The sequence below is a fragment of the Rattus norvegicus genome, chromosome 19 (assembly GCF_036323735.1).
Source record: "Rattus norvegicus strain BN/NHsdMcwi chromosome 19, GRCr8, whole genome shotgun sequence".
NCBI lineage: Eukaryota > Metazoa > Chordata > Mammalia > Rodentia > Muridae > Rattus > Rattus norvegicus.
Window position 1 is genome coordinate 21039049 of NC_086037.1, and position 71552 is coordinate 21110600.

The following is a 71552-nucleotide window of genomic DNA, read 5'->3' on the forward strand; positions in this document are numbered from 1 at the left end:
ATATGGCTATGTCCTCATATACTCTTGATGCCATGATACCTTAATAAACACTTGAATCATGCCCTGATGGCCAGTTTTCAACTGCTACCTGACACCATCTATAATCGCCTGGGAAATGAGGGACAGTCTGGATCAGACTGGCCTTTGAGCATGACTATTCGTGACTGTCTTCGTTGCTGTGGGAGATGCCAGGCAACCTCTTTTCTGATCCTAGAGTCCCTATACCCAGCCACTTGTCCCCTCTACAGCCAGACCCTACTTCTGCTCCTAGGCACTGTCTTGGACTTCCTTCCCTCAGGTGGCTTCTCTCCTTTGGTTGCTACAGAAACCTGTTATGAGGAAAGGAACAGGGAGTTAAGAGTTCAAAGCCATCTTCCCACTGATGTTCTTTCTCAGAGGTCAGTGGGACACTTAAAGAGTTTTGTGTATACATTTTATTAAGCAAGGGACAATCATGCATCAGACACAGGAAACTAACAGCACATCTACTGGACCTCCTTCAATACCTGGGCATCTCTTCTGGCCTGTGCTTCTGTGTGCTGAAACCTGGGGACCAACTTCCTGTGGGGTTTCCCAGGGTGACTATGCACATTACTACACTGGCGTAAATCCTCAAAACTCACAAACATCAACAGGACTGCCACAGGAACGGTTCTACATCAACAGATACCACAGATCAGCAAGCAGAAGCATGGGAGGGTGGTGCTGTGGCTCACACACTTCTCTTTCCTCACTAGGGCAGGTGACCCGCTGAAGAAAACAAGGGGGCAGCTGGATAGAACAGGAAAACTACAACCCAGTCCTTGCATTAAACACCCAAGCACATTTAGACTAGAAGAGAGAAGTTTGCCAAGAATGAGGGCCACTTTGGACATCCATCATCAATAGCCCTGGCTGTCTAGGCCAGCATCAGATCCAGCAGTCTCCAGGCAGCTTTCCGCCAGGCCCTCAAGGGTGCTAAGAGCATTAACCATGAAAAATAGAACAAGATCTCTGCCTCTTGCCTGACTGACAGCCAAGCATGTGTATGCCCTGGCTATGCTCACGCTGGGACCCCTGCTAGATATTAAGATATAGAGACCTGATAGTTGATTAGGACCCTGTTCGAAAAGGAAGACACCGGATATTTCCCTCTGGCATCCATATGTGCATGCATGGTTGTACAAGCTGGTAGAATCAATCTCTCTCTCTCTCTCTCTCTCTCTCTCTCTCTCTCTCAAAGTTTTGAAGCACAGCAGAAGAATCTCTGGGACTCTAAGCCTGAGCAACCTCATCTGTGAGCCACAGCTTCTGTGTGAGAGCTCCTTTGTGTGAGAGGGGTAGGGTGACTGAGGAAGTTTGCTGGTGTCCATCCCTGGCCTGCATGTGCATGCATACAGAGACATGGACACATGCACATGCTGAGTACCCCTCATCCAATCCTGAAATCTGAAAACATTGAATTTCAAATCCAGGCATTCTCCTAACCTACACCTTCCCTCAGGAATTGGAGATGAGGCCTTGCAAGAATCCTCAACCAGTGAGACTGGCCCAGACCTTCTGAGATCCATTCTGCCCCAGGAGAACACAGCAGGTGGTATCAGGACAACACAGAAACTCAAGACTCCAGCCTGATGCAGGGACCGCCTGCTGGGTTAGAAGACTCAGCATCAGGTTCCTGAAGGAAAACATCACCTCTGAACACACAGGGTCGCTGTGGCTATGCCTTCAAGGCATCTTCAGCAGCAGCTTAAATGGACTAGAAATGACTATGGGAATCTGCCTGCAGGGTGATGTGAGAATCCTTTTGCTCAGGCTTGATCGCTAGATGTTGCCACAGAAAACCTTGAACTCTTCTTGGAGTACAGTCCAGGCAGAGGCTGAACACAAAACATTCTGATTATGAACTGAGTTTAACAGATAATCCGGATCCTGAAGGCCACAGGCCCAAAGGTCTGCACTGCAGGGGTGAGGCATCACTGCAGGGATGACCACACAGTGCAGGGGTGAGGAGTCACTGCAGGGATGACCACACACTGCAGGGGTGAGGAGTCACTGCAGGGATGACCACACAGTGCAGGGGTGAGGTGTCACTGCGGGGATGACCACACACTGCAGGGGTGAGGTGTCACTGCAGGGATGACCACACACTGCAGGGGTGAGGTATCACTGCAGGGATGACCACACACTGCAGGGGTGAGATGTCACTGTGGGGATGACCACACACTGCAGGGGTGAGATGTCACTGCAGGGATGACCACACACTGCAGGGGTGAGGTGTCACTGCGGGGATGACCACACACTGCAGGGGTGAGGTGTCACTGCGGGGATGACCACACAATGCAGGGGAGAGGTGTCACTGCGGGGATGACCACACACTGCAGGGGTGAGGTGTCACTGCAGGGATGACCACACACTGCAGGGGTGAGGTGTCACTGCGGGGATGACCACACACTGCAGGGGTGAGGTGTCACTGCGGGGATGACCAGCAGTATCCCAGCCTTGGCCTGGGAATAGCCATTGACACCCACACTTTCTGGGGCAACATTGTATCCTGAGGATAGAGTCAGGCCAGGAGCAGCAACTGATGTTCACGAGGGACAAACTTTCTTCACCTACTGCCCATGCTGGCCCTAGGATCTGGGCTTTTTTGGTGACATGAGTGCTGAGCCTCCCAGGTAGATGGGTTTTCAGGGGTCAGGTGGTGCTTGTCACCAAAGATATCCATAAGGATAAGTCATACTGTACTAATTCCCATATTAGATCCCTTCTCACAGGTCACAGAGGCCATAGTGGGTCCTAAATGTGGAGTCAGGTTCCTGTGCACTTTTGAGGAGACTGGTCAGACATTTAGGCTTCGTGATATTTTGTTGGCATTATTTTGGGGGGATTTTATTTTTACTGTTGGGGCCAAACCTGTGGCTGCCATGTGGAGGGAAAAGCTTTGCCAAAGCTGTAGATCATCCCTAATAATAAACTCCTGAATTCTCCCAATCCTGGAACTATCTAGGTCCCTCACATGATGCAACCTTTGGGGCATTCCTCACATAGAATCATGGGGTGGACTGCATCCCAAAGAGAGACAGTGGGAAAAATTCCCCAGTGTCTCCCTGTGGCTGTGACGATGGGAGTGCTGACCAGTGGAATGCAGGCCCCATGTGAAAGCCTTTTGGTTTCTACTTGAGTGGAATCTTCACCATGCCTTTTTTTTTTCTTGAAACACAGGTTGCCCTGGAACTTACAGTCTTCCATCACCCTGACTCAGTTTCCCATGACTGGGATCATAGGCTTAAATTACTATGCCCATTTTTCTTTTTTGTATTTATAAATCTGCTAAAAAGCCAGAAGGATCCAGAATGTAAAATGGTGCGGTCCAAGGCATTTCCAACAGGGGATTCTTGACCTAGGAGTATCCAGACCAGTGTTTATTGTGTGGCTACTTCATTCCCATAACAGCTTATATTTGACAAAGAATTCCAAGTTGTGATATCACTGGGCAGCAGGTGATATCCCATACAGCAGGACTGACTCAGGTTGTAATTAAGGCTGGAGAAACTTACTAGGACCCTGGTAATCCTACCACCCTGGGGCCTTTAGATAGCCTTAATCTGATCTTCCCCCCTGTGCTATTAATCAATTGCTCTTGAAGGTAGATTTGAATTTACAGTCACTGTGAGGCAGGAGAATTAGGACCCTACAGTCACTCTGGGCTCCATAGGAAGAGCCTGTTTCAATAGTAAAAGAGGTCACCTGTGAGTTCTTACTGTCTTCCCTGAGGCCTTACTGCTGGAGTTAGACTAGCTGTCTCACCAATTGAAGTAGAGGGCAGAATGCTGGTGCCTTCTATAGTGAGGACTAGTGACAGATGGTCTATGGAAATTCTAGAAAGGTCTACAAGTATTTATGTCCTGTGCATGGGAACTGCTGGCTTCCCTGTGTCCTTTGCCTTTATTTTGCAGTCCATGGGGCACCTGGAAATGTCCCCAAACCAGGCTGTACACAGGGCCTGTCCCGTGACTCTCACTTGCGCTCAGAGCCTGCCTGATAGTCATAGGTCTGACAGAGCCCTGACACCTGCAGAGACCACTATAAGGGACCCTGCAATCCCCATACTGCCCATCAGTGTCTATAATGTCCCTATACGACACTGAGACGATCTAAGCTCCTTCCAATCTTTATGCTGCATCAGAATCTGACCATTGCTACTTTTGCTCCTCTCATACCCACACTAGAAGCCCTGTACCCACACTAGTCCCAGCTGGCCTGTTGCCTACTGACATTTCATGGACTCTGCCCCAATATTCCCTCTTTGCCTGGGTCCCTGCAACTGTGTCCAGTTCTGGCTGCTTCCCTGCCTCCCCACTTCCATTTTCCAAATGGCCACATTGACACATGGGTTTCTGGGTCTCCCACTCCTCCGATGCTGGGAACAGGTTCCTTCTTTGCTGTTTGAATGGTTGTCCTAACACTGGAGGACCTTGCTTCAAGTAGTGGCAGTCAAACCTGGTGCTGATCGTGTCAGATCTGTCCAGGCTGTCTGTGTGACTGTGGCAATGCGCCTCTGTTTTGGCTGAGTGTTATTTACCTCCCTCATGGCCATGTGATAACCAGACCATGAGCATGTTCATTGTTTGGAAAGAATGGTGTGGAGGACATATGCTCCTCATCCTAGCATTAGTGGAAAAAAGACATAGGTAGATGATGCATTCTAGACCATCCTGGGCTATAGAAACTCTGCCTCGAAGAATGCAGGTGGAGCAGGGCTGGGGTTCAGTTGGTTGCCTAGCAGCCTACCACATTGAGCAGGCACTGCTCAACCACCTGTACATACACATCTGAGATCTCTCTCCTAAATGGGAGGTGATCGTGTCCACCTAGTACAGCACATGCCCTGGAAGGACAAAAGCTACCTACAGGAGCTGTGGTGATGACTCCCAGGTTAGAGCATCTGCTGCTCTCTCAGAAGAGCCACATGGTCCCTAACAATCATCTACAATGGGGAATGCTATTCCCTCATTTGGATCATAAGGGAAATGCACTCAGGAGTGGCCCAGACATACATTTGAAAAAAAAAGATCCATTGAGTTACATGATAAAAATAAATATAATCAGCAACAATAAAAAACACAGCATATGAATGATCAAGTGAAACAGCACCTATAAAAACCTATTTCCCAAAATGAGTTGATGGTCATTATCTTTGTGGTTTAATAATAATGCTGTATTGTAAGAAAAACTGAGGCACATGGTTCTCGATTAGGATTATTCTATATTCCTTTGTGAAAGTTGTCATTTTTTCTGCAGCTCTACATGCATGAGTGTGTGTTACTCAATATCTGGTGCACACAGTCAATAAGGAATGGGTGTTGTAGACTGATATAGACTAGGATGAGCAGAACACATGACAGCATGGATACAGTATGGCAGTGATTACATCATAAAGTGTGTGTCCATAAAATAAGTCACATTATCCACACAGAAGACACTATCACCCTGTGTACCCCTTGGTGGCTTTGAATTCACTGGATCATGCAAAGATCCATATCCAGCTGTCAGTTCTAAGTCTACAGGAGGGGAAAGGACCCTTGAATAAGATGGTGTTAAGTGTCAAGAGTTACAAATCAATTTTTATTCATAAGGAATACAATTTACAAAAAACAGGCATAAAATGAACAACTAAAATGGTATAAAAAATGAAAAACAGTAACAAGAATATATAACTATGAAATAACAAAAAGAAAACTTCAATGAAAATCATAACCAAAAACATTTCTTAACAGCATTTTCTTAATGAACATTTAGAAACACAGTTGTAGTGCTGTTTCTCCTCTAGGACGTGAGATGTCAAGGCAGTCCCCTCAGTTGTCTCTCAAATGGTGTTGTCGGTATGAGAAAGGAGAAATACCTCAATGAGACAGGCTGGCATACGGATACATAAATTTAGGGTCTCTATACATTGAGGAAATTATCTGAGAAGAAGAATATTCCCCCAAAAAGTCTTTGACTGTGAGGATTGTCGTCACAGGGAACTCCTGAGAGAGAAACTCATTCCTCAGGGGGCTGTCTTCCTGGGATCCGTCCTATGCCATGTCTCCTGCAGTTTCTGAGACCTGGGAGGAGAAGGCAGCTATTAAGACACTGATTTGGTGGGGACATGCATACCAGCTGTCAAGTTGCTGCCTTCTGTTCCCTCAGCTGCATTGGACAGACAGCACTGATCTTTTCACTGAAATCATTGCTGATATCTCTGCAGGCTGGGAACATCACCAGCAACCCTCACAGTACTGTGAGAGAACAAGCTGCTCCTCAGACTCTACCAGTGCAAACCAAGAATGGGGAAATGGGGAGAGACCTCATTGGGGTGCAGAAAGAAAGGAGAAGGCCACATGATACCCAGATCAAAGCCAATGACCAGGACTCATTTGCCATTTGCACTTGGTTCTTATCCCTACAAGGTGCTTCCAACCATCACATGACCCCTGTATGACCTTTGTCACACGACCAAAAACTCATTCAAAACTCTTCATAGCATCCAATCTGTGATAGGGAGATGCAGTCATGTGATATGTTATTCCTTTGTCACCATTTCTGGACTGCAGTTTCAAAAAGGGCAGAGAAGTGTACTTGCCCATAATTCAGTTTCTGAAGAGTGGTTAACTTCCCAGAATACTTGTGCATAAACAGAGCAATGAATAACTCTATCACATGAGGAGGGTGACTGATTGGGTGTGGGGAGATTAGAAAGATGATAGGGGAAGCAAAGATGCATCCAATAGGCAAATGGTATCAGACATTGTTAATCTGACTCAGCTGCTTGTTCCTACCACATTTTGCTGGGTCTGGAGGTTGCTGGCCTTCTCCTGTTCGTCTTCATCCTTCGGGTTCAACTCAAACAAATATCGCTGTAACTCCTTGCTCTCCTGCTTCAATGTGACCAACTTCTTCTTCATACATGCCTGGTCCATCAGGAGCCGGCTGTGCAGGTTGCTGGAAACACACTTTGCATAGTAAGATCCTGAAGCCTCTTCCTCCCATTCCAACTGCCAAATCCCACAAACTCCACCAGGACACAGATACCCATAAAGACTTCAAAGAATACATCTCCATACATGTAAGGCTGCTGCACAAACAGCAAACGGCCAATCCAGGGAAGAATAAATTGTTTCTGTGACCCAAGCACCAATAAGAGTCCATGTCTGTCCAAAAGAACAAGGGATCTACAACTACCCATGAGAGCCCAATGCATCGGGACAGCATCAATTAGTAGGCAGTAAACAACCACAAGAGGACAGTAGAACCAAGGGAGGTCATGCTAACCATGTGGTCCACACATTGAGCTTTGTTAAACCTGGTATGACCCCAGAGCCGCAGGTTGGCCTAATAACACTCTGATGCCTGAATCAGTGTAGTTCTATCCAGAGCCTTCTAAAGATGCATAGACACTGCGCTGAGAAGTCACAGTCTCTTATGGAACTGAAACTGAGTCCAAAAGACCCACGGCACAGTGATATTTAAACAGCAGAAGAGATGGGCCCAGAGCTGCAGACTTTCCGGTCCAGAACAAAGAGAGGCAGACATGGCCATTCCACAAGTGATGGGCCCTTCTGACCAGTACTTACCGATAGAAGCTAATCTCCTTCTTGAGCTCCTGAAATTTCTCACGATGTTCAATGTTCTTTGTGTCTAAGTTGTGCAGTAATGACATGACCTCTTTCTCCTTTATCTTCAAGTTTTCATAAAATGGATTTGGCCTGAAGTAGGGGCTGGCCCCAGGAAGATAGAACCCAATGAACATTGAGGTTTAGGATTATATGAACTCAGGCTGTGTCCTGTACTACCCCAGCCCTGGAAGGACACTTTCTGAATTCTACATATTTGGATCTTCTTCAGCTTCAGAAACTTGGAATTGTGTGCCCAGGACAACAGAAGCTAAGCACCCAGATAAAGGGTTCCCTGGCTCACTTTTTTCAATCAGGAGGTCTGGATCTGCATTCAAACCTGTTATGCTGTCAAGAGCCTAGGCCACAGAGCTTACCCAACCACACACACACACACACACACACAAACCCATACACACACACACAAACACACACACACACACAAACACATCCAGAATCCTCTGATTTCAATTTTCCTGTTTTGACAAGTGGAATGCTACAAGCCGAATAACTAATATTCTAGAGGCAGACAGTACACATAATTCTGGAGATGAGACCAGATATTGCCACAAACTTATAATCTGCCCAAGGCATACAAATGTATAGACAAATGTGACCACACAAGCAAAGAACTGTACTGTTGAAAGTGGGGCTTCCAAAATAAAGCACTTACACCTCCATGAAACTATTATACAGGTATATCCTGAGGTCAAAAAACAGACCCCTAAATTCCAAGTGTGCAGGGACATAGAAACATATAAAAGTTGTGCATATGCATGCAGACCTGTGCACACACAGACACACAAACTGGGACACACCCACAAGAAAAGAAAAGTAAACAGACTCAGAGAATGAGAAAGAGAGACAAATATGGAAAGAGCACAATGAGAATCAGTAGACATGTATGCACCATTACTGTCTCAGTGTTTAAGGCACACAGACAAGAAGGAACAGGCCTGAGCCTCAGGCCTTCTAGTTAAGCATGGAGATCAACAATGTGGGACCTGTTACCTAAGGGTGCTGCCATGAGATGATAGCGTTCAGTCACCTTCCTAGCAAGTACAAACACTGTCCACAAACTCACAGCACCTAGAACCTTGCAAAGCTGCCACCTGTCAAGGGCTTTCCAATTGTACACTGGGAACTCATGCTCCAGTGACTTTATCCCTGAATTCTTCACTCAGATCACAAGTTCAGATTTTCAACAGGCGGAATCAGAGAGTCCATTTCCAAACTCACTCCTCACTAAGGGTCAGGTTCTGAATCTCCTCTCTATGGGAGATGAGGTTTAGAACAAGGTCGTTTGTTTGGAGCAATGCAAACCTCGTGCTCATGGATCCACCTGTCACATAAAGGAGGCGTTCTGTCAGCTCATTTCTCTCCTTGGTAGTTAGCTCCAGTTCTCTATTCAGCCTCTCCTCTTCCTCGTTGGCCTGCACCTTGTTTAGGATATTTTCAGGGGATGACATCTGTCTGCAGGCCTCTGTAGGTAGAAGAACAAAAGTGAACCCGCATGGGGCGAATGCATAGAGCATACACAGACCACAGTGAGGTCCAAACAGGAGAACATGGTTGGAAGCCAGTGTCACTGCAAGGAGTTTGGTCTGCGTAAGAGGCATCCTAAGTGGATCACAGTTCCCCCACTACTATATAGAGACCAAGAGATATAAGCAGCCAGGTGTTCCCTATGCCCGCCCACACAGGCTTACAAGTACCAGAGAGATGCCTTCTCCAGGATTATTATCAGGTACGCAGGCTACAACCTGGTTTCAGGACCCTCACCCCTCTGGTTTCAGAAGTCAGATCATCAATTCAGCATCCACAATGACTTGATCGATCAGGGATACTCACATATCCTACACTGTTACTCTAGTCCAATAACTTCGCATTAAAAAGTCATGTAGGGGGGGGACATGGTCAACAGACTTATTAATTCCCCCTACTGAAATGACAAATGCCCCAGAAGTGCCAATAGGTTACAGGCTCTTTCTCTACCTGCTCCATATAGTTTGGCTACTGTAGAAAAATATCTGCCACACAGAACCTCTAATATATGAAGGTAAGATTGGCCCCGTCAGCCAGAGGTAGTCAAAGGAGTTCTAAGAATATAAGGTCATGCCAGGAGCACAGTTCTCTCCCTCTTACTACTGTCAGATAGTCACTGAATTTAAAGAAGCAATGAAAGTGAAGTACATTGATGCCCTGTTTAATTCAGAAAAGTTATCCCCTCCATGACTACTTATGGTGTTATTATATCAATTTAGCATACCGAATGTACTGTAAAAGTAAAGACTAGAAGTTCACCCAATAATAGCATAGGCATTGCCATATCCTCCATGTGGTTATGGAGAAACTAATGATGTGAAAACCTTGACTTTCAGGAATTGTGATAATCATGGAATTCAATATCTGTGGAGATGTTCCAGTGGTTGTGGCCCATTACTAAAAAGGCCAGCGGAAGGCCCCCACACTCACCCCTGACAGGAAGCTCAACATACACTGCCCAGAACTTACTCCACATTCCCCATGTCCTGTGTCCATCATTACCTTTAGGTTTCGTTTGCTTCACTCTAGACTCTTCTCTATCAACATCAACTCTCCCAAAGCGCCTACAAAGACAGGCAAACATGTCTGTGGATATATCCTTTGGACACTAAGAGAAAAAGTAGGGAATTGGTTGTCACAACGATACTGGTGACATCACAGGGATTCCAAGGTCTCTCTAGGAGACAATAGAATGTCCACGAAGGGACGGCTGATGTCACGGAGAACAGACTTTGCCTCCCTGCTAATGTTCTCCCTGTACTGAGCAAAAGCTGATGTGCCCTTTTCAGGAGACTTCCCTGTGGCATAGCCACTGAGCACCACATGCTTCCAAAGCCAAATTTGACTCTAGGCTTGATTGGAAAAACCTAAGTCATTGCTATGTATCTAAATGAGTGCTTCCTCCCCAATCCCTGCACAGAAATGTTTCATCCTACCTCAAATTCTCCTCAGTCAGCAATATTACCCATTAAAGATTACTGAGAAATCACACCAGTTCCTATAAGTAGCCAAAGAGGTCTCCTGTCTCATCATGTGCAGGTGCATGAAATCACACCCAGAAATAGCCTGTAGGATAGGTTTCGATGTGGGTGTGTGTTATAGGTACAACCTGAAGCTTTGTGCTTAACATTTGACAGTTGCCACCAGATTCCTTAGGAGAAAGAATTGCATTCATTATTGTCCTGGCAACAAAGTGGTGATCTGTTAGCAGAGGAAACTGAAATATTGGATCTACCAGTGAATGCACCCTCAGGCTGAGTGTGGGGCTCTCCTCTTTGCACTTAAGTTACCAAAGCAGGATTGCTTACAGGCCTCTCTAAGCTATAACGTGTAAGGTCATCTGAAAAAATAAAATAGTCAGCAGATGTGTGTGTGTGAGGGGGTGCAGCCAATGGAGTAGGACAAGCCTAGAGACATAACTCAGTGTACAGAGTAAGAAACAAGCATCTTCACTCCTGTTTCATGGATCACCCCACAAAACACAAAAGCATCTATCGTACTAAAAAAAAAAAACCAAGTTATTTTATTGAATGCATACACTAATACTGTTTACAGTATTAGTAGCAAAGCTCAGATTTTGGGGGCAGATCCATGACTTGAACTATCTTCCTGACAACATATAAAGCAATAAATAAATAAATAAATAAGAAAAAAACAGAAAAATAAAAAAACACAAAAAGCACGAGCCTCTCATGTGAAGTTACAGAAGAGAGATCCAGTGGTCACTTCTGACCAGGCCATTTTAGCTATGACGGTGCATTGTGACCCTTAATTTGATGGGTCCTATATAAAGCTTTGTGCAATATTGTCATTTTAACAAACCTCATCCAGAACATACATAACAACACAGGATATGATTGCCATGTCCTTGCTGTGTATCAAGTTATTTTTCTGTGTCCTTGATTGACAGGCATATTACAGCAACAATCTGAGATGGCTGGTAGACTTGGAAGAAAGTGGATATGAAAGATCCCCATTTATATATCAGTACAGCCATTTCTTAAGAATGAGAATCTTTTAAGCTGGCCCTCGCTTAGCCCCTTGACATTAGACATTAGACCAGAAAGTACAGAAAGCACATTCCCACCCACTCTCTAGGAAGCTGCCCGACCATAAGAACAGAGGGTATAGAACATATTTACTGCAGGGCAATTACAAGACAGGAAACATCTCTGGGAAGCTGACTGACCACTATAGAAGTGAGATGTCCTTGGTACTGAATGCAGCTGTGCTATAGGCTGACATAGCTATAGCCTTGTCCTGGGAACTCCCGAAGAGAAACACCTGCCAAGACATATATCCTTGGTCCTTGTCCTGGGAACCCCAGGATAAGAAAACATATATCAAGTCAGACATCCTTGGTACTGAAATAGCTGCATTGATGTGGTTATGGCCTTATCCCAGGAATTCCAGGCCGAGAAACATCTGCCTAGTTATCCTTGACACCGAAATAGCTGAGCTAATGAAACTGTGTGATCGTAAATGACTGTTTAAGCTGTACATTTCTGTAGTTCGAGGTTCCTCACATCCCTCCAGCGTGAGGACCGTGTCGAGCCCCAGTGCATTGGTATCCCAAAGTAAACCTCTTGTTTTTACATCAAGACTGAGTCCTGTGTGTTCATGGGGTGGTGATTGTCCTCAGGACTGGAGCGAGAGTCTCCTCTGTCTGAGCGTCTTTCAGATAAAGCTATAGTTGTGGGTTACACACCTCAGTTCTCATTGGCTAATGCTGTCCTCACAGTCCTTGGAGGCCCCTTTGTAAGACTACCTGTTGGAAAGTGGAAGCAGCTTTATTTGAGCTCAAAGTGAACCTGACGAGCAACGTAGAGAACAAGATGGGGTAATTGAGATCCTGTCTAAAACCAGCACTGAAACCCACCCTTCAATCAAAGCATCATCTACCAATTCTTGAATTTTTACCATTCTCTGCCAACCAGTCTTTCATTCAGGAAAGGTAGAAAAGAACTGGAAAAGATCTTTGTATTCTAAGGACCTTGATCTGTCTTTCCTTAGGTCCACGTTAAGAACAAATGAAATGGGTATCACCATCTGAACAACTTAGTATCACCTACTCAGCATTTCTAGCCTAATACTGTGCCAATGGAATCTCAAGCTTCCCTGAGTGTTGCTGCCCCAGCAAGAAGAATGAAGAACTGAGGTCAAACCCCAGTGAACCTTTCAAGGGGTTAGAAGAAAGCCATCAGAGATACTGCACTTCAGTGTCCTTAGATTAAATCAAGATGATACAACGTGAATCTAGTGTGCTATTCAACCATACATCTTCCTCACAACCCCACCTATCTGAGGTCATTGCTTGGCAGAATTCATGCCCCCCATCCTAGATATTTCTTGATTCATTGCTGCCAAGCGCCAGGTTTCCTGAGTTTTGTTTTTTATAGAATTGGGTGTAGTCAATCATAATTGCCCTCTGTAAGAAATGACAAATATCAATAATAACTGACCACACTGTACTACAAGTACAGTAGTGGAAAATTCAGCATAACTGAGGAGTGGGAAATCACCACTGTGTCCTGGCCTTTCTCTGCCCATATCACAGCTCACAGGCGGCTGGGGCAAACCTTGAGTTCCTCTGTAGAAACAGAGTGAGGGTGAATGGACACTGAGCAGGCAGAGCAACACAGCTGAGGCAACTCAATTCCAGCAACAAATGCATTATTTGTTTCCCATCTTAACAGCTCCTTTTGAGGACTTGTCCCCACACCTAGCTTAAACACAGCAATTTTCATACATGCCCGCCTGCTATTTCTATTGTTGCTGTAATACGCCTCCACATCATAGATTTCAAAAAAGAAAGAAAATAAACCTGACACTGAGAAGGGTGATGCCTGTCAACATCTAGTGTGTTGGGGGCCCAGGTATGGTCACAAATAACCAGGACACAGGGGATGCAGAGCAAAGGCAGATGCAACTGCATGCAGCTGCAAGTTTATTAACCCTTATATAGGCATGAATATGGATTACCTCACTTTCCCTTTTGGCAAGATATAATAAGATCGTTATTCCCATGATACCAGGAACGACTAAGGCAAGACTAGGCAAAGATGTGAGACTGAGCAAAGGCTTCTCCCTAATATATCTGTATAGCAAATCACCCCTCTTCCTAGCATCACAATATACTTGTCATAACCCAGAGAGCATGAGAGCCGCTTCCACAAAAAAGGGACACAGTACAGCATAGTGTAAGGTAAAGTGAGAAAAACATTTTCTTCTCAAGGGCAGCATTCCAGCCACCTGCTTGCATCTCTCAGCCGTCTTTCCTTGATCCTGTCTGGGAAGTTTCTCTCAGTGACTCCACAATTTCTCTCTTTGTCCTTTTGTTTTAAAAGTAACACTTTCTATAACATAGCTAAATGTCCTTGAAGGGGTTTAATCATGCAAAAAGAAAGCAATATAATATATAATGTATGCAACCTTTAATGAGTGTATCTATTTTCTTAGGGGTATTTTTCAGATACCTTCCCAGATCTGGATTTAACTTTGGTAATTGTTATCTGTCTACAAAATCAACAATATCGAATAAATATTCCAGTTTTCTGGCGTAAAGTCCACGGGAGTAATAACTAATGATTTTGGAATTTGCTCGGTGTCTATTGTTATGTCCCTCATTTCATTTCTGATTTTTAATTCATGTATTGTCTCTCTTGTGCATTGTTAGTTTGAGGAAGTGGTTGTCTCTCTTGTGGATCTTCTCAAAAAAAAAAAAAGAGGAAGAAAAGAAAAAGACAGCTCTTGCGTTCCTTGACTTTGTATTTTTCTCTTTGTTTCTAAAGGCTTGATTTCAACCCTGAGTTTATTGCCCTTCATCAGATCCTACCAGACTCTCTATGGGATGAGGCTTTGCCTCCTCTTGGTAACAGCAGCATGGAATAAATGAAGCTTCTGCGGATCTCTGTTGTGGTGTTGCATATCACAATCTCACTGAAAACCATGCATAGCCTGGTTTTAGGCTCTATTAAAGCAGCCCACTATTTCAGTGTTCCCTGTAAGGTGCCATAGAATGATAGTAACATAATTCTGCATGCATATCGACAGGTTTCTACACGGTCTTCTGGGTCATTTAATAATAATTTATAGTGAGTTCATGGATGAACACACACTCACACACACACACACACACACACACACACACACACACTTTACTGACATGGTGCATATTCTTTGCACACCAAAAATAAAGTGAGCGTTACTGAAAATGCACCAATAGTGCAATCGATGGAGGGAGCTGTGGGGAAGCTGGGGCTTAGAGTTACTTAAAAGACCGATGCAGATTCTCCTTCTATTGGAGGAGAAACTTGATAGACAATGTGGTTCTTTATTTTCTTTCTCTTGAGCACACAGGACTAGGGTGGCAGCTAGGGCTTTGAGTGTATTCGGCAAGTACTGTAGCACTGAATTAAATCCTAGGGCTGGAACCCTATTAATCGTCTACAACAATTACAGGGCAGGCTGGATGACGACACTCAGCTGACAATGTGGACATCTCAAGACAGTCACTGGACAATGGCTGACACACTTGTCTGAAGACTGGAAATGTTTCTTGATCTTGGAGAGGAAAGAAGGACCCTCCAACTACACTGTCCTCAAAGGAAGTTTATTCAGGTGAGGGATGACATGGATTGTTTTGTCTCACGTCACACATGTCAGTAGAAAATATCCTAGGTATTGGATGCCGCTGTTAGCATTAACAGAACAAAGCACATAGTGTTGGGAAGATTAATAAATTATGAGTAGGATTAGAAAACCCCAAGCCTCTTCCAGGTTCTAGGAGAGCAAAAAAAAAAAAAAAAATACCACGAAATACAGTATTAATGGGATAGTTTGGTTAAATCTAGTTACTAGTTTCTATTGTGATACCTATTGTCAGTGCCTGCGCCGACAGTGTGTGATTATCGGGTGTAGGTTTGTGGGGTTGAAAGAAAACACGTACACGGGTCACCCCTTTTTAGCCAGTGCCACCAAGGCTTTACTGAGATCTCCTTATATACCAGAGGCAAAAGCTGTGGAAAAACAACAAGGCAGGTGAAAATCCCCAACCAGGATAATAGGACAAGTCTGTGTGGTGAAAGTTCCAGCCCACTCAGGGGCATAAACAGCTTCTTAAAAACAAGAAGCAGGAAAGCTCAGTGGGGAGGAAGGGTGCCATGGAAAATCCCAGCCCAAATCAGGTGCTAAGAGCAGCTGTCAAAGGTGTAAACAATTTCTTGCTAGAGCAGGCTGAAAGGCTCAGCGAGGGGGGAGGGAAACACCAAGGTAGGGCCCAACAGGAGCCTTCACTGGTGGCTCTAATGTTTCACTTTCCTCTGCCAACTGGCCTCCACACTGTTTCTAGCACCATAATGATTTCAAGTCTTCCTCCTAAGGAATTTTGTGGCAACCATTGAATGCTAAGCACAAGGCTTCATGGGTGTTCCCCTAACACACACCCATGTTGCAACCTTCCATGCAGGCTATTTCTTGATGTGATTTCAAGCACCTGTACATAATAAGACAGGAGAACATTTTGACTGCATATTCAAACTGGTATTATTTCTCAGGAATTTTTAATGGCTAATATTGGTGAAGGAGGATAATTTGAGTTAGGATGAGACATTTTTGGGCAGGATTTGGAAGGAAACATTCATTTAGATGCATAGGAATTACTAAGGTTTTTATAATCAAGCCTTGAGGAAAATTTGGCTTTGGAAGCAGGAGATGCTCAGTGGCTCTGCCCCGGGAAAGTCTCCTGGAAAGGGCACCTCTGCTTATGCTCAGTACAGGGAGAACATTAGCAGGAAGGCAAAGTCTGTTCCCCATGACATCAGCTGTCCCTTCTTGGACATTCTATTGTCTCCTAGAGAGTTCTTGGCGTCCTCTGCTATGTCACCAATGTTGTAGTGACAACCAGTGCCCTAGTTTCTCTCACTACGAGTCTGGCAGATACATCCTAAGACATGTTTTCCAGTCTTAGAAGTGTTTTGGGAGGGGGGATGTCGATTGTGGAGAGACTAGGGTGAAGGTGTCTGACCTTTCGTCTCAAAGAAATGATGGACAAAGAAAGTGGTTCTGGGGAATGTGGAGTAAGTTCTGGGCAGTGTCTTTTGAGCTTTCTGTTGAGGCAGGGGGAGGGATGGTGGGGGTCCTGCAAGCTTAAGCTGACCTTTCTAGCAATTGGCCACAACAACTGGAGCATCTGCAAAGGAATTGAATTTCCATGAATATCACAATTCCTGAAGGTCATGGATTTCAGAATTCTTTTCTGTAAGAAAGCACAACAGAGGCTAATAGGAGGAAAACTTCAAGACAATGAACTAAACTATACCCAAGAAAAACCAAGAAATTAATCTTCTCTCAATAATTTAAAAAAAGAGAAGCACACAAACATAATTTCACCTATAACCAGAAAAAGAAGAGAATGCAGCAATCATTGGCTTTAATATCTGACCTGATCCTCTTTCCCTAATCCCCGAGCTCCCAGGGGACAAACTGCCAGCCAAAGTGTATGCAAGGATGCTCTATGGTTCTAGGTGAGTCCTGTTGCCCCACCAAAGGCAGATCCTAGAGGTGTGAGGTGGGGATGGATATGTGTGGGTGCAGGAGCACTGTCACATAGGCAAAGCTGAGCAGAAACAGGATGTAAGGTTTGATGAGGGGAGGCTGGAAAGCAGGACAACAGTTGAAATGTAAATAAATAAAATAACCAATTAATAAAAAATAGCCAAAAATAAAATAAGTAAAAAGGTAAATGACAATTAAACCAAACCAACCAAACAAACAAACAAAAATCCCTGTGGTGGATTGGCCTAATGCTGCTTGTATTTTAATGCTAATTTGGAGAACTCAAGACTGGTTAACCCCAAATAACTGACCCTGTTCCCAGTTAACTGTGATTATAAAGAAGCCAACAGCCAACAGCAGAGAGATGGGGGAGGTGAGCTTTGAGGGCTTTGCTAGAGAGGATCATGAGGAGGGAAGAAGGAAGAAGAAGCTGCCATAGAATAAAGGAAGAACTTGTGTGATGGAGAGGAGAGAGGAAGAGGACAGCAGCCATGGTTAAGGGAGAGGAGAGCCTGGTCCTGAGGGCTGTCCAAGTGGAACAAAGAGCAGCCAAGATGCTACACAGCCAGTAAGAGTTGAGCGTTATTGTTTGGAAAGTAGATCTGATACCATGGAGGGCAGGCAGCTGCCCAGCTACTGTGCTGACTAATGTACACTAAAATAAATTTAACAAAATATGTATAACCAGTAAGACAGCTCTGTAGAGGATCCTAAAAGGATTACTTTAGTTTGAAGGGAAGGACAAAATACCAGAGAACACAGGGGATAAATTAATAAAACTAGGAAAGTTAATCAAAGAAGACTGTGAAAACCACAAAAATTAACAAAATGACAAAATTTAATACATAGGTTTAAATAATAATTACATATCACTAAACTCAATATCTAGGGTGGTGGGGCATGAATTCTGCCATGGTCTGAACTCAGAAAGGTGGGGTTGGGAGAAACATGTGTGGTTAAATAGTCCACCCACATTGTGTCAATGTGATTTAATCTAAGGACAAAGAAGTGGAGTATCTCTCACGGCTTTCTTCTAACCCCTTGAAAGGATCACTGGGGTGTGGCCTCAGTACTTCATACTTCTTGCTAGGTCAGCGAAACTCAGGGAAGCTTGAGATTGTCACAGCACAGTATTAGGCTAGATATACTGAGTAGATGATACTAAGTTGTTCAGATGGTGATACCCATTTGCATGTGTTCTTAATGTGGACCTAAGGAAAGAGAGATCAAGGTCCTTAGAATAGAAGGGACATTCCCAGTCCTTTTCTACCATTCCAGACTGAAAGGCTGGTAGGGAGAAAGTGGTAAATAAGAAAGAATTAATAGATGATGCTTTGAATGAAGGGTTGGTTTTTGTGCTGGTTTTAGACAGGGTCTCACGTATCCATGTTGCCCTCTCCCTGGCTGGCCCGGTTCACTTTGAAGTCAGTGCTTCCACTTTCCAATAGACAGTCTTACAAGAGGGGCCTCCGAGGTCTCTGAGGACAGCATTAGCCATTGACAGTTGAGGTGTGCAACCCACAACTATAGTTTTAGCCACTTTGTTCCATGTCTACCAGCTATTTCAGATTGTTGCTGTTCTATGCCTGACAATCAAGGACACATAAAAATAACCTGATAGAGAGCAAGGACATGGTGATCACATCCTTGCCTCTGCTGTATGTTCTGGATGAGGTTTGTTAAAATTCCAATATTGCAAAAAGCTTTATATAGGGCCCATCACATTAAGGGTCACTATGCACTGTTTCATCTAAAATGGCCTAATCAGAACTGACCGCCAGACAACACTTCCTGCGAAGTTCCTATGAGAAGCTTAAGTTTTTTGTGTTTTTTCTTCTTCCTTCCTTCCTTTCTTTCTTTCTTTCTTTCTTTCTTTCTTTCTTTCTTTCCTTCTTTCTTTCTTTCTCTTTCTTTCTTTCTTTCTTTCTTTCTTTCTTTCTTTCTTTCTTTCTTTCTTTCTTTGCTTTATAGGTTTAGAGGAATGTATTCTGGGCCACGGACCTGCCCCTAGTATCTTAGCTATGGATGTGATCAATCAGTGTTAGTGTATGCATTCAATAAAATGTCCATTTTTGACTAAGGTAGATGCTTCTCTATTTTGTGGGGTGACCCATTGTCAAAGTGTAGTGAGTTGGGGCCCTGGGTATGGTCACATACCCCCAGGACACAGGGGGTGCAGAGCAAAGGCATAAGAAACTGCATGCAGTTGCAAGCTTTATTAATCCTTATTAAGCTAAGAATATGCATCACTACAATTTTCATTGTGTCAAGATACCATAAGATTATTATTCCCAGGATACCAGGAACAATGAGGGAAGATTAAACAAAGAAAGACGAATAAACAAAAGCTTCTTCTAAAAATATTCATATAACAAATAACCTCTCTTATTATAATCAAAATATACTCACCATTACCAAGAGAGCGTTAGAACCACTTCCACAGAAACGGGACACAGCAGAACATAATTTAAGGCCAAGTGAGAAAAACATTTTCTTCTCCAGGGCGGCATTCCAGCCCCTACTTGAATCTGTCACCAGGCCTTTCTTGACCCTGCCTGGGAGCTGCATCTCTATGTCTTAACAATTCCTTCTTTTTTCTTTTGTTTTAAAGTAACACTTTACATAACATAGCTAAAGGTCCTTGTAGGGGTTTAGTCATGTAAAAATAAAGCAACATAATACATAATGTACATAAGATTATGGCAAAACTAGTTCCTCCCATGCTATGGAAAATCCTTTGAAGCCAAGCCTTGGGATCTAATCCTGTCAATTGATCAGCCAATAATTTCGCTATTTCCATAGGGGTAGTATCTTCCAGCTGTTTACCAGAAGACATTCAAACATCATATTTCAAGGCATTAATTACTTTTGAAGCACTTTCATTACCCTCTAAATAGGCTTGAATTAACTTCCAATCATGTTCTGTGTCATTATCCATATATTTACTAACAGTCAAGTAGTAGGATTTCATCAGGATAAGCAATATAAGCCCGATAACTGGCATTGTTCGCAGCAGAAGAAACCATGAGTAAAACACACATTGCTAAGAATAAGTGCTCAGTAGTAAAGGACTTTCCTGAAGGAGACAAAATTATTCCTTTCAGTGCTTAATCGCTTCACCTGACCCCACATAGGTAATAGGGTTGTCACTGCACGGATCCTTATCCATTGTTGTTTGTGGACACTAAGAGAAGCCAGGGCCTCAGTAATGGAGGACACCTCCTCATCTCCTGAGAACATCCATCAGGAGAAAATGTAGCTGGTTTAACTGGATTCCTTTGAGGGTAGGGAGCAGTTCTTATTATTCTGTGCTTGGATCCATCTCCCGGGTAACCAGAATAGTCTCCCATCCTGTAATGAGACAAAAACCCTCTCCCCTATATACAATGATGTCCCTTCCTGCCATTCAGCATCCCGGGCAATTTTTATCCATACTGTCTGTTCCATGCCTTCTTGGGGGAAGTTCAACAAAGTGTCTATCGGCTTTTGATATAACTTCACCTTGTGGTAAATTAAGAAAATTAATAACGTATAATGCTTGTGCCAATATAGCCCTGGGACTGGTCTGCAAACTCCATTCAGGTTGCATAAGGCCATCTCTTTTCCCCCTTTTTAATTTTATAATTTGTCATTTCAGGGTATGGTGAATTCTTTCAACAAAAGCTTGTCCTTGTTTATTGTGTTCTGTACCAGTAATATGTACAATATGATATCATTGACAAAATTGTTTATATTGATAAGAAATATATGTTGGTCCATTATCAATTTTAATTTTAGAAGGCAGTCCCATAACAGCAAAAGTTTCCAATAGATGCTGTATAACATGAGCAGTGCGTACTCCTGGCAATGGTGTAGCCCACACAAATTTTGAAAAATTATCTATGCTTACATGTATATGTGAAAGGCGACCAAACTCAGAAATATGGGTTATATCGATCTGACACGATGTATTAAGTTGCATCCTTCTGGGATTAATTTGAGATGGAACACATTTTATACGTGAAGACTAACACATAGGACAATTAGCAATAATTTGTTTGGCTTAAGAATAGGGAAGCTTATATTTAATATGTAAATATCCTGTATTGGCATGATTATGACTGTGTTCTTCTGGGGTAGCAAATGCCACTAATTGATCTACCATATGATTGCCAAGTGTTAAAGATTCTGGAAATTTTGAATGTGATCTAGTATGTGTAATGAATATTCTAGAGTTTCATAATAACAATAGTCCTTTAATATGTGAGAATAACATTTAATATAGGCTTAGATGTAGAAACAACAGCAGTCGCAATATTCTGTACTACTCCTACAACATAAGCGGACTCAGCTATAATATTTTTACATCATGAGTAAAATCCTGGAATACATTAATTACCGCTAATAATTCATTTTGTTGTACTGACCAAAAAAAGATTCTTGTCCCCAAAATTAATCTTTGGTCCAATAAGCCATCTTGGTGTTAGAACCATCTGTAAACACAGTAAAGGCTGATGGTAATGGATCAACAGAAATTAGTGTATTTATCAAATTTTTTTTGGTTTTTTAAAGCAATCCCACAATTTACTATGGGGAGGATGAAATTCAATATTTCCAGTGTAAGAAATCATGGCTAATTGAAAAACCTCAGACATCTGCATTAAATATTCCACTTTATCTTTCCTTAATGGGAAAACAATAGCAGCACAATCATATCCCCACAGTGTAACAGGTCTTTGTATGCCTTGCTGAATAATTAAAGAAATTTGTTCCTCATAATTTGTTAATGTTTGGTTAAAGTTTTATTTAATTTATATCCATTCTAAAGGCAACTCATCCTGAGCGAAAGTGCCTGTAGGATATTCAAGAGTATTTAAACATATAATTTAATAACTCTATCTGGATCAATACATGCCAAATATGCATCTTTCCATTTTCAGAAAAGATACCCTTGCATGCCTTCATATAAGCATTAATATCCCCAGCCTCCTTTATAGGTAATAATGCTCTCCTGTACTCTTCATTAGCATTTTCAAAAGCAAGCATTTGCAGCAGTTGTCCTCCAGCTTCCTCTCCTACCATTGTTCTTTCCAATGTTAATTTTAATATACATAAAAACTTAATACATGGTTCATAGAAAGCTACTACCTTTTTCAACCAACCAGTATCATCCTTTATAATAAGTCGGTTGGGCCACACCTTGAATCAATGCTGGCCTAATTATAGGAAAAGAAAAAGCAGGTGAATTCGTCATCATCATCTTGTGAATCTAATGGTCAACATGCCATCCTCGGGAAATGACTTAGAAAAACCTGCTTCAGGCAGTGGTGCAGAGGGCAAAACTTTTACTTTCGTTTTGTCTTAATGAAGCTCTAGCTTCTTGTTCTGTATTCGTTATTACCCTGTCTGCATTCATGGCCTGGAACACAGTAAAAATTACAGCCCAAAGAGACCAGAAATTGAAATCTTTTTGCCCTGCCTAACAGCCTTTTTCACCTTAACTTTCACTTTGACCCAGACATCAGAATCCCTGGAACCCTCGTCAGGGAATCATGGAGTTTACTCTTGCTGTCTCTAAACACTTTTCTAAACCAGCCTACGAGACATGAATTCCCTGAACTCTTAAAGATGCTTAAGCATAGCGAGATGAAGAGAAGATTTATCTTGTCCCATTTCCTTGTAATAAAATGTACTTACCTTATCTGACTGTCCAGACTTACCTTCAGGGACCCTGTTCCAGTGCCATAGGTCGACGTCTAGGGAGTTGGGAGCCATGCGTCAGGTCTCATTCCTTTCTGTGTTTCCCGATGCTCAGTGGCCATGCCACTCCAGCATGCTTTGAAATGAACCAGTCTGGAACCACCACCACCACCACCACCACCACCACCACCACCACCACCACCACCACCACCACCAATTTGGTTTTGTAAATAAAGTTTTATTGCCATCACCATCCTCAGCATTTACATCCTGTTCAGTGCTGCTTCTGGCTGCAGCTGCAGGGCTTAGGAGCCACAGAGCCCTTTAGGCTCCCAGAGCTGAGAGCATTGACCATTAGCCTTGTTTGTGAAAGAGGTGACTGACCCCTGTGCTCGAGGTGGCCTTTCCGTGCCCCTTAACCCATAGCATAGGTCTCTGTGCCATCCTCTCCCTTTGCTATGGTGTGCACTTCCTGGTACATTTCCGTTAGCTCTTGACATTTCCAGAGCATTGGTCTTGCAAATTGAATTTGCATGGCACCAGGAATAGACCTGATAGCAGGGTGTGGGACACTCCCTATGGGGACCCTGCCCAGGGGCATAAGCTTACTTTTCCAGTCAACTCCCTGAACAGTGAGCCTTTGTGGGACAAGGTACTTCACGACATGACTTGACCTCTCTGCAGTGCACCCAATCCCTGCTTGGCTCAGATGTCCCCCAGAGAGATTGTGTGTGTGTCCCCAGTAGAGGCAGCACTCTGTGTGGTGGCATTGACATGGCATCCAGGAAAGTCAAAACCAGAGGGACATGTCGGGCAGTTGGAAGCAGATGTCTGTGTCCATGGAGAGAAGGATGGACTAGACACTCCTACAGGGGGTGAGCTGAGAAGCACTTCCTTGGCTTTTTCACAGCCGTGTAGGCTGCATGCCATGCTGTGTACCCATGCTGTGCTGAAGCCCCAGGCTTTGAGTCTCCCACAGCTGCTGTGTCCTGGGTCCAGGGTAGGATTAAGCAGACTTCAGCAGGAGAAAGGTGAAAACCCTGGTTGCAGGGTGGGGATGGCACAGTCATAACACTCCTGCACATGAGGCCCCTGACTTAGAGCCGTACAGCAGCTGTGACAAGCCAGCTCTGGTGACACTCATCTGCAATGCCAGGCCATGGGGGGTAGAGGCAGTAGGATCAGTTGTTTAATTATCCTTGGCTACACGGCAAGTTCGAGGCCAGCCTGGGCAACTTTGTCTATTAAAATAAGACAAAACTAGGTCTTGACTCTGAGCATCACTGCCTGTACCTGGCATGGTTGCCCCACCCCAGGTAAGAAACCCCTCTGTCCAGAGGCCAAAACTGCAGGAGACCCCTGGCCAAGTGTCTATACAGCGCCCTGTTTGACTGGTCTGTGCTGAGGACCAACCACGCTCTCCTCAACAGGAAGGACATGGGAGAGGCTGTTTCTGTGAGGTCCCGGGCCCTGAGACGGCCAAGAATAAACCCTGTCCTTGGGAAAGCCATGGAGACTAGGAACCCAGGGGATCTCTGCAAACACCAGGGCTGGCAGGGGACTCTGATCCTCTACAGCAGCTGCTCTCAATCTGTGGGTTCTACATCAGAGCTCCTGCACACCAGACATTTACATTACAGTTCCTCACAGTAACAAAGTTACACTCATGAAGTAGCTCTCCAATAAGTTTATGTTGGGATCACAACATGAGGAACTGAAATAAAGAGTCACAGCATTAGGAAGGGTAAGAACCGCCATTCTATAGGAACCCAGGCATCTGCACTCGGTGTCTGGGAGTGTGATAGGCTAGGCTTCACCCTCAGCGATGCCAGCATGTGGGCACCAAGCCCAGGTTCCACCCCAATGCTTCCTGGATATGTGCAGGCCTGGTTCCATCAAGAAGTAATAAAGGGACCCTTGGCAAAAAACACTGGGTACCAAACAGGTCAGGAAAACACACCCCCTCTGCTGCAACCCCTCTCAGGAGGGCTAGTCTTCCCAGGAGGCCCTGGCTATAACCAAACCTTGTCTCCCAGTGCTTGCCCATTGGTGTCTTGGCCATATTCAGATTTGAGGACTTTGAACAGAATAGCTTCCAGCAGATTTGCATCAATGAATCCAACAAGTAGTTGCAGTCCTACTTCACCCAGCACACCTTCAAGCTGGAGCAGGTGAGAGTGGACACCTATTCCCCAGCCCAGCCCAGCCATCACCCTGAATGTGAGCTGTGTCCATCAGTATCAGCAGGATGGGGCCTGGGCACCATAGGTTCCCCAGGACCTAAAGCTATGTCCTTGAACTCAGTGCCATGCTCAGCCCTTCCAGCCTCTTTCAACCCTTCTGGAAGCTCAACTGCTCCTGCAGCAAGGCAGCAGTGTGCACATTCTGTCACGTCATTTGTGTGTGTCTACAGGAGGTCAGAGCCTGTCCCCTCTGGTCCTTTCTTTTGCTGTATTTGCCTTTCTGAGGAGGCAGCACCCACAGGTATGGGAGGCAGCCACATGCATATTCTGCAGCCATGTCTGATTCCTCTGAGGCTCAGTCCCACTTACACACCTACCCTCCAACCTCCCCACTCCATGTCACCCCTGGGGCTCTGTAAACCTTCCTGTTTTCTGTCTTTATGTAATTGGTGACACTGCAGCCCTCAGTGGTGTCATACAGTGTTAGTTTGTCTTTGCACTGCCTGGAGGTCTGACTTAGGAGAATGGCTACCATTCTCATTCCTGTTCAAGGGTCAGAATCTGAATCCTATGTAAGGCTGAATAATATTCCAGCACATGGCTGTGCCATATTGAATTTACACAGTCACCTATGGATCTTATATTTTGGCTTGTAAACACACACATATAAGACTCAAGTGACACCCAAGTGGAGAATTATTGAAGTCCTCCATGGCTTTCTGAACCTTCTGAGAGACCATCCTGTCCACAGTGTATAGGGCACCATCTACTCATAGCTCACACAGCATGAGAAGATTAGGGAGGGTTAACCTGGCTTCACTGTCTCCTACTTTCTGCCACACTTGCCCTAGCATCTTTCTGTATTGCAGTGAATGTTTAGAACCCAGGAGGATGCCAGCTTCCTTGCTCAAATATAGCAAGTTCCTCCTTGCCTGCTTTGAAACTGAGTCTTATGCAGCCCAGGCTGGCTTTGATCTCACCATTAGTTAAGATGGCCATGAACTCCTGGTTCTCATGCCTCAGACGTCTCTGAGTGCTGGGTGACAGGTATGCACCACTCTTAAGTCCTGCCACTGGGGCAAGAGTGAGCAGAGCCAGCTCTGAAGCACACACTTTGCTGGTGTCAGTGATGACTGACTTATGTTTCCTGTCTTCCTTGCACATGGCCCTTCTCCTTGCTGCATGCCATCCTTTCTCCCTGTGACTCATGGGGGACACCAAGCCTGAGGATGTTAGGAAGAAGTTTACTTACTTCACTCGTTGGAGGCTGTTAGGTTCCTGTGTCAGTAGGTGAGATTCAAGCTAGAAGGTTTGTGGCATGAGAAACTGGAACAGAACTGGAATGGCAGGAACAATCGTCGCCTGGCTCTGAGAAGACCAGGTGGGCAGAAACTCATCGTTGGGCAGGTAGTGAGCTCAAGACCAGGCTGGGCATTGCTCAGCACATGTGAACAGGTGTGCTTACATGGACCTGTGTTTCCCCCACATGGTCACCACTTATCCAGGCACGGTGAATACTCCAAGGAGCTTTTTATGTTTTAACATTTTGTGTTTTTGTGTGTCCATACATACATATACACACATACATTTGTACATATACAAGAATACATGTACATGAAAACACATGCATATACATGACTATACACATTCATGCTCACACACACATATATACACACCTACATGCATACACACATACACACACATACACACATACATGCATACACACATACACATATACATACATACATACACACACATACAATACATATACACACATACAAATACACCTATACACACATATAGACAGACATATACACACATATACATATACACGTATACACATACATGCATACACACATTCATATCCACACGTACATACAGACATATACATATATACTCACATACATGTAAGCACATGAGTGGAAGCCAGAGGACAGCTTGGCCCTTGTTTCTCTCCTTTTTACCACGTGGGTCCTGGGGATTGAGTCAAGCTCATCAGACTTGACAGCAAGCCCCTTTAACTGTAGAGCCCTCTCATTGGCTGCCAGTTGCCTCTTTACACAAATTCTATCCATGGTGGGATGTTTAGAGTTGTTATTCTCATGATTCCTTCAGCAATAGCGCAGACATTATTTACACTGCATTAGGAGTTATAATTCCTGTAGATGTCAGGAGAGCTGGAGGCGTGCATGAAGAAGAGAGCCCACTTTCAATGTCATTATGTGGTATTGCCTTAGGCCCTTTTATACACTCCCCTGGCTTTGTTGAGTATATATTTGAGGGCTCTCTATGACTGTGCAAAGAAGTAAGAGATAGGGCTGGGCCACAAAATAGGAAAGTACTTGTTCATCCAAAAACAAAAACAAAAAACAAACAAACAAACAAACAAAAATAGCTCTAGGGTTAAATATTGGTGCTAGTGCTGAACTACACAGCCAGAAGGTATTTTTCTAAGTAAATAACACAATATTGGGGATGACAATATGATCAAATATCCTACAACATAAGTTTGCAATGTTACCTACATTTTATAAATCAAGTCTGACCACCGTTTTGGTTGTTTCCAATCCTGTCTGAGTGCATCATCACGGGAATCCCAAGGAAAATCACAAATGGGTTCTTGAAGCTGTTGCACAGGGCCAGTATAGACCTAAATACCACAGAGGAAACCTTGATTCTTATCTCAAGGGATCATTCACCATCCCTCTTGTCACATAACTTATGACAAGACGTCACCTTTCCTAAACTTAGCCTTTTTCCCAAGTGCTGCAGAAGGGAAGATCTGGTGTCAAGGGGTCTGGATTCAAACCACAGGAACACTGAATTCATTTAAATAGGTGTAGTTTATTAATGCACACACCAATACAGTTCAACCAGAGCAACAGCTCACAACTGTGTACTGGACATTGCTAGGCCCTGCTCATTGCAAAATCCACATGGGCTCATGCACAAGTGTTGGAAATGCTTCGGTCTATGGGCCCTGACTCAGGCCATTTTACACATAATTGTTCCAATTTTCCTTGAATCTATTGGGTCCTATGTGAAGAATACACTTGGGGAACTTGTTAAGATTAACAAACCTCATAACATACAGAACATAACAGGGTATGTGACCAGCACCACACAGTTCAACGTCAGAGTTTTTTGTTCTTTGTTAGTGTTTTTCTTGGCATCCATGATGTGGAGGCGTATTACAGAACAATAGGAAAGAGCTGGCTGCTGTGTAAAAAATTCGCTGCTATTAAGGTAGGTACGGGGGCAAGACCTCAGCAGTAGCCCTTAAGATGGGAAGGAGATGATGTGTTTGATAACTGAAAGGAGCTGCCTCAGCTTTGTTTCTCTGCCTGCTCAGTGCCCATTCAACATCACTCTGTCCCTGAAGAGGAACTCAAGGTCTGCCCCCTGCTGCCTGTGAGCCAGGAAGAGGCACAGAAAGGCCAGGCCACAGCACTGGTTTCCAATCCCTCAGTAGTGCTGGATTTCCAATAATGTACTTGTATACACAAATACAGTGTGGTAAGTTGCAATAGATACTAATCATTTCTCACATAGGGCAGCAGTTGATTGACTACAACTAATTCTATTAAAAAAAAGAAACCTGGCTCTTGTAGAAATATACAAAGAAATATCTAGGATGGTGGGGGATGAATTCTGCCATGGACTGAACTCGTGGAAGTGGGGTTGGGAGAAAGATGCATGGTTAAATAGCCCACCAGGTTCACATTGTGTCAACTTGATTTAATCTAAGGACAAAGAAGTGGAGTATCTCTGATCGCTTTCTTCTAGTCCCTTTAAAGCATCACTGGGGTTTGAACTCAGAACTTCACACTTCTTGATGGGGCAACTACACTCAAGGAAGCTTAAGATTTTCATAGGCGCAGTATTATGCTATATATACAGAGTAGATAATACTAAGATGTTCAGATGGTGATGTCCATTTGTATGCACTCTTAATGTGGACCTAAAAAAAGAGAGATCAAGGTCCTTAAAATAGAAAGATCAGTTCCAGTTGTTTTCTACCATTCCAAACAGAACGACTGGTAGGGAGAGAATGGTAAATATCGAGAATTCGTAGATGATGCTTTGAATGAAATGTGGATTTCTGTGTTGGTTTAAAACAGGGTCTCAAGTATCACATGTTGCCCTCTACCTGGCTGGCCAGGATCACTTTGAGCTCAGATAAACCTCCTTTCACTTTGTAATAAATAGGCTTATAAGAGTGGCCTCGAAGGACTGTGCGGACAGCGTTAGCCTTTCACAGTTGAGGTGTGTAACCCACAACTATAGTTTTAGCCATGTTTTTCCATGTCTACCAGCTATTTCAGATTGTTGCTGTTATATGCCTGACAATCAAGATGCAGAAAAATAACCTGATACAGAGTAAGGACATGGTGATCACATCTTTGCCTCTTCCGTACGTTCTGGATGAGGTTTGTTAAAATTCCAATATTGCAAAAAGCCTTATATAGGGCCCATCACATTAAGGGTCACTATGCACTGTTCTATCTAAAATGGCCTAATCAGAACTGACTCCCATATAACACTTCCTGCAATCCTCATATGAGAAGCTTGAGCTTTTAGTTTTGACTTTTTCTTTTCTCGTTCTTTCTTATTTTTTGCTATAGAAGTTGAGACAAAGATAGTTAAGGCCATGAATTTGTCCCCAAAATTTGAACTACAGATGTGATCAATCAGTGTTAGTGGGTGCATTCTATAAAGTATTCATTTTTTACTATGATAGATGCTTCTGTGTTTGGTGGGGTGGCCATTTCCCAGTGTACAGGTGCTGGGACCTTGCTCTATCCACTTAATGATGTTTATAGCCTCATTTTAGACGTTTCTGTGCTACCCTCTATATCTCTTGTGTATTTTATTTTTCTGATAAAAGCTCATGGTATATCTTACTCAGGCCTGTGAGCAGTGCTCCTTTGGCGACATTGGTGCAAAGAGCAGAACCCCACAAGCAGCATGAGGTTCCCTTCACTGGTGGCTCCAATATTGCACTTTTGTCTGCCAACTGGTCTCCACACTTTTCCTAGCACCTTAAAGACTTCAACTCTTTCTCCTAAGGAATTTTCTGGCAATTGTCGATTGCTAAGCACATGACTTCATGAGTGTTCCCCTAACACACACCCATGTTGTAACCTACCATGCAGACTATTTCTTGATGTGATTTAAAGCACCTGTACATAATGAAACAGGAGAACTTTTGACTGCATATTCAAACTGGTGTGAAATCTCAGGAAGTTTTAATGGCTAACATTGGTGAATGTGGACAATTTGAGTTATGATGAGACATTTTTTGGGCAAGATTTGACAGGAAACATTCATTTAGATGCATAGGAATTACTAAGGTTTTTATAATCAAGCCTTGAGGAAAATTTGGCTTTGGAAGCAGGAGATGCTCAGTGGCTCTGCCCCAGGAAAGTCTCCTGGAAAGGGCACCTCAGCTTATGCTCAGTACAGGGAGAACATTAGCAGGGAGGCAAAGTCTGCTCCCCATGACATCTGCTGTCCCTTCTTGGACATTCTATTGTCTCCTAGAGAGTTCTTGGCATCCTCTGTGATGTCACCAGTGTTGTAGTGACAACCAGTGCCCTAGTTTCTCTCAGTCTGAGTCTGGCGGTTACAAGCTAAGACATGTTTTCCTGTCTTCGCAAGCGTTTTGGGAGGGGGAACGTCGATTGTGGAGAGACTAGAGTGAAGGAGTCTGGCCTTTCGTCTCAAAGTAATGATGGAGAAAGACAGCACTTCTGGGGAATGTGGAGTAAGTTCTGGGCAGTGTATTTTGAGCTTCCTGCCAGGGTGGCTGCAGGCTTAAGCTGACCTTTCTAGCAATGGGCCACAACAACTGGAGCATCTGAAAAGGAATTGAATTTCCACGAATATCACAATTCCTTAAAGTCAAGGATTTCAGAACTTTAGTTTCCCCATCCCCACTGGGAGGATATGGTAAGGCCAATGCTATTATACTGTGAACTTCTGGTCTTTACTTTTCAGTTCATTTGTTCTGTTACATTGATATAATAATACCATCAGTAGTCATGGAGGGTCCACCTTTTCTGAGTTTAGACAGGGCAGCAATGTATATCACTATCATTGCTTCTTTAAATACAGTGGGTATCTGACAGTACTAACAGGGAGAGATTGTGCTCCAGGAAATAACCTTATGTTCTTAGACCTTCTCTGATTTCTTCTAACTGGCAGGGTCATTGTTTGCTTTATATATTAGAGGTTGTATGTTACAAAAATTTTTCTACAATACCAAAACTATTTGGAATGTGTAGACCAAGATTCAGCCTGTAACCTATTCGCACTTCTGGGGCTTTTGGTATTTCACATAGGGACACTGATAAGTCTGTTGAACATATCCTCCCTGGAAATGCGTTTTAAATCCAAAGTTGTTGGCTTAGAGTATCAGGGTAGGACATCTGAGTGTCTCCAATCACTCAAGTTTTGTGGATGGTGAATTTATCATCTGAGTTCTGAAGCCACAGGAGTGAGGGTCCTGAAACCAAGCTGTACCCTGTTCAGCTGATAATAATCCTGGAGAAGCCATCTCCATGGTACATGTAAGCCCGTGATGTCTGGCATAGGGAACACCTGGCTGCTTACGTCTCTTGGTCTCTATAGAGTAGTGGGAGAACTGAGATCCACTGAGGAGGCCTCTTAAGCATAGACCAATCGCCTAGCAGTGACACTGGGTTCCTGGCTTGTTCTCCTGTTTAGGCCTCACTGAGGTCTATGAACACTCTATGCATTCTCCCCATGCAGGTTCACTTGTGTTCTTCTACCTACAGACGCTGGGAGAGAAACATCATCCCCTGACACTGACCTAAGCAAGAATCAGGCCATGAAGGAAAAGGAGAGGCTGATTAAAGAGCTGCAGCTCATTACCGAGGAGAGAAATGACCTGAGAGATCGCCTGAGGTTTCTGACGGAGAGATCCATGAAGAAGAGGTATGAATCGCTCCAAATGCTCTTGTTTCATTCCTGGGTCTGCAAGGTCACCTTTTTCTTATCCTATTAAGGTTTTGGGTTCTAGAAAGCTGTGCCTCCCTAACCACCCTGTGCTAAACCTCACCTCCCATATAGTGGAGATTCAGAACCTGACCCTTCCTGAGGAGTGAGATTGAAAATGGACTCATCTGCTTCCATTTATTTAAAAGCAGAACTTGTGGTCTGAATGAAGAATTCAGGGATAAAGTCAGGGAGAGTGAGTTCCCAGTGTGCATTTGCAAAGCCCTTGACAGCTGGTGGCTTTGCAAGATTGTAATTGCAGTGAGTTTATGGTGAGTCTCTGTACTTGCTAGGCAGGGGACTGAGTGCTGGAAGATCCAGGCAGCAGCCTGGGGTAATATAGGACCCACCCTGAGTTCATATATTCCTAAATGCCGATGTTCATTGTATTCTATCATTTGGGGCCAGGCCACACTTCAGGCCAAATCCATATTATGAAGACCTGGAGAGAATGGAGGAGGCGGTCATGTCAATTCTGCACAACTTAGAGATGGAGAACACTGAGGTCCATGAGAACAGCCATAAACTGAAGAAGGAGATTACCTTCTCTAGGTAAGTCCTGGTCAGAAAGGCTATCACTTGTGGAATGGCCATTTCTGACTTTCTTTGTTCTGGATTGGACGGTCTTCAGCTCTGGTTCAATCTCTTGTGCTGTTTACACATCAGTGTTCCAGGGTCATTAGGACTCAGTTTTCAGTTCCATAAAAGACTGTTCCTCATCCCAGGATTGTCTAGGCATCTTCAGAAGGCTCTAGAGAGAACAGTACTGATTGAAGTCAGCAGAAGGTTATTAGGCTGACCTGGACCTATGGTGTCACACCAGGTTTTACAAAACTCAGTGTGTGGACCACATGGTTAGCATGACCTTCTCTTGGTTCTACTGACCTCTTTTGAGGGTGTTGGCCCAGTACTAATTGATGTTGCCCCCATGCATTGGGCTTTCATGGATAGTTGTAGATCCATGCTCTTTCTCAGAGATGTGGACACTAATTGGTGTCAGGCCAATCAAACAATTTATTCTTCCCCGAATTAACTCTTTATGGTTTGTGCAGCAGCCTTATATGTATCAAGATGCATTTTATTAAGTCTTCATGGGTATGTGGGACCTGGTAGAGTTAGTGGGACTTGGGAGTAGGAATGGGAGAAAGGGCCAGCATGATCTTACTATGCAGACTGTATTTCCAGAAACCTGCTCAGCCAGCTCCTGATGGAGAACACATGTAGGAAGAAGTTGGTCCCACTGAAGCAGGAGAGCAAGGAGGTACATCTTGATTGTGCACTGAACCAGAAATATTTGGTTGACTTCAACAGGAAAGATAAAGACCATCATCGGCCAGAACCAGCATTATCAGGTAGGGACGAGCAGATGTGTTAGCTTAACAATATCTGATAAAATTTGCCAATTTGATACATCTTTGCTTCTCTTACCACCTTTCTAATTTACACTCACAACCAGCCAACCACCTCATGTAATGGAATTGTTCATTGCTCTGCCTATGCACAAGTATTCTGGGAAGTTAACCACTTTTCAGAAACTGAATTATTGTGCAAGCATATTTTGCTGCTCTTTTTGAAGCTGCAGTCTAGAAATGGTGACAGATGAATAACATATCATATTATTGCATATCCATGTGATACATTGGATCCTATGTAGAGTTTTGAACAAGTTCTTGGTTCTTTGACAAATGACACTCTGTGGTCATGCGACTTCTTGTATAGGAAGCACCTTTCCGGGATAAGAACCAAGTGCAAATGTCAAATTAGTACTTGTCATTGGCTTTAACCTTGGTGACATATGGACATCTCCTTTCTTCCTGCAACCCAATGAGGTTCCTTCCATTGCCCTGTTCTTGGTTTGCACTGGTATAAGTCTGGGTCCCATATTGGCAGCCCACTTTACTGTGAGGCTCTCTGGAGATTTTGCCCTGCCCACAGAGTTAGCAACAATGATATCACTTAAAATGTCCATGTCGACTATCCAATAGAACTGAGGTGGTAGAAGGCAGCATTCTGACAGCTGGCTTGCATTTCCCCACCAAATCAGTGTCTGAAAAACTGCCTTCCTCTCCCAGGTCTCAGAAAGTGCAAGAGAGCTGGAATTGGACACACACCAGTAAGAGAGCTTCCTGAAGAATAAGTTGCTTTCTCAGGAGTCCGTGATGACCAACATCCTGAATGGTAACAACATTTTTTGGATGTGTATTCATCCTCTGAGTTAATTTGTCATTTCTTAGAGACCCTAAATTCATATACCACTAAGCCAGCCTGACTGATTGAGGTCTTACTTTCTTCTCAGAAAACAGCACTTGAGAGACAACTTGGGGGACCGCCTTTCATTATGTGTGCTAGAGGAGAAACAGCAATACGTCTGTGCTTCTAAATGTTCGTTAAGAATATGCTTTTAGAAATATTTTTGTTATGATTTTAATTGAAGTTTTCTTTTTGTTGTTTCATATTTATATGTTCTTGTTACTATTTTTACTTTCAAATATTTTTAAATATATTTATTCATGTTAATCTTGTTTTGTTGTAAAAATGTATTTGTAATGAATAAAAATTGAATTCTATCTCTTGACTCTTAAGACCATCATTCTTAATCAATGGTTCTGTCCCCTCCTGTGGACCTAGAACTGACAGCTACAGATGGATCTCTGCATGTTCCATGGATCCTGGGCTAATAAGTGAATTCAAAGTCACCAAGGGGTACCCAGTGTGATAGTGTCTTTTGTGAGGATAATGTGGCTGTGTCTCAGACACACACTTTGTGATGTAATCACTGACACACTTTACCCAATTGTTAGGGTCCATGTGGTTCTTCTGAGAGAGCAGCAGATGCTCTACCCTGTGAGTCATCACCACAGCTCCTGCAGGTAGCTTTTGTTATTCCACATGAGGTGCTGTATTAGGTGGACAGGATCACCTCCAATTAAATAGAGAGATCTCAGGAGATGTGTGTTCACAGGGAACTTACTGAGCTGTGCGTGTTCAACGTGTTAGGTTGTCAGGAATCCCTACAGGGCTCTGGTGTTCCCACTGCACATTGTGGGTCAGCATCATCCTCCAGCATCACTTAGTGTCCATATTAGAGCAGATCTTTCACCTAATATCAATGATGACCATATGTATTATGCACATCTGATAAAATACAGAATAGAAACTAGCTTCTTGTAGGCCAGATTGGCTTCAGTAGTCACATGGATGTGATCAATCAGTGTTAGTCATGCCCTTCCAGCATGGTAGACTGCAGGTTGTCTGTCCCCAGCACTTTGCTCTCTTGTGCCCAAACAATGCTAAGGTCAGGGCCGTTCAGCCGTGAGGCAGAGGCTCACCACCCTCAGTGCTGCCTAAGACCCCTAAGACTGTCTCTTTCGGGTGTGTGCGTGCTGGACACTCAAGGATCCTGAGATCTCCGCAGCTGAGGTGAAACAGTACCGGAGCCATTGCAATGTGGGCACACATTTGGTTCTGGAGCTGGGCCACTCTTTGACTTTTATTGAGTGGAGAGACAACTGTTGGCTGAGCCTTTGGTGAACCGGATGGCCCCTGGCCACGCCAGCAGTCAGCAGTATCAAAGCTGAGCAACCAGTGTTTTATGTTCCATTTTGTCATCGCTGGTCAGTGTTCTGATGCCACAGCACATGGTTGGCCTCAATCTCCCCATGTGGCCACAATCCCAAATTGATATGGCCTCCACTTCCCAAGTGCCACTGGATTTCTGTAGAACCCCTAAGGCAGCAGCATGCAGGAGCTCCTGGCTATTCCCTCCTTGCTCTCTGGATCTGCAAGTCGTTCTGTGTACATATGGCTATGTCCTCATAAACCCTTGATGCCATGATACCTTAATAAACACTTGAATCTTGCCCTGATGGCCAGTTTTCAACTGCTACCTGACACCATCTATAATCGCCTGGGAAATGAGGGACAGTCTGGATCAGACTGGCCTTTGAGCATGACTATGCGTGACTGTCTTCGTTGCTGTGGGAGATGCCAGACAGCCTCTTTTCTGATCCTAGAGTCCCTATACCCAGCCACTTGTCCCCTCTACAGCCAGACCCTACTTCTGCTCCTAGGCACTGTCTTGGACTTCCTTCCCTCAGGTGGCTTCTCTCCTTTGGTTGCTACAGAAACCTGTTATGAGGAAAGGAACAGGGAGTTAAGAGTTCAAAGCCATCTTCCCATTGATGTTCTTTCTCAGAGGTCAGTGGGACACTTAAAGAGTTTTGTGTATACATTTTAATAAGCAAGGGACAATCATGCATCAGACACAGGAAACTAACAGCACATCTACTGGACCTCCTTCAACACCTGGGCATCTCTTATGGCCTGTGCTTCTGTGTGCTGAAACCTGGGGACCAACTTCCTGTGGTGTTTCCCAGGATGACTGTGCACATTACGACACTGACGTAAATCCTCAAAACTCACAAACAGCAACAGGACCGACCGCCACAGGAACGGTTCTCCATCAACAGATACCACAGACCAGCAAGCAGAAGCATGGGCGGGTGTTGCTGTGGTTCACACACTTCTCTTTCCTCACTAGGGCAGGTGACCCGCTGGAGAAAACAAGGAGGCAGCAGGATGGAAGAGGAAATCTACAACCCAGTCCTTGCATTAAACACCCAAGCACATTTAGACTAGAGGAGAGAAGTTTGCCAAGAATGAGGGCCACTTTGGGCATCCATCATCAATAGCCCTGGCTGTCTAGGCCAGCATCAGATCCAGCCGTCTCCAGGCAGGTGTCCACCAGGCCCTCAAGGGCACTAAGAGCATTAACCATGAAGAACAGAACAAGATCTCTGCCTCTTGCCTGCCTGACAGCCAAGCATGTGTATGCCCTGGCTATGCTCACGCTGGGACCCCTGCGAGATATTAAGATATAGAGACCTGATAGTTGATTAGGACCCTGTTCGAAAAGGAAGACACTGGAAATTTCCCTCTGGCATCCATATGTGCATGCATGGTTGTACAAGCTGGTAGAATCTCTCTCTCACTCTCTCTCTCTGTCTCTCTCTCTCTCTGTGTCTCTCTCTCTCTCTCTCTCTCTCTCTCTCTCACACACACACACACACACACACACACACACACACACACACACACACACACACATTCAAAGTTTTGAAGCACAGCAGAAGAATCTCTGGGACTCTAAGCCTGACCAGCCTCATCTGTGAGCCACAGCTTCTGTGTGAGAGCTCCTTTGTGTGAGAGGCGTAGGGTGACTGAGGAAGGTTGCTGGTGTCCATCCCTGGCCTGCATGTGCATGCATACAGAGACATGGACACATGCACATGCTGAGTACCCCTCATCCAATCCTGAAATCTGAAAACACTGAATTTCAAATCCAGGCATTCTCCTAACCTACACCTTCCCTCAGGAATTGGAGATGAGGCCTTGCAAGAATCCTCAACCAGTGAGACTGGCCCAGACCTTCTGAGATCCATTCTGCCCCAGGAGAACACAGCAGGTGGTATCAGGACAACACAGAAACTCAAAACTCCAGCCTGATGCAGGGACCGCCTGCTGGGTTAGGAGAAGACTCAGCATCAGGTTACTGAACGAAAACATCACCTCTGAACACACGGGGTCGCTGTGGCTATGCCTTCAAGGCATCTTCAGCAGCAGCTTAAATGGACTAGGGATGACTATGGGAATCTGCCTGCAGGGTGATGTGGGAATCCTTTTGCTAAGGCTTAATCGCTAGATGTTGACACAGAAACCCTTGAACTCTTCTTGGAGTACAGTCCAGGCAGAGGCTGAACACAAAACATTCTGATTATGAACTGAGTTTAACAGATAATCCGGAACCTGAAGGCCACAGGCCCAAAGGTCTGCACTGCAGGGGTGAGGCATCACTGCAGGGATGACCACACAGTGCAGGGGTGAGGTGTCACTGCAGGAATGACCACACACTGCAGGAGTGAGGTGTCACTGCAGGAATGACCACACACTGCAGGGGTGAGGTGTCACCGCAGGGATGACCACACAGTGCAGGGGTGAGGCGTCACTCAGGGGATAACCACACAGTGCAGGGGTGAGGTGTCACTGCAGAGGTGACCACACAGTGCAGGGGTGAGTTGTCACCAAAGGGGTGACCACACAGTGCAGGGGTGAGGCGTCACTCAGGGGATGACCACACACTGCAGGGGTGAGGCATCACTGCAGGGATGACCACACATTGCAGGGGTGAGGTGTCACTGCGGGGATGACCACGCACTGCAGGGGTGAGGCGTCACTGCAGGGATGACCACACACTGCAGGGGTGAGGCGTCACTGCAGGGATGATCACACACTGCAGGGGTGAGGTGTCACTGCGGGGATGACCACAAACTGCAGGGGTGAGGCGTCAGTGCAGGGATGACCACACAGTGCAGGGGTGAGGCATCACTGCAGGGATGACCACACAGTGCAGGGGTGAGGCATCACTGCGGGGATGACCACACACTGCAGGGGTGAGGTGTCACTGCGGGGATGACCACACACTGCAGGGGTGAGGTGTCACTTCGGGGATGACCACACACTGCAGTGGTGAGGTGTCACTGCGGGGATGACCACACTGCAGGGGTGAGGTGTCCCTGCAGGGATGACCAGGAGCTGACTGAGCTCCTCAGGGCTCTCCCTGTCCTGAATGTGCTTCCCTTCTAGGTGAGCACTGCAGCTTTCAGGGTGCTGGAGGCCTGTGTGGACAGCAGTAGAAACTGCTAGCCTTGTTATTCACAGCTGAAACTATCACACAGGATATTCCAGAAGTGACCACCACCAAAGTGGGGCCTTTCACAGCATTCTGGGTAGGATGGCACAAAGCCCCATAACAATTTCGCCTGTGATCCATACCAAATGTCTGCTGTCAGTGCCTGTCTCTTAGGAGCCACCTGGATGATCCAGGGGATGGTCCTGAAGAAAAGGCTTGGCAAAATTGAGGTCCCCAAAGCAAGAGGAGCAGTGAAGAGGTGCAGGGGCCATAGACCATGGAGACTGACATATGCTGATGCTAGACTACCCAGACTTATCCCTGTGTCCAAGTCTGGATGTCACAGAGGCACCTGGTAAAGGCCCCAACAGTGTCCTCCAGGATTCCACTGTCTCCCTACTTGCCCTCCACCTCACCCACTCCCAGTGGCTCTGGGACTCAAGGTCTTCATCACCTTTTTCGTTTTATTGTCATATTGCAGGTACTGTGACTTGACCACTCTTCCTCCTGCAGGAGACACATCGTGTGTCATAGGATACAACTGCTGCACCAGGAAAACCCATTGCATAACCAGGACCCTGCAGTGAAAAGCAGGACTGGCCCTTCATGCTGAATGACAGGAAAAGCACCCGGCCTTCTCTTTGTTGCAGACTGGATTCCTCAGCCTTCCTGTTATGAACAGGGCACTAGTACCCTTCACAGGATACTTAGTGTTTATAAGACATTTATAGAATTCATCTTGTATATAGGCCATTGGGCTAGGAGCCAGCATCAAGGCATCAAGTAGGAGGAAATACAGAAACATTCTAGGAAGGGATAGCCAGGGGCCAGTGGGATGGCTCAGTGATTGAGGACCAGAGTTCAGATCCCAGCACATGGATGTTCACAGTCATCTGCAGAATCAGATCTAGGGTGTCCCATGACCTCCCCAGCTCCCAAGCAGCTACACGTGTGCGTCTCAGACACTTCTCACTCACCGTGAAACAACCTAAGCCACAAAACATCCCACACCTTCTTGGATGGGTCCATCCCTGGGGGAGTCTTGTGTGTTCTGGGCTTCAACTCTAGGAAAGCTTGGCCTTGTTTTATAGGATGTCTTATTCCTTATATCAGCAGAGAAAGAAAAAAAAGATCCAGTCCTGGAACCCTGGAGGACACTGCCATGATGTCACTGCTGTGCTGGCATAGGCTTAGAGATATCTCCATGATCCATCCGAGTCACCTAGAGCTCAGGGAATGATGGAAAAGTCCATGTGAGATCGCCCAGCGCTTGCAACCATGAGAAAGCTTGGAAAACACAGGGCACATGTGGTGTTTGATCCTGGGTCAGTTCAACCCTCTTGAGCCTGCAGCTAAGACAAACCGTTACACTGGCCTGAGTGCACAGGCCTGATCTCAGAACCTGTTTGCCAACCACGGTACACTCTAGATCCCTCCTCTCAGCTGGACCTTGTTCCTCTACACCTCATCCACCCAAGCTTCTCAAGAAATGAAGCTACCAGGTTAATACAACAACTAACTGAAGGCAACAAGAGCCTTCAGCCGCCCTGTGGCAGTAAGGTCAGTCCATAGGTCTCCTGTCCCTGCACCCTCAGTACCTGTGAGAGCCATGGCCACCTATTCCCTTCCGAGGTGAGGACAATTATACCCACAACCTTGCTTTCAACAAATCCTGCCTTGGCCATTGGTGGGACCCTCATGAGACTCAATCTGATGCAGGCCTCCTCAGACACTTTGGCTTCCTTTCTGGCTGCTGGAGCTTCGGCCCTCTGGCCTGGCCTAATGTAGGATCAGCAACATCCAACTCTGTCAGGCCTCAGCCATCCCACATTGGGGGCCCTGCTTCACTCTTAGGTGCATTCTTTTCCCACATCTCTCCAGTCTCTCCCTCATCCCTAATTCCCCTCGCCTCTCAGGCCCAGCCCTTCAGTCTCTGATGGAGACTGTCCTGGAAGGACAGGAGCCCCTCCCCTGAGATACTCTCCCACCTCATGCTGCTGGGCTCTGACAACTCCTCCCTTGGGCTGACTCATATCTACAGGCACAGCCTGCTGCTCCTCTGCCCCTGCAACCCACTTCCTAGCTCTGCTTCACACAAACACTCTAAGATCTCTACACTGGATTCCTGTTCTATTTTGCTCCCTCTCTGTCCTCCAGAAGTTCTGCTGCTCTCTCTCACCACAGCAGGACCCACCAAGACACTGCTCCTGACCCCAGCAGCCACCAGCAGCCCAGGTCATGGGGCTACTAACAGCTTTGGCCCAGGACTCAGGGCTCCTTCCTTCTTCAGTATCGAGTCCAGGCTGAGACCATCTGGCCTGCTGCTGGGTCCTTGAAACCCTCAGTCTCACAGCCTCTGGGCACTCTGAGCCCTAGTCCTTATGGCTAACAAGTAGCTGCCCAGTCAAGCAACATGGGCCTCACTGGCTTCCTGGTGTGCCATGATGCTTTCCCTGCATGGCCGGGGATGACTGCATGCTAGGATTATGTCTGGAACTAGACCTGCAGGTAACACCTGATGGGTTGGCCAGGCTGTCCTCCTACTCCTGTTCTCAGGAGATTCTCCTGACTAAGCCTCCCAAGTGCTGGGATGAGAAGTATGTGCCACCATGCAAGCTAGGGGTCTTCAGGTGTGATGAAAGACTGGGATCTGTGGCCCTGGTTACTTCCAAGAGTGGGGACACCAGTGTTCTGAGCATTCTGTCATCTGGGACTTATATTCCATGTACTTCACACGAACACTCTGAGACTTCTGCACTGGTTACCTGTTCTCTTTGAAACCTGTCTTCAGGTATCTGACAGTGGGAGTCTCCATGAAGTTTTTGTCACCCTGAGGATGTGGCTATATTAATAAGCTCAGGCAGCATGCAAACACAGCAGAGGTTACAAACAAGACTACCAGGCTGGGGCCACTTAGTGATAGAGTGCTCCTTTGGCATGGTGAGGGCCCAAGTTCTCTTGCAACCAACATCTGCTCGGGATGTAGCTCAGTGATTAGGCACTTGCCTAGCGTATGTGAGGTCCTGGGCTCCATCCCTAGGACTAAACCCTCATCCCCTACCCTGAACTCACCAGGTCCAGGCATCACTGTCAATCCTGAGGGCTTGAGTTTGATCCTTAGGCCCTCTCTGATACAAAAAGAGAAAAAAACTCCCTTGATTTGTGTTTGACCCCCACATGTGTCATGCCCGCCCCACTTCGAGTGTACAATTAAGGAAAGCATGAGTAAGTGGTTGAGAGGCACACACTGCCCTTGCAGGAGACCCCAGTTTGCTTCTCAGCACAAACTGCATGTGACTCAGCAGGTCTCAGTGTGGAACTGGATATGTGACTCTGTGCTATAGCACTGTCCAGAGTGGTAAATGCAGCTTCTGAAGAGGAATGCAGGCCTGGCCTCCAGACCTCCACCTTCAAGTCCTGTCTGGAGAGCCTGATGCCCTGGCAAAAGAGACTCCTTCTCTCCAGAGGAGCACTGCACTCAAATGACACCTCAGTGATGAAAACTATCTGTCCCCAAAGGCATGCCACTGAGCAGAGATAGCCTCAGTCATGCACCTCTGCCCATGCCCAGTTCCTTGTGTCAATAACTCAACCCTTTCATGAACTAGATGGCAATACTTGAGGCAGGATGATCAGTAGTTTACTGGCCAGTCTGGGCTCTATGAGATGCTCTCCCTGAAATCAGAGCCAGCAAGAAATTCAGCATGAAAGCTCTTTGTAAAGAAGCTCAATGACCCAGTTCAGAGCCTGGGACCCCGCACGGTAGGATAAAGTGACTCCCATGGCTTTTCCTCCACCTTCAACACTCATGCTTTGGCATGCACACCCCTACAAGGAGATCAATACACATGGGATAAAAAATTAAACAGAAACATTAATGAAGACAATGCATACAATGTTTTAAAGGATCCCAGGAACCCTCACTTAGCACTTTCCTTTCCTTTGTCTTGGGAACAGCACCTGCACCAGTGACTGGAGACTTCCTGAAAAAGAGAGAGGAGAGATGCACTGTTCATTCAGCTGGAGAGCTGTGCAAAGACCAGAGCCACCCGCCTTTTTCTGACAGTGGGAGCTGGGCCCAAGTGTGGGCTGCTCCTACTAGAGGCACCACAAGAAGAGGACCACCTTCCTCAAACCTTCCTGGAAGTCAGAGCACTGGCTATGGACGTCCCTCAATCCTCAGAAGATTCTCTTTCAGCAATGGCTCAGGGCCTCTTAGGACAGAGAGGGACCAGAGCTTCCCCCCAAAGCAAGATCCCTGTCTTATCTGACAGTTATGAGGGCTTAGGGATGGGACAGAGGATGTGACAAGGTTACATGTAGCACAGGGCTAGTTTAGTAAGGCAATCAAAGAGGAAAGAATCCTGGAACATTCCTCATCTGTTCTTTTTGCTCTGTTCGTAGGATGAGGGGCAGTGTGGGGTAGAGGACTAGGACACAGCACAGCCTTCTCTGCTCATGGTGAGCTTTCTAGGCTGCCTGGTCACTGTGACCAGCAACTTTTCAACTGTGCCATTCTACTACCAAGGCTGACACAACTGGTGACCATGTAGCAATAGGACTTTACTGACTTAGCGACATTTGGAATCACACAATGATCATGTGTCACAGAAGAGTTTTTTTTTTTTTAAGAAAAGGATTTTAAAAAACTATTTATTTTGTCCATATGAGTGAGTACACTGTCCCTGTTTTCAGACACAACAGTAGAGGGTAGAAGATGAGATTAGAAATGGTTATAAGACACAGTGTGGTTGCTGGGGATTGAACTCAGATCCTCTGGAAGAGCAGTCAGTGGTCTTAAACACTGAGCCATCCCTCCAGCCCCAGTATATTGTATTTTCAATGTTGTTTGTTTTTATTTCCTTTTTCACGTATATCTGTACGGTGTTTCTGTGAGTACAGGTGTGTGTGTGCCTGTGTAAAGGTCAGGGACAACCTGAACACAGGTCCTCACCTTCTACCTCTCGTCCATGGCTGTGTATGCTAGGCTAGCCCTTCCCCCTAATCCTAGAGACTGTCCACTTTAGGCTCCTATCTCCCTGTGGGAAGGGCTGGATGACAGACACTACTGCATCCAGGTTTATGTGGCTTCTAGGGACCTAAACTGTTGTTGGGTTTGTTCAGCATGAAAATAAACACCATTTTCACAGCCCAGGCTGGGCCAGGCAGCGCACGGGTCTTTGCTGCTCTTGCAGAAGACTTGAGTTCAGTCTCCAGCACCCGGGTCAGGTGGCTCACAACCACCTGAGACTCCATGTCCAGGGACTTCCAAGCTCTTCTGGATAAAGCTACATGGCAAAAGCATTGCTGGGAGCTGGAGGCTTCTAGTGTTGGCTTCTCCCTGCAGTAGGGGGCAAATCATGGGCATATGAGACAACATGGAACCCTGTAATTCTACAAAGTGCAGGAGCTCCTGATGTCCCTCATGGTGCCCCAGAGCCTGCTCACCACTCATGGAGGCTTCAGGAACATGGCCTTCTCCTGACATGTGTGCACTGTGCATCCTCACTCTCTACCCCCTGCTTTTCTGGGTTGGAAGTCTCAGGTGTAGGAGGCGCCAACCATAGGCCTCTTCCCTTAGCATTTCAGCATTTTACCCACTTGACCTTCACCAGGCATCCTTTGCTCTACACAGTTACATCAGCCTGTGAACCTCATCCTCCAGACTCTAATGAAGCAAACACCCATGTGTGTGGAGCTCTCATAGTTAGCCAGGCTAAAGGGGAAGGCAGCAAATCCTTCATGAACTCTAGAGCTCCTGAGGCCTAGGAAAATGTCTATACCGGGGCTAAACTCATGCTGCCCTGTAAGACTACATTTTTCCTTTAAACAGAAGGATGTGTGGTGGTGGTGGCACATGCCTTTGATCCTAACACTTGGGAGGCAGAGGCAGACAGATTTCTGAATTCTAGGCCAGCTTCCTCTACAGAGCTAATTCCAGGTCAGCTACACAAAAAACAACACTGTCTCCAAGAGTAAAACAAAAAGAAAGAAAGAAAGACAGAAAGAAAGAAAGACAGACAGAAAGACAGAAAGAAAGAAAGACAGAAAGAAAGAAAGACAGACAGAAAGACAGACAGAAAGAAAGAAAGAAAGAAAGAAAGAAAGAAAGAAAGAAAGAAGTGAAAGAAAGAAAGGAAGGAAGGAAGGAAGGATTCATATTTTGTATACAATGAGATGAGGAGTTCTAAGAATATAAGGTCATGCCAGGAGCACAGTTCTCTCCCTCTTACTACTGTCAGATAGTCACTGAATTTAAAGAAGCAATGAAAGTGAAGTACATTGATGCCCTGTTTAATTCAGAAAAGTTATACCCTCCATGCCTCCTGATGGTGTTATTATATCAATTTAACATACCGAATGCACTGTAAAAGTAAAGACTAGAAGTTCACCCAATAATAGCATAGGCATTGCCATATCCTCCATGTGGTTATGGAGAAACTAATGATGTGAAAACCTTGACTTTCAGGAATTGTGATAATCATGGAATTCAATATCTGTGGAGATGTTCCAGTGGTTGTGGCCCATTGCTATAAAGGCCAGCTGAAGGCCCCCACACTCACCCCTGAGAGGAAGCTCAACATACACTGCCCAGAACTTACTCCACATTCCCCATGTCCTGTGTCCATCATTACCTTTAGGTTTCGTTTGCTTCACTCTAGACTCTTCTCTATCAACATCAACTCTCCCAAAGCGCCTACAAAGACGGGCATACATGCCTGTGGATATATCCTTTGGACAATAAGAGAAAAAGTAGGGAATTGGTTGTCACAACGATACTGGTGACATCACAGGGATTCCAAGGTCTCTCTAGGAGACAATAGAATGTCCACGATGTCATGGATAACAGACTGTGCCTCCCTGCTAATGTTCTCCCTGTACTGAGCAAAAGCAAAAGTCCTTTTCAGGACTTCCCTGTGGCATAGCCACTGAGCACCAAATTTGGCTCTAGGCTTGATTAGAAAAACCTAAGTCATTGCTATATATCTAAATGAGTGCTTCCTCCCCAATCCCTGCACAGAAATGTTTCATCCTACCTCAAATTCTCCTCAGTCAGCAATATTACCCATTAAAGATTACTGAGAAATCACACCAGTTACTATAAGTAGCCAAAGAGGTCTCCTGTCTCATCATGTGCAGGTGCATGAAATCACACCCAGAAATAGCCTGTAGGGTAGGTTGCATTGTGGGTGTGTGTTATAGGTACAACCTGAAGCTTTGTGCTTAACATTTAACAGTTGCCACCGGATTCCTTAGGAGAAAGAATTGCGTTCATTATGGTCCTGGCAACAATGTGGTGATCTGTTAGCAGAGGAAACTGAAATATTGGATCCACCAGTGAATGCACCCTCAGGCTGAGTGTGGGGCTCTCCTCTCTGCACCTAAGTTACCAAAGCAGGATTGTTTACAGGCCTCTCTAAGCTATAACGTATGATTTCATCTGAAAAATAAAATAGTCAGCAGATGTGTGTGTGTGTGGGGGGGTGCAGCCAAAGGAGTAGGACAAGCCTAGAGACATAACTCAGTGGACAGAGTAAGAAACAAGCATCTTCACTCCTGTTTCATGGATCACCCCACAAAACACAAACGCATCTATCCTACTTAAAAAAAAAAACCAAGTTATTTTATTGAATGCATACACTAATACTGTTTACAGTATTGGTAGCAAAGCTCAGATTTTGGGGGCAGATCCATGACTTGAACTATCTTCCTGACAACATATAAAACAATAAATAAATAAATAAGAAAAAACAGAAAAATAAAAAAAAACACAAACAGCACAAGCCTTTCATGTGAAGTTACAGAAGAGTGATCCAGTGGTCACTTCTGACCAGGCCATTTTAGCTATGACAGTGCATAGTGACCCTTAATTTGATGGGTCCTATATAAAGCTTTGTGCAATATTGTCATTTTAACCAACCTCATCCAGAACATACATAACAACACAGGATATGATCACAATGTCCTTGCTGTGTATCAAGTTCTTTTTCTATGTCCTTGATTGTCAGGCATATTACAGCAACAATCTGAGATGGCTGGTAGACTTGGAAGAAAGTGGATATGAAAGATCCCCGTTTGATATCAGTACAGCCATTTCTTACAAATGAGAATCTTTTAAGCTGGCCCTCGCTTAGCCCCTACACATTAGACAATAGAACAGAAAGTACAGAAAGCACATTCCCACCCATTCTCTAGGAAGCTGCCGGACCATGAGAACAGAGGGTACAGAACATATTTACTGCAGGGCAATTAGAAGACAGGAAACATCTCTGGGAAGCTGACTGACCACTATAGAAGTGAGATGTCCTGGGTACTGAATGTAGCTGTGCTATAGGCTGTCATAGCTATAGCCTTGTCCTGGGAACTCCAGAAGAGAAACACCTGCCAAGACATATATCCTTGGTCCTTGTCCTGGGAACCCCAGGATAAGAAAACATATATCAAGTCAGATGTCCTTCGTACTGAAATAGCTGCATTGATGTGGTTACGGCCTTATCCCAGGAATTCCAGGACAAGAAACATCTGCCTAGTTATCCTTGGCACGAAATAGCTGAGCTAAGGAAACTGTGTAATCTTAACTGACTATTTAAGCTGTATATTTCTGTTGTTTGAGGCTCCTTACATCCCTCCTGCGTGAGGACCGTGTCGAGCCCCAGTGCATTGGTATCCCAAAGTAAACCTCTTGTTTTTACATCAAGACTGAGTCCTGTGTGTTCATGGGGTGGTGATTGTCCTCAGGACTGGAGCGAGAGTCTCCTCTGTCTGAGGGTCTTTCAGATAAAGCTATAGTTGTGGGTTACACACCTCAGCTCTCATTGGCTAATGCTGTCCTCACAGTCCTTGGAGGCCCCTTTGTAAGACTACCTGTTGGAAAGTGGAAGCAGCTTTATTTGAGCTCAAAGTGAACCTGACGAGCAACGTAGAGAACAAGATGGGGTAATTGAGAACCTGTCTAAAACCAGCACAGAAACCCACCCTTCATTCAAAGCATCATCTACCAATTCTTGAATTTTTACCATTCTCTGCCAACCAGTCTTTCATTCAGGAAAGGTAGAAAAGAACTGGAAATGAACTTTGTATTCTAAGGACCTCGATCTGTCTTTCCTTAGGTCCACGTTAAGAACAAATGAAATGGGTATCACCATCTGAATAACTTAATATTACCTACTCAGCATTTCTAGCCTAATACTGTGCCTATTGCAATCTCAAGCTTCCCGAGTGTTGCTGCCCCAGCAAGAAGAATGAAGTTCTATGGTCAATCCCCAGTGAACCTTTCAAGGGGTTAGAAGAAAGCCATCAGAGATACTGCACTTCTTTGTCCTTAGATTAAATCAAGATGATACAACGTGAATCTAGTGTGCTATTCAACCATACATCTTCCTCACAACCCCACCTATCTGAGGTCATTGCTTGGCAGAATTCATGCCCCACCATCCTAGATATTTCTTGATTCATTGCTGCCAAGGGCCAGGTTTCCTGAGTTTTGTTTTTTATAGAATTGGGTGTGGTCAATCATAGTTGACCTCTGTAAGAAATGACAAATATCTATAATAACTGAATATTCTGAAGGTTTTTATACTGGTTTTATTATACATATAACTGTGAAACGGAAAACATACATATTTGATCAATGAAATGAGTAAGATTGATTTAATGAACAGAAAAATGGATGGTACTTCAAAACTTCCATGATTACATATTATCTATTTAATTCCCTCCACAATAGCAAGAAGCGGACATTATTATTTACTTAAACCGAGAAAATATTAATTGTTTGGCCTGCTTTTCTGAGCTTCCTTAATGTATAGTTAATTGACAGAGCTGTGGTTTAAAATTAGGGTCCATATTCTTCTGTTTTAAATGTGTGCCTTTTCTTTCTATTTTTTTCTCCATCTTTATTAAATTGGGTATATCTTATTTACATTTCAATTGTTATTACCTTTCTGGGTTTCCAGGCAAACATCCCCCTAACCCCTCCCCCTCCCCTTCTGTATGGGTGTCCCCTCCCCATCCTCCCCCCATTACCACCCTCCCCCCAACAAGCCCCTTCACTGGGGGTTCACTCTTGGCAGGACCAAGGGCTTCCCTTTTATTTCTAGTGGGTGCTGCTCTCCCTGCTCCATGGGAAGTGGATGGGGGGAAGGCCCGGGCCTGAGCTGAGTTGGAACTGGGGTAGAAAGGCATAGGGCCTCCTAGGTGAGAATGCCAAACCACCACTGCTGCTGCAGCCACCATGGAGAAGCCCTTGTTCCTGCTGCAGGGAGGAGAGTCTGGTGCCCACAAGATGGCTGAAGGGGAGCTGAGAGTGGACAGCTTCATCACCCGCCTGCTGGAGGTATGAGGATATCGTCCGGGAAAAATTGTGCAGATGACTGGAGCAGAAGTCCGAGGGCTGTGTATCACGTCTCGTGAAATCTTTCTTAGCCAGCCAACAGCTGTGAACACAGGTTTCTTTTGGAGAGCAGGCCTGTGCAGGCCCAGAACCCAGGTGGGACAGTTCAAGCTACCCTTTTTCCATGGCCAATCTCAGATCATATTCAGAAAGTATTTCTTGGGCTAAAGAGATGGCTTAGTGGTTAAGAGCACTGACAGCTCTTCCAGAGGTCCTGAATTCAAATCCCAGCCACCACATGGTGGCTCACAACCATCTGTAATGAGATATGATGCCCTCTTCTGGTGTGTCTGAAGACAGTCACGGTGTACTTGTATATAATAAATAAATAAATAAATAAATAAATAAATAAATAAATAAATAATAAATCTTAAAAAAAAAGAGTGTTTCTTCCAGGTGATGGATTTCCAATTTATGGAATTGAACTAACTTACTGATGGTGGAAGTGACACAGAGAGTTAAAGTACAGAAGGAATAATCCAGAATGTCCACCAACAGTTGCTGAAACACCAGGACTTTTAAAAGCTCAGCTGCTAGAGAAGCAATGTAGTCTTTGGTTATTCTCAAGCTTAGGTCTTCTAGTCATTATAAGCTGACCATGACACAAAAAGAGTCATCTATATCAAAATAGAGAATAGTAACTAGATTCACACCACACTATCACATTACTACTGTATTTGAGGTTCTCAGTTAATATCTAAGAACCTGGAAGAGGCCTGGGTCTTGCTACACATACTTATAATTTATGTCCCCATTGTCAGCTGAGATTCTTCATGCAGCCTGGGGTCAAGGAGGTCATCCGACAAAGCACAAAACACCCATCTCAGATAAACATGTATGGTTTATTGAATCCAAAACATCCATGAATTTCAGGACACAATTAAATGTTGAAACCTAAGGATAATAGATAGAGAAGAGAATTAAGATGTCTAGTTCATAGATCCAGTAAACACCTTCAACAAATCATAGCAGCAAACTTCCATAAGGTAAAGAAAGAAAAGGCCATAAAGGTGCAACAAGCCTACAGAACATCAAACTAATTGTACCAGAAAAATTCCTCCATTCACGTAATAATTAAAACGCTAAATGCACAGATCAAGAAAGAACATTAAAAGGTATAAATATCTAGTAACAAATAAATTCAGACGTATCTGAATTACACCAGACTTCTCAACAGAGATTCTAAAAGTCAGAAAATCTTGGGCAGATGTAATGCAGACACAGGCTCCTATATCCAGCATAATCCTCAATCACCATAAAAGGAGGAACCAGGATATTTCATGACAAAACCAAATTTAAACAACTCTTTTCTCTAAGAAAGCACAACAGAGGCTAATAGGAGGAAAACTCCAAGACAATGAACTAAACTATACCCAAGAAAGACCAAGAAATTAATCTTCTCTCAATAATTAAAAAAAAGATAAGCACACAAACATAATTTCACCTATAACCAGAAAAAGAAGAGAAAGTAGCAATCATTGGCTTTAATATCTGACCAGTTAATCCCCAAGCTCCCAGGGGCCAAACTGCCAGCCAAAGTGTATGCAAGAATGCTCTATGGTTCAAGGTGAGGCCTATTGCCCCACCAAATGCAGATCCTAGAGGTGTGAGGTGGGGATGGATATGTGTGGGTGCAGGAGCACTGTCACATAGGCAAAGCTGAGCAGAAATGGAATGTAAGGTTTGATGAGGGGAGTGTGGAAAGCAGGACAACAGTTGAAATGTAAATAAATAAAATAACCGATTAATAAAAAATTGCCAAAAATAAAATAACAAGTAAAAAGGTAAATGAAAATTAAACCAAACCAACCAACCAAACAAACAAAAACCCCTGTAGTGTATTGGCCTAATGCTGCTTGTATTTTAATGCTAATTTGTTGAACTCAAGACTGGTTAACCCCAAATAACTGACCCTGCTCCCAGTTAACTGTGATTATAAAGAAGCCAACACCAACAGCCAACAGCCCAGAGATGGGGGAGGGGAGCTTTGAGGGCTTTGCTAAAGAGGATCATGAGGAGGGAAGAAGGAAGAAGAAATTGCCAAAGAATAAAGGAAGAACATGTGTGATGGAGAGGAGAGAGGAAGAGGACAGCAGCCATGGTTAAGAGAGAGGAGAGCCTGGTCCTGAGGGCTGTCCAAGTGGAACAAAAACAGTCAAGATGCTACACAGTCAGTAAGAGCAGCTCTCAGGCGAGCAGAGATCAGCAGAGACCACAGACCAACAAGCTACGCAAGCATAACTCCATCCAAACTCCCTCTCAATATCCCGTATCCTCCATGGGTCTGGCCTCAGTGTGTGTCCTGGGTCAGCACATGTGTCTGTCTCAGCTGACATCACTCTGCCCATCAGCCCGAGCCCCAGGAAGCAGTGAGAAACTACAGCAGCCCACCAGAAGGGTTTTTGCTGTGGTTCTATGAAGTCCCAACAAATGCAGCTCAACTACAGAATGCAAGGCAGACCAATGCATGTGTGTCCTTAGTGAAGAACCCTTCATCACGTGTCCTTTCACATGCGTGCTTTAGCAGAATATCCTTTTACCTGCGTCTGCTTCAGTGAAACGTTCCTTCACACATCTGCCTTAGCCTTTCACCTGTGTCCACTTCAGGGAACCACTCCTTCAGGTGTAGAATTTCTCTAGATTAGCAAACCGCATACAGAACATTCAGAACAAAACAAGGTGTGTGGTCAGCATGTCCTTGAGCCTAGTCCCTTGTCCTCGTCAGTGAGAGCAGGCGTGTTACAGCAACAATATGAAATGGCTGGCAGGCATGGAACAAAATTGCAAAGGTATTCTGGGGGATGTCAGACCGTACCAGCCAGCAGCTCAGCTGAATTTTTAAGTTTTGATGTTACAAGTGAATATACTTGACCTTCAAATGCTGAGAGAGCCCATTATAATATGAACTATATAAACTAGGCCAAGACCACCTCTAGGGCAAAGGCCCTCAGCCTGGGGGTCGTGACCCACACAGGGTCTCCTATCAGATAGTTTACACTACAATAAAGATTCATTACAGTAGCAAATTTACAGTTGTGAAGTAGCGACAAAATAATTTTGTAGTTGGGGTCACCACAGCATGAGGAACTGTTCTAAAGGGTTGAGGCCATAGGAAGGTTGAGAAACACTGCTCTAGGAATTTATGTTTTCTTTCTCTTTCATATTTTTCAGACAGAATCTCAAACTGTAGCTGAGATTGGCTTGGCTTGGAACACGTGTGTAGTTCATGCTGGCATCAGACTTATGGCAATTCTCCTGCTTCAGCCTCCTACTCAGGAGCCTACCAGGGTGAGATCACAACCACGGGTAATGTGATTGGTGTTCTTGGTTGTCAACTTGAGTGTACCTGGAATTAACTAATGCCAAATGGCTTGATGCCCTGTGAGGGGGATCTCTCTCTCTCTCTCTCTCTCTCTCTCTCTCTCTCTCTCTCTCTCTCTCTCCTTCCTTCTTTCTGTTTTCCTCTCTTCAACCCCCTCCTCTTGGTCCTCCTCCTCTTCTTTGTTTTTTTTGAGACAGGGTTTCTCTGTGTAGCTCTGGCTGTCCTGGAATTCATTTTGTAGACCAGGCTGGCCTTGAACTCAGAGATCCACCTGCCTCTGCCTCCTGGATCCTGAGGCTAAAGGCATGAGCACCATTGGATTTTTTTTCTTAATTAAATTATTTGAAGCAAGAAGACCTACTTCTAATCCAAATATTTGAGATGAGGAGATAAATCTTTAATTCAGATCTTTTGAGATGGAAAGGCCCACTTCTAATCTGCGCCACACCTTCTTTTTTTTTTTATTTTTTTCATCTTTATTAATTTGAGTATTTCTTATTTACATTTCGATTGTTATTCCCCTTCCCGATTTCCGGGCCAACAGACCCCAACCCCTCCCCCTCTCCTTCTGTATGGGTGTTCCCCTCCCCATCCTCCCACCATTACCGCCCTCCCCCGCAACAATCACATTCACTAGGGGTTCAGTCTTGGCAGGACCAAGGGCTTCCACTTTCACTGGTGCTCTTACTAGGCTATTCATTGCTACGTATGCAGTTGGAGTCCAGGGTCAGTCCATGTATAGTCTTTGGGTAGTGGCTTAGTCCCTGGAAGCTCTGGTTGGTTGGAATTGTTGTTCATATGGGGTCTTAACCCCCTTCAAGCTCTTCCAGTCCTTTCTCTGATTACTTCAACGGGGGCCCCGTTTTCAGTTCAGTGGTTTAATGATGGCATTCAGCTACGTATTTGCCGTATTCTGGCTGTGTCTCTCAGGAGAGATCTACATCCAGTTCCTGTCGGCTTGCACTTCTTTGCTTCATCCATCTTATCTAATATCTGTATAGGTATGGACCACATGTGGGGCAGGCTCTGAATGGGTGTTCCTTCTGCCTCTGTTCTAAACTTTGCCTCCCTATTCCCTGCCAAGGGTATTCTTGTTCCCCTTTTAAAGAAGGAGTGAAGCATCTGCATTTTGGTCATCCTTCTTGAGTTTCATGTGTTCTGTGCATCTAGGGCAATTCGAGCATTTGGGCTAATATCCACTTATCAATGAGTGCATACCATGTGTGTTTTTCTGTGATTGGGTTACCTCACTCAGGATGATATTTTCCAGTTCCATCCATTTGCCTATGAATTTCATAAAGTCATTGGTTTTGATAACTAATATTCCATTGTGTAGATGTACCACATTTTCTGTGTCCATTCCTCTTTTGAAGGGCATCTGGGTTCTTTCCAGCTTCTGGCTATTATAAATAAGGCTGCTATGAACATAGTGGAGCATGTGTCTTTGTTATATTTTGGGGCATCTTTTGGGTATATGCCCAAGAGACGTATAGCTGGGTCCTCAGGCAGTTCAATGTCCAATTTTCTGAGGAATCTCTAGACTGATTTCCAGAATGGTTGTACCAGTCTGCAATCCCACCAACAATGGAGGAGTGTTCCTCTTTCTCTACATCCTCGCCAGCATTTGCTGTCACCTGAGTTTTTGATCTTAGCCATTCTCACTGGTGTGAGGTGAAATCTAAGGGTTGTTTTGATTTGCATTTCCCTTATGACTAAAGATGTTGAACGTTTCTTTAGGTGTTTTTCAGCCATTCGGCATTCCTCAGCTGTGAATTCTTTGTTTAGCTCTGAACCCCATTTTTTAATCGGGTTATTATTCTCCCTGCGGTCTAACTTCTTGAGTTCTGTGTATATTTTGGATATAAGCCCTCTATCTGTTGTAGGATTGGTAAAGATCTTTACCCAATCTGTTGGTTGTTGTTTGGACCACACCTTCTGCTGGCAGCTTACATCAAGGACATGGAAGAAGGAAGTTTGCTTTATTAATTTGCCTACTTCTTCAGGATTCCTGCATGTACTGAAGAGCAGCTGAAATATCCAGCCTTATGGACAAAACCGTTGGGGTTCAGGAGTTGCCCCATAAACCACACAAACTCTGACCTCACTTAGACAGGGATGGTTTTTTGAATGCCCACCCTAAGACTGATCATCAGAGACGTAGCTGAGAATTTGTCAGGCTAGGACCCTGGACATTTTTCTATGTCAGTTTATAAAGACTAAAATGTGAGCTCATAGGCAGATGCTGGAAGGGCTGTCTGGTTGTCAGCCCTGACTCAAGCCATTTTAGACAACAAAGGTTCATACTGACTTTTTATCTGTTTAAAGATTTATTTATTTACATATAAGTATACTGCAGCTGTCTTCAGACACACCAGAAGAGGGCATCAGGTCTCATTACAGATGGCTGTGAGCCACCATGTGGTTGCTGGGATTTGAACTCAGGACCTCTGGAAGAGCAGTCAGTGCTCTTAACCATGGAGCCATCTCTGCAGGCCTCATATTGACCTTTAATTTTATTGGTCCTACATGAAGCTTATACTTATGGAATTTAAGATTAAGAAACCTCACAACATAAACAACTTGCTCCCAGTGGTTTGGGAACGGGTGGGTGGGGGAGCACCCTCGAGGGGGCTGGGGAAAGGGGTGGAATGCAGGGTTTTTGGAGGGGAAACTGGAAAGGGGGTTAACATTTGAAATATAAATAAACAAAATAACCAATAAGAAAAACATACACAAGTTATGTGATCATGCCTGACCCTGCTGTGAGTTAAATTATTTTCAGACAACAATGTTAGGCGACATATTACAGCAAGAATATGAACTATCTGGCAGGCATGGAACAAAATGGCTACAGCTATGCTAGGGGAATTGGCTTCAACAGGGGTAACTACTGCGTTTTAGACCTTCCATTCCTTGTTGAATTAGCTGTACCACAGCCTATAAGCCATTCTAATAAATTTTCTTTCTCTATATACAGAGTCATTCTAGGAGGGATGATTGGTTATGTATTATTAAATGCAATGCTGATCATGAAACCCCACCACTTCCAAAGCAATATGCAAGTGTAAGTAAGTTACTGAACAATTGAACAGAAATTAAAATTTACTGCATGTATTGCCTGTGTTGGCAGGCATAGGGAACACCTGGCTGCTTACATCTCTTGGTCTCTATAGAGTAGTGGGAGAACTGAGACCCACTGAGGCGGTCTCTCTCTCTCTCTCTCTCTCTCTCTCTCTCTCTCTCTCTCTCTCTTTTTGGTTCTTTTTTTCTGGAGGTGGGGACCGAACCCAGGGCCTTGCCCAGGGCCTTGCCCTTCCTAGGCAAGTGCTAAATCCCCAACCCCCTGAGGAGGTCTCTTAAGCAAAGACCAAACTCCTTGCAGTTACACTGGGTTCCAGGCTTGTTCTCCTGTTTAGGCCTCACTGTGGTCTATGTATACTCTATGCATTCTCCCCATGCAGGTTCACATGGCCTGAACTCAGAAAGCTGGGGTTAGGAGAAAGATGTCTGGTTAAATAGTCCACCAGGTTCACATTGTGTCAATGTGATTTAATCTAAGGACAAAGAAGTGGAGTTTCTCTGATGGCTTTCTTCTAAACCCTTGAAAGGATCACTGGGGTTTGACCTCAGTACTTCATACTTCTTGCTGGGTCAGCGAAACTCAGGGAAGCTTGAGATTGTCATAGCATAGTATTAGGCTAGATATACTGAGTAGATGATACTAAGTTGTTCAGATGGTCATACCCATTTGCATGAGATCTTAATGTGCACCTAAGGAAAGAGAGATTAATGTCCTGAGAATAGGAAGATCATTTCCAGTTCTTTTCTATCATTCCAGACTGAAAGACTGGTAGGGAGAGAATGGTAAAAAATCAAGAATTCACAGATGATGCTTTGAATGAAGGGTGGGTTTCTGTTCTGGTTTTAGACAGGGTCTCAAGTATCCCATGTTGCCCTCTACATGGCTGGCCAGGTTCACTTTGAGCTCAGATGAACCTCCTTCCACTTTCCAATAAATAGGCTTACAAGAGTAGCCTCCAAGGACTGTGAGGACAGCATTAGCCTGTGACAGTTGAGGTGTGTAACCCACAACTATAGTTTTAGCCACCTTTTTCCATGTCTACCAGCTATTTCAGATTGTTGCTGTTCTATGCCTGACAATCAAGGACACAGAAAAATACCCTGATAGAGAGCAAGGACATGGTGATCACATCCTTTCCTGTTCTGTATGTTCTGGATGAGGCTTGTTAAAATTCCAATATTGCAAAAAGCTTTATATAGGGCCCATCACATTAAGGGTCACTGTGCACTGTTCTATCTAAAATGTCTAATCAGAACTGACTACCATATAACACTTCCTGCAGTCCTCATATGAGAAGCTTGAGCTTTTTGCTTTGACTTTTTCTTTTCTCTTTCTTTCTTATTTTTTGCTATAGAAGTTGAGAGAAAGATAGTTAGGGCCATGAATTTGCCCCGAAAATTTGAACTATGGATGTGATCAATCAGTGTTAATGTATGAATTCTATACAGTATTCATTTTTTAATATGATAGATGCTTTTGTGTTTGGTAGGGTGGCCATTTCCCAGTGTACAGGTGCTGGGACCTTGCTCTATCCACTTAATGATGTTTATACCTTCATTTTAGATGTTTATGTGCACCCCCTATATCTCTTGACTATTTTATTTTTCTTTTTTTTTTTATTAACTTGAGTATTTCTTATATACATTTCGAGTGTTATTCCCTTTCCCGGTTTCCGGGCAAACATCCCCCTCCCCCCTCCCCTTCCTTATGGGTGTTCCCCTCCCAACCCTACCCCCATTGCCGCCCTCCCCCCATAGACTAGTTCACTGGGGGTTCAGTCTTAGCAGGACCCAGGGCTTCCCCTTCCACTGGTGCTCTTACTAGGATATTCATTGCTACCTATGGGGTCAGAGTCCAGGGTCAGTCCATGTATAGTCTTTAGGTAGTGGCTTAGTCCCTGGAAGCTCTGGTTGCTTGGCATTGTTGTACTTTTGGGGTCTCGAGCCCCTTCAAGCTCTTCCAGTTCTTTCTCTGATTCCTTCAATAGGGGACCTATTCTCAGTTCAGTGGTTTGCTGCTGGCATTCGCCTCTATATTTGCTGTATTCTGGCTGTGTCTCTCAGGAGCGATCTACATCCGGCTCCTGTCGGTCTGCACTTCTTTGCTTCATCCATCTTGTCTAATTGGGTGGCTGTATATGTATGGGCAACATGTGGGGCAGGCTCTGAATGGGTGTTCCTTCAGTCTCTGTTTTAATCTTTGCCTCTCCCTTCCCTGCCAAGGGTATTCTTTTTCCTCATTTAAAGAAGGAGTGAAGCATTCACATTTTGATCATCCGTCTTGAGTTTCGTTTGTTCTAGGGATCTAGGGTAATTCAAGCATTTGGGCTAATAGCCACTTATCAATGAGTGCATACCATGTATGTCTTTCTGTGATTGGGTTAGCTCACTCAGGATGATATTTTCCAGTTCCAACCATTTGCCTACGAATTTCATAAACTCGTTGTTTTTGATAGCTGAGTAATATTCCATTGTGTAGATGTACCACATTTTCTGTATCCATTCCTCTGTTGAAGGGCATCTGGGTTCTTTCCATTTTCTGGCTATTATAAATAAGGCTGCGATGAACATAGTGGAGCACGTGTCTCTTTTATATGTTGAGGCATCTTTTGGGTATATGCCCAAGAGAGGTATAGCTGGATCCTCAGGCAGTTCAATGTCCAATTTTCTGAGGAACCTCCAGACTGATTTCCAGAATGGTTTTACCAGTCTGCAATCCCACCAACAATGGAGGAGTGTTCCTCTTTCTCCACATCCTCGCCAGCATCTGCTGTCGCCTGAGTTTTTGATCTTAGCCATTCTCACTGGTGTGAGGTGAAATCTCAGGGTTGTTTTGATTTGCATTTCCCTTATGACTAAAGATGTTGAACATTTCTTTAGGTGTTTCTCAGCCATTCGGCATTCCTCAGCTGTGAATTCTTTGTTTAGCTCTGAACTCCATTTTTTAATAGGGTTATTTGTTTCCCTGCGGTCTAACTTCTTGAGTTCTTTGTATATTTTGGAAATAAGGCCTCTATCTGTTGTAGGATTGGTAAAGATCTTTTCCCAATCTGTTGGTTGCCGTTTTGTCCTAACCACAGTGTCCTTTGCCTTACAGAAGCTTTGCAGTTTTATGAGATCCCATTTGTCGATTCTTGATCTTAGAGCATAAGCCATTGGTGTTTTGTTCAGGAAATTTTTTCCAGTGCCCATGTGTTCCAGATGCTTCCCTAGTTTTTCTTCTATTAGTTTGAGTGTGTCTGGTTTGATGTGGAGGTCCTTGATCCACTTGGACTTAAGCTTTGTACAGGGTGATAAGGATGGATCGATCTGCATTCTTCTACATGTTGCCCTCCAGTTGAACCAGCACCATTTGCTGAAAATGCTATCTTTTTTCCATTGGATGGTTTTGGCTCCTTTGTCAAAAATCAAGTGACCATAGGTGTGTGGGTTCATTTCTGGGTCTTCAATTCTATTCCATTGGTCTATCTGTCTGTCTCTGTACCAATACCATGCAGTTTTTATCACTATTGCTCTGTAATACTGCTTGAGTTCAGGGATAGTGATTCCCCCTGAAGTCCTTTTATTGTTGAGGATAGCTTTAGCTATCCTGGGTTTTTTGTTATTCCAGATGAATTTGCAAATTGTTCTGTCTAACTCTTTGAAGAATTGGATTGGTATTTTGATGGGGATTGCATTGAATCTGTAGATTGCTTTTGGTAAAATGGCCATTTTTACCATATTAATCCTGCCAATCCATGAGCATGGGAGATCTTTCCATCTTCTGAGGTCTTCTTCAATTTCTTTCCTCAGTGTCTTGAAGTTCTTATTGTACAGATCTTTTACTTGCTTGGTTAAAGTCACACCGAGGTACTTTATATTATTTGGGTCTATTATGAAGGGTGTCGTTTCCCTAATTTCTTTCTCGGCTTGTTTCTCTTTTGTATAGAGGAAGGCAACTGATTTATTTGAGTTAATTTTATACCCAGCCACTTTGCTGAAGTTGTTTATCAGCTTTAGTAGTTCTCTGGTGGAACTTTTGGGATCACTTAAATATACTATCATGTCATCTGCAAATAGTGATATTTTGACCTCTTCTTTTCCGATCTGTATCCCTTTGATCTCCTTTTGTTGTCTGATTGCTCTGGCTAGAACTTCAAGAACTATATTGAATAAGTAGGGAGAGAGTGGGCAGCCTTGTCTAGTCCCTGATTTTAGTGGGATTGCTTCAAGTTTCTCTCCATTTAGTTTAATGTTAGCAACTGGTTTGCTGTATATGGCTTTTACTATGTTTAGGTATGGGCCTTGAATTCCTATTCTTTCCAGGACTTTTATCATGAAGGGGTGTTGAATTTTGTCAAATGCTTTCTCAGCATCTAATGAAATGATCATGTGGTTCTGTTCTTTCAGTTTGTTTATATAATGGATCACGTTGATGGTTTTCCGTATATTAAACCATCCCTGCATGCCTGGGATGAAGCCTACTTGATCATGGTGGATGATTGTTTTGATGTGCTCTTGAATTCGGTTTGCCAGAATTTTATTGAGTATTTTTGCGTCGATATTCATAAGGGAAATTGGTCTGAAGTTCTCTTTCTTTGTTGTGTCTTTGTGTGGTTTAGGTATAAGAGTAATTGTGGCTTCGTAGAAGGAATTCGGTAGGGCTCCATCTGTTTCAATTTTGTGGAATAGTTTGGATAATATTGGTATGAGGTCTTCTATGAAGGTTTGATAGAATTCTGCACTAAACCCGTCTGGACCTGGGCTCTTTTTGGTTGGGAGACCTTTAATGACTGCTTCTATTTCCTTAGGAGTTATGGGGTTGTTTAACTGGTTTATCTGTTCCTGATTTAACTTCGATACCTGGTATCTGTCTAGGAAATTGTCCATTTCCTGAAGATTTTGAATTTTGTTGAATATAGGTTTTTATAGTAAGATCTGATGATTTTTTGAATTTCCTCCGAATCTGTAGTTATGTCTCCCTTTTCATTTCTGATTTTGTTAATTTGGACACACTCTCTGTGTCCTCTCGTTAGTCTGGCTAAGGGTTTATCTATCTTGTTGATTTTCTCAAAGAACCAACTTTTGGTTCTGTTGATTCTTTCTATGCTCCTTTTTGTTTCTACTTGGTTGATTTCAGCTCTGAGTTTGATTATTTCCTGCCTTCTACTCCTCCTGGGTGTATTTGCTTCTTTTTGTTCTAGAGCTTTTAGGTGTGCTGTCAAGCTGCTGACATATGCTCTTTCCTGTTTCTTTCTGCAGGCACTCAGCGCTATGAGTTTTCCTCTTAGCACAGCTTTCATTGTGTCCCATAAGTTTGAGTATGTTGTATCTTCATTTTCATTAAATTCTAAAAAGTTTTTAATTTCTTTCTTTATTTCTTCCTTGACCAGGTTATCATTGAGTAGAGCATTGTTCAATTTCCACGTATATGTGGGCATTCTTCCCTTATTGTTATTGAAGACCAGTTTTAGGCCGTGGTGGTCCGATAGCACGCATGGGATTATTTCAATCTTTCTGTACCTGTTGAGGCCCGTTTTTTGACCAATTATATGGTCAATTTTGGAGAAAGTACCATGAGGAGCTGAGAAGAAGGTATATCCTTTTGCTTTAGGATAGAATGTTCTATAAATATCCGTTAAGTCCATTTGGCTCATGACTTCTCTTAGTCTGTCTACATCACTGTTTAATTTCTGTTTCCATGATCTGTCCATTGATGAGAGTGGGGTGTTGAAATCTCCCACTATTATTGTGTGAGGTGCAATGTGTGTTTTGAGCTTTAGTAAGGTTTCTTTTACGTATGTAGGTGCCCTTGTATTTGGGGCATAGATATTTAGGATTGAGAGTTCATCTTTGTTGATTTTTCCTTTGATGAATATGAAGTGTCCTTCCTTATCTTTTTTGATGACTTTTAGTTGGAAATTGATTTTATTTGATATTAGAATGGCTACTCCAGCTTGCTTCTTCTGACCATTTGCTTGGATAGTTGTTTTCCAGCCTTTCACTCTGAGATAGTGTCTGTCTTTGTCTCTGAGGTGTGTTTCCTGTAGGCAGCAGAATGCAGGGTCCTCGTTGCGTATCCAGTTTGTTAATCTATGTCTTTTTATTGGGGAGTTGAGGCCATTGATATTGAGAGATATTAAGGAATAGTGATTATTGCTTCCCGTTATATTCATATTTGATGTGAGGTTATGTTTGTGTGCTTTCATTCTCTTTGTTTTGTTGCCAAGACGATTAGTTTCTTGCTTCTTCTAGGGTATAGCTTGCCTCCTTATGTTGGGCTTTACCATTTATTATCCTTTGTAGTGCTGGATTTGTAGAAAGATATTGTGTAAATTTGGTTTTGTCATGGAATATCTTGGTTTCTCCATCAATGTTAATTGAGAGTTTTGCTGGATACAGTAATCTGGTCTGGCATTTGTGTTCTCTTAGGGTCTGTATAACATCAGTCCAGGATCTTCTGGCCTTCATAGTTTCTGGCGAGAAGTCTGGTGTGATTCTGATAGGTCTCCCTTTATATGTTACTTGACCTTTTTCCCTTACTGCTTTTAATATTCTTTCTTTATTTTGTGCGTTTGGTGTTTTGACAATTATGTGACGGGAGGTGTTTCTTTTCTGGTCCAATCTATTTGGAGTTCTGTAGGCTTCCTGTATGTCTATGGGTATCTCTTTTTTTAGGTTAGGGAAGTTTTCTTCTATGATTTTGTTGAAGATATTTACTGGTCCTTTGAGCTGGGAGTCTTCACTCTCTTCTATACCTATTATCCTTAGGTTTGATCTTCTCATTGAGTCCTGGATTTCCTGTATGTTTTGGACCAGTAGCTTTTTCCGCTTTACATTATCTTTGACAGTTGAGTCAATGATTTCTATGGAATCTTCTGCTCCTGAGATTCTCTCTTCCATCTCTTGTATTCTGTTGGTGAAGCTTGTATCTACAGCTCCTTGTCTCTTCTTTTGGTTTTCTATATCCAGGGTTGTTTCCATGTGTTCTTTCTTGATTGCTTCTATTTCCATTTTTAATTCCTTCAACTGTTTGATTGTGTTTTCTTGGAATTCTTTCAGGGATTTTTGCGATTCCTCTCTGTAGGCTTTTACTTGTTTATTAATGTTTTCCTGTGCTTCCCTAAGTGTGTTCAGGTCTTTCCTGAAGTCCTCCAGCATCATGATCAAATATGATTTTGAAACTAGATCTTGCTTTTCTGGTGTGTTTGGATATTCCATGTTTGTTTTGGTGGGAGAATTGGGCTCCGATGATGGCATGTAGTCTTGGTTTCTGTTGCTTGGGTTCCTGCGCTTGCCTCTCGCCATCAGATTATCTCTAGTGTTACTTTGTTCTGCTATTTCTGACAGTGGCTAGACTGTCCTATAAGCCTGTGTGTCAGGAGTGCTGTAGACCTGTTTTCCTCTCTTTCAGTCAGTTATGGGGACAGAGTGTTCTGCTTTCGGGCGTGTAGTTTTTCCTCTCTACAGGTCTTCAGCTGTTCCTGTGGGCCTGTGTCTTGAGTTCACCAGGCAGCTTTCTTGCAGCAGAAAATTTGGTCTTACCTGTGGTCCCGAGGCTCAAGTTCGCTCGTGGGGTGCTGCCCAGGGGCTCTCTGCAGCGGCAGCAACCAGGAAGACCTGTGCCGCCCCTTCCGGGAGCTTCAGTGCACCAGGGTTCCAGATGGTCTTTGGCTTTTTCCTCTGGCGTCCGAGATGTGTATGCAGGGAGCAGTCTCTTCTGGTTTCCCAGGCTTGTCTGCCTCTCTGAAGGTTTAGCTCTCCCTCCCACGGGATTTGGGTGCAGAGAACTGTTTATCCGGTCTGTTTCCTTCAGGGTCCGGTGGTGTCTCTGGCAGGGGTTCTGCCGCTCCTGGGCCCTCCCCCACGGGAGCCCAGAGGCCTTATACAGTTTCCTCTTGGGCCAGGGATGTGGGCAGGGGTGAGCAGTGTTGGTGGTCTCTTCTGCTCTGCAGCCTCAAGAGTGCCCACCTGACCAGGCGGTTGGGTCTCTCTCTCACCGGGTCTGGGAGCAGAGAGCTGCTGCGGGCCGGGATCCGTGGGTGTGGGACTTCCGGTAAACACAGAACGTGCCCGGTTCTAGAGAAATTCTGCTTCCCTGTGTCCCAAGCTCACCAGGCAGCTTTCTTGCAGCAGAAAATTTGGTCTTACCTGTGGTCCCGAGGCTCAAGTTCGCTCGTGGGGTGCTGCCCAGGGACTCTCTGCAGCGGCAGCAACCAGGAAGACCTGTGCTGCCCCTTCCGGGAGCTTCAGTCGACTATTTTATTTTTCTGACAGAAGCTCATGGTATATCTTACTCAGGCTTGTGAGCAGTGCTCCTTTAGCGACATTGGTGCAGAGAGGAGAATCCCACAAGCAGCATGAGGTTCCCTTCACTGGTGGCTCCAATATTGCATTTTCCTCTGCCAACTGGTCTCCACACTTTTCCTAGCACCATAAAGACTTCAACTCTTTCTCCTAAGGAATTTTCTGGCAATTGTCGATTGCTTAGCACATGACCTCATGAGTGTTCCCCTAACACACACCCATGTTGTAACCTACCATGCAGACTATTTCTTGATGTGATATAAAGCACCTGTACAGAATGAGACAGGAGAACTTTTGAGTGCATATTCAAGCTGGTATGAAATCTCAGGAAGTTTTAATGGCTTACATTGGTGAATGAGGACAATTTGAGTTAGGATGAGACATTTTTTGGGCAAGATTTGAAAGGAAACATTCATTTAGATGCATAGGAATTACTAAGGTTTTTTTCTAATCAAGCCTTGAGGAAAAATTGTCTTTGAAAGCAGGAGATGCTCAGTGGCTCTGCCCCAGGAAAGGCTCCTGGAAAGGGCACCTCTGCTTATGCTCAGTACAGGGAGATTATTAGCAGGGAGGCAAAGTCTGCTCCCCATGACATCTGCTGTCCCTTCTTGGACATTCTATTGTCTCCTAGAGAGTTCTGGCATCCTCTGTGATGTCACCAGTGTTGTAGTGACAACCAGTGCCCTAGTTTCTCTCAGTCTGAGTCTGGCAGTTACAAGCTAAGACATGTTTTCCCGTCTTCGCAAGCGTTCTGGGAGGGGGAACGTCGATTCTGGAGAGACTAGAGTGAAGGAGTCTAGCCTTTCCTCTCAAAGTAATGATGGACAAAGACAGCACTTCTGGGGAATGTTCAGTAAGTACTGGGCAGTATATTTTGAGCTTCCTGTCAGGGGGGCTGGAGGCTTAAGCTGACCTTTCTAGCCACAACAACTGGAGCATCTGAAAAGGAATTGAATTTCCATGAATATCACAATTCCTTAAAGTCAAGGATTTCAGAACTTTAGATTCACCATCCCCACTGGGAGGCTATAGTAAGGCCAATGCTATTATACTGGGAACTTCTGGTCTTTACTTTTCAGTTCATTTGTTCTGTTACATTGATATAATAACCTCATCAGGAGTCATGGAGGGTCCACCTTTTCTGAGTTTAGACAGGGCAGCAATGTACTTCACTATCATTGCTTCTTTAAATACAGTGGATATCTGACAGTAGGAACAGGGGGAGAATTGTGCTCCAGGCAATAACCTTATGTTCTTAGACCTTCTCTGATTTCTTCTAACTGGAAGGGTCATCGTTAGCTTTATATATTAGAGGTTGTGTGTTACAAACATTTTTCTACAATACAAAAGCTATTTGGAACGTGTAGACCAAGATGCAGCCTGTAACCTATTGGCACTTCTGGGGTTTTGGTGTTTCAAATAGGGGAACAGATAAGTCTGTTGACCATGTCCTCCTTGGAAATGCATTTTAAATCTAAAGTTGTTGGCCTAGAGTACCAGGGTAGGACATCTGAGTGTCTCCAATCATTCAAATGTTGTAGATGGTGAATTTATCATCTGAGTTCTGAAACCACAGGGGTGAGGAAACCAAGCTGTACCCTGTTCAGCTGATAATAATCCTGGAGAAGCCATCTCCGTCGTCCATGTAAGCACGTGATATCCGGCATAGGGAACACCTGGCTGCTTACATCTCTTGGTCTCTATAGAGTAGTGGGAGAACTGAGATACACTGAGGAGGATCTTAAGCATAGACCAATCGCCTAGCAGTGACACTGGGTTTCAGGCTTGTTCTCCTGTTTAGGCCTAACTGTGGTCTATGTACACTCTATGCATTCTCCCCATGCAGGTTCACTTGTGTTCTTCTACCTACAGACGCTGGGAGAGAAACATCTTCCCCTGAAACTGCCCTAAGCGAGAAGCAGGCCAAGAAGGAAAAGGAGAGGCTGATTAAAGAGCTGCAGCTCATTACCGAGGAGAGAAATGACCTGAGATATCGCCTGAGGTTTCTGACAGAGAGATCCAAGAACAACAGGTATGGATCCCTCCAAGTGCTTTGTTACATTCCTGGGTCTGCAAGGTCACCTTCATATTATCCTATTAAGGTTTTGGGTTCTAGAAAGCTGTGCCCCCTAACCACCCTGTGCTAAACCTCACCTCCCATATAGAGGAGATTCAGAATCTGACCCTGAGGAGCGAGATGGAAAATGGACTCATCTGCTTCCATTTATTGAAAAGCAGAACTTGTGGTCTGAATGAAGAATTCAGGAATAAAGTCAGGGAGAGTGAGTGCCCAGTGTGCATTTGCAAAGCCCTTGACAGCTGGTGTCTTTGCAAGATTGTAATTGCAGTGAGTTTATGGTCAGTCTCTGTACTGCTAGGCAGGGCACTGAGTGCTGGAAGATCCAGGCAGCAGCCTGAGGGTCCTGGTCCCAAACTGTTCATCTCAATGCTTGAGTAGGTCTCAGGCTCAGGCCTGTTTGTTATTGTCTGTGTGTCTTGCCCTCTGAGACAGCAATGGTGCATGCATTTCTCCTGGTTCTCACAGTGCTCTCTGTTTCCATATTTCTCTTTCTCTTTCTCTTACTCTGTTTACATTGCTCTTTTTTGTGGATATGTCTCAGTCTGTGAGTCTGTGTGTGCATACATCCAAATGCATATGGACAACTTTTGTATGTTTATATTTCCCTCCACACTTGGAATCTAGGGGTCTACGTCTTGGCCTGAGTATTTACCTGTAACACTTTCATGGTCATGTGAATGCTTTGTTCTGGGAGCCCCACTGTCAACAACACAGTTCTTTGCCTATGTGGACACGTTTGTCTGTTTATTTTTATTCTTTGTGCAGATTATAATTTTGTGTTGATATACGGTCTGTTATCAAAACAGGAGAAAAGAAATCACAGGTTTCTGGCTGTGTTGGGGTGGGGGAGCATGGAGAGGTGTGGCCTAGGCTCTTGATAGCTTAACTGGCTTGACTGCAGATTTCCTCTTGATTGAACAAAGGGAGCCAGGGAACCCTCCCTCTGGATGCCAAGCTTCTGGTGTCCTGGACGCAGAAAAACACGTTTCTGAAGCTGAAGAAGATCCCAATATGTAGAATTCAGAAGGTGTCCTTCCAGGACTGGTGTAGTACAGGACCCACCCCAAATTCATATATTCCTAAATGCTGATGTTCATAGTATTCTATCATTTGGGGCCAGGCCACACTTCAGGCCAAATCCGTATTACGAAGACCTGGAGAGAATGGAGGAGGTGGTCATGTCAATTCTGCACAACTTAGAGATGGAGAACACTGAGATCCATGAGAACAGCCATAAGCTGAAGAAGGAGATTACCTTCTCTAGGTAAGTCCTGGTCAGAAAGGCTATCACCTGTGGAATGGCCATTTCTGATTTCTTTGTTATGGATTGGAAGGTCTTCAGCTATGATTCTATCTCTTGTGCTGTTTACACATCAGTGTGCCAGGGTCATTAGGACTCAGTTTTCAGTTCCATAAAAGACTGTTACTCATCCCAGGATTGTCTAGGCATCTTCAGAAGGCTCCAGATAGAACAGTAGTGATTGAAGTCAGCAGAAGGTTATTAGGCTGACCTGGACCTATGGTGTCATACCAGGTTTTACAAAATTTAGTGCGTGGACCACATGGTTAGCATGACCTTCTCTTGGTTCTACTGACCTGCTTTGAGGGTGTTTGCCAACTACTAATTGATGTTGCCCCCATGCATTGGGCTTTCATGGATAGTTGTAGATCCATGTTCTTTTTGAGAGATGCGGACACTAATTGGTGCTCGGCCCAAACAAACAATTTATTCTTCCTGGAATTAACTCTTTGTGGTTTGTGCAGCAGCCTTATATGTATCGAGATGTATTTTATTAACTCTTCAGGGGTACCTGGAACCTGGTATGGTTAGTGGGACTTGGGAGTAGGAATGGGAGAAAGGGACAGCATGATCTTACTATGCAGACTGTATTTCCAGAAACCTGCTCAGCCAGCTCCTGATGGAGAACACATGTAGGAAGAAGTTGGTCCCACAGAAGCAGGGGAGCAAGGAGGGACATCTTGATTGTGCACTGAACCAGAAATATTTGGTTGACTTCAACAAGAAAGATAAAGACCAGCAACGTCCAGATCCAGCATCATCAGGTAGGGACGAGCAGCTGAGTTAGCTTAACTATATCTGATAAAATTTGCCAATTTGATACAACTTTGCTTTCTCCTACCACCTTTCTAATTTACACTCCCAACCAGCCAACCCCCTCATGCAATGGAATTGTTCATTGCTCTGCCTATGCACAAGTATTCTGGGAAGTTAACCACTTTTCAGAAACTGAATTATTTTGCAAGTATATTTTGCTGCTCTTTTTGAATCTGCAGTATAGAAATGGTGACAGATGAATAACATACCTCATTATTGCATATCCATGTGATAGATTGGATCCTATGCAGAGTTTTGAACAACTTCGTGGTCCTTTGACAAATGACACTCTGTGGTCATGTGACTTCTTGTGTAGGAAGCACCTTTCTGGGATAAGAACCAAGTGCAAATGTCAAATTAGTACTTGTCATTGGCTTTAACCTTGGTGACATATGGACATCTCCTTTCTTCCGGCAACCCAATGAGGTCTCTTCCCATTGCCCTGTTCTTGGTTTGCACTGGTATAAGTCTGGGTCCCACATTGTCAGCCCACATTACAGTGAGGCTTGCCGGGGATTTTGCCCTACCTGCAGAGTTAGCAACAATGATATCAGTTAAAAGGTCCATGTCGACTGTCCAATAGAACTGAGGTGGTAGAAGGCAGCATTCTGAGAGCTGGCTTGCATTTCCCCACCAAATCAGTGTCTGAAAAACTGCCTTCCTCTCCCAGGTCTCAGAAAGTGCAAGAGAACTGGAATTGGACACACACCAGTAAGAGAGCTTCCTGAAGAATGAGTTGCTTTCTCAGGAGTCCCTGATGACCAACATCCTGAATGGTAACAACATTTTTTGGATGAGTATTCTTCCTCAGAGTTAATTTGTCATTTCTTAGAGACCCTCAATTTATATAACACTAAGACAGCCTGACTGATTGAGGTCTTACTCACTTTCTTTTTCAGAAAACAGCACTTGAGAGACAACTTGGGGGACTGCCTTTCATTATGTGTGCTAGAGGAGAAACAGCAATACGTCTATGCTTCTAAATGTTCGTTAAGAATATGCTCTTTAGAAATATTTTTGTTTTGATTTTCATTGAAGTTTTCTTTTTGTTGTTTCATATTTATATGTTCTTGTTACTATTTTTCACTTTGAAATATTTTTAAATATTTTTATTCATTTTAATCCTGTTTTGTTGTCAAAATGTATTTGTTATCAATAAAAATTGAATTCTATCTCTTGACTCTTAAGACCATCATTCTTACTTAAGGGTTCTGTCCCCTCCTGTGGACTTAGAACTGACAGCTAGAGATGGATCTCTGCCTGTTCCATGGAGCCTGGGCTAATTAGTGAATTCAAAGTCACCAAGGGGTACCCAGTGTCACAGTGTCTTTTTTGAGGAGAATGTGGCTTTTTCTCGTCACACACTTTATGATGTAATCACTGACATGCTTTACCCAATTGTTAGGGTCCATGTGGTTCTTCTGAGAGAGCAGCAGATGCTCTACCCTGTGAGTCATCACCACAGCTCCTGCAGGTGGCTTTTGTTATTCCACATGAGGTGCTGTATTAGGTGGACAGGATCACCTCCAATTAAATAGAGAGATCTCAGGAGATGTGTGTTCACAGGGAACTTACTGAGCCGTGCCTGCTCAATGTGTTAGGTTGCCAGGCATCCCTACAGGGCTCAGGTTCCCCACTGCTCATTGTGGGTCAGGATCATCCTCCAGCATCACTTAGTGTCCATATTAGAGCAGATCTTTCACCTGTTGTCAATGATGACCATATCTGTTATGCACATCTGATAAAATACAGAATAGAAACTAGCTTCCTGTAAGCCAGCTTGGCATAATGAGTTCTTTTGGTAGCAAGAAAAGTATCTTAATCTAAGCAGTTTAGGGAGGAACCTCAAGAGCATCCATAGTGAATGTAGCCTACATCTGTGAACACAGGTTTCTTTTGGAGAGCAGGCCTGTGCAAGCCCAGGACCTAGGTGGGACAGTTCAAGCTACCCTTTTTCCATGGCCAATCTGGGATCGTATTGAGACGGTATTTTTTCCAGGTGACTCATTTCCAATTTATGGAATGGAACTAATGTACTGAGAGTGGAGGTGACTCACAGAGTTAAAGTACAGAAGGAATAATCCAGATGTCCACAAAAGCTTGCTGTCACCCCAGGGCTTTTAAAAGCTCAGCAGGTAGAGAAGCAATGTAGTATTTGGTTATTCTCATGCTTAGGTCTAGTCATTCATTATAAGCTGAACATGACACAAAAAGAGTCATCTGTGTCACAATAGAAACTAGTTGTAACTAGATTCACACCACACTATCACATCACTACCGTATTTGAGGTTCTCAGTTACTATCTAAGAACCTGGAAGAGGCCTGGGTCTTGCTACACAAACTCATAATTTATGTGTTCATGACACTGTGTGCTTTGTTCTGTTAATGCTACCATTGGCATAAAATACCTTGGATACTTTGTACTGACATCTGTCACATGAGACAATAGTTCATGTCATCCTAACCTGAATAAACTGTCCTTAGAGTACAGTGTGGTATGAGGGGCCTTCTTTTCCTGTGAGATAGGAAAACATTTCCAGTCTTCAGTCAAGTCTGTCAGCCATTGTCCAGTGCCTGTCTTGAGATGTCCACATTTTCAGCTGAGAGTCTTCATCCAGGCTGCTCTGTAATCTTTTAGAAGATTAATTGTGTTCCAGCCCTAGGATTCAATTCAGTGTCCCTGTACTTACCAGACATGCTCAAAGCCATAGGTTCTACCCTAACCGTGTGTTTTTTAGAGAAAAAAATAAAGAACCACATTGCACTTGAAGTTTCTCCTCCAACATAAGGAGAGCCTGCATAGGGCCTTTAAGTAACTCTAAGCCCCAGTTCCCCACAACTCCCTCTATTGATTCCATTATTGATGTGTTTCATAGCAGCTCACTTTATTTTTGGTGTGGAAAGAATGTGCACCATGTCAGTAAAGGCTCTGTGTGTGTGTGTGTGTGTGTGTGTGTGTGTGTGTGTGTGTGTAGTCCCTAGTGAAAACTGTCCAGGTGCAGGCAGACTCATGTTACTACTGTCCCATGGCACCTTGCAGGCATTGAAATGGTGGGCTACTTTAATACAGCCTAAACCGGGCTGTGCATGGTTTGCAGTGAGATTGTGATGTCATCCCCACTAGAGAGAGCAACATAAGCTTCATTTATTACATGCTACTTTTACCAAGGTGAGGCAAAGCCTCATCTTATAGAGTGTCTGGTAGGATTTGACAGCAGGAAATTAATTCAAGGCTCAAATCAAATCAATCGATTACAAACAAAGAGAAAAATACAAAGAGTCAAGGGAACCACAAGATGTGTGTTGGTTTTTTTGTTTGTTTGTTTGCTTGCTTTTTTTGTTTCTTTTTTTCTTTTTTTTTTTTTTTTGTTGAGAAGATCCACCAGAGAGACAACCCCTTCCTCGAACAAACTTCATACAAAGAGACAATACCTAAATTGACAAAATTAGAAATGAAAAGGGGATAT

General features: G+C 44.2%; 3 protein-coding genes and 1 long non-coding RNA gene across 4 annotated transcripts; 3 read left to right on the plus strand and 1 right to left on the minus strand.

Annotated features, from left to right (window-relative positions):
* Positions 1-5596: 5596 nt before the first annotated feature.
* LOC134483234 (disks large homolog 5-like) lies at positions 5597-10340 on the minus strand. Its single transcript, XM_063278514.1, has 5 exons — positions 10185-10340; positions 8961-9120; positions 7599-7742; positions 6804-6966; positions 5597-6089 (listed from the first exon to the last, which is right to left on the minus strand). The coding sequence occupies exons 1-5, from the start codon at positions 10264-10266 to the stop codon at positions 6060-6062; spliced, it is 579 nt and encodes a 192-aa protein (XP_063134584.1). The 5' UTR covers positions 10267-10340; the 3' UTR covers positions 5597-6059.
* A 20338-nt stretch (positions 10341-30678) lies between these two features.
* On the plus strand, positions 30679-34586 carry LOC134483232 (disks large homolog 5-like). The gene is made up of 6 exons (XM_063278512.1): positions 30679-30866; positions 31900-32059; positions 32528-32671; positions 33305-33471; positions 34192-34297; positions 34416-34586. Exons 1-5 carry the CDS (start codon positions 30740-30742, stop codon positions 34254-34256), a joined length of 663 nt encoding a protein of 220 aa, XP_063134582.1. The 5' UTR covers positions 30679-30739; the 3' UTR covers positions 34257-34297; positions 34416-34586.
* A 29921-nt stretch (positions 34587-64507) lies between these two features.
* On the plus strand, positions 64508-67429 carry LOC134483435 (disks large homolog 5-like). The gene is made up of 3 exons (XM_063278704.1): positions 64508-64742; positions 65762-65921; positions 67090-67429. Exons 1-3 carry the CDS (start codon positions 64616-64618, stop codon positions 67235-67237), a joined length of 435 nt encoding a protein of 144 aa, XP_063134774.1. The 5' UTR covers positions 64508-64615; the 3' UTR covers positions 67238-67429.
* A 104-nt stretch (positions 67430-67533) lies between these two features.
* Positions 67534-69381, plus strand: LOC134483436 (uncharacterized). Its single transcript, XR_010060304.1, has 3 exons — positions 67534-68033; positions 68756-68861; positions 68985-69381. It is a non-coding gene; the product is annotated as an uncharacterized LOC134483436 (long non-coding RNA).
* Positions 69382-71552: the final 2171 nt, after the last annotated feature.

Coding starts and splice junctions, on each gene's coding strand:
- LOC134483234 (XM_063278514.1), bottom strand. CDS start 10,266: ATGTTTGCCTGTCTTTGTAGGCGCTTTGGGAGAGTTGATGTTGATAGA. Junction 9,121..10,184: donor GAAGCAAACGAAACCTAAAG/GTAATGATGGAC, acceptor TTCTACCTACAG/AGGCCTGCAGACAGATGTCA. Junction 7,743..8,960: donor GGTGGATCCATGAGCACGAG/GTTTGCATTGCT, acceptor TCCTGGGGCCAG/CCCCTACTTCAGGCCAAATC.
- LOC134483232 (XM_063278512.1), top strand. CDS start 30,740: ATGTTTTCCTGTCTTCGCAAGCGTTTTGGGAGGGGGAACGTCGATTGT. Junction 32,060..32,527: donor GAGAGATCCATGAAGAAGAG/GTATGAATCGCT, acceptor ATTTGGGGCCAG/GCCACACTTCAGGCCAAATC. Junction 32,672..33,304: donor AAGGAGATTACCTTCTCTAG/GTAAGTCCTGGT, acceptor CTGTATTTCCAG/AAACCTGCTCAGCCAGCTCC.
- LOC134483435 (XM_063278704.1), top strand. CDS start 64,616: ATGTTTTCCCGTCTTCGCAAGCGTTCTGGGAGGGGGAACGTCGATTCT. Junction 64,743..65,761: donor GCACTTCTGGGGAATGTTCA/GTAAGTACTGGG, acceptor TTCTACCTACAG/ACGCTGGGAGAGAAACATCT. Junction 65,922..67,089: donor GAGAGATCCAAGAACAACAG/GTATGGATCCCT, acceptor ATTTGGGGCCAG/GCCACACTTCAGGCCAAATC.